The 71,325-nt window shown below is 44.5% G+C and overlaps 1 protein-coding gene and 1 long non-coding RNA gene across 5 annotated transcripts; both read left to right on the top strand.

Annotated features, from left to right (window-relative positions):
* Positions 1-26,940: 26,940 nt before the first annotated feature.
* LYZL4 (lysozyme like 4) lies at positions 26,941-41,948 on the top strand. 4 transcript variants are annotated; one of them, XM_058729547.1, is made up of 5 exons: positions 26,941-27,017; positions 31,357-31,548; positions 31,669-31,818; positions 35,366-35,444; positions 41,697-41,948. In XM_058729547.1, exons 2-5 carry the CDS (start codon positions 31,410-31,412, stop codon positions 41,764-41,766), a joined length of 438 nt encoding a protein of 145 aa, XP_058585530.1. In that variant the 5' UTR covers positions 26,941-27,017; positions 31,357-31,409; the 3' UTR covers positions 41,767-41,948. The 4 variants fall into 4 exon arrangements, with proteins under 4 accessions (XP_058585530.1, XP_058585529.1, XP_058585528.1 ...); XM_058729546.1 differs by having other exon boundaries at positions 26,974-27,071; XM_058729545.1 differs by having other exon boundaries at positions 26,974-27,171.
* Positions 41,949-54,464: 12,516 nt separating this feature from the next.
* On the top strand, positions 54,465-69,450 carry LOC131511659 (uncharacterized). The gene is made up of 3 exons (XR_009261645.1): positions 54,465-54,517; positions 64,015-64,136; positions 68,360-69,450. It is a non-coding gene; the product is annotated as an uncharacterized LOC131511659 (long non-coding RNA).
* Positions 69,451-71,325: the final 1,875 nt, after the last annotated feature.

Raw genomic sequence — 71,325 nt, 5'->3', positions numbered from 1 at the left:
TCTTTTGCTCAACACAATGCTTGTGAGGTTCAATTACCTTGTTGCATCCTTTCTTTTTTATTGCTGAGTAGTATTCCATTATATGAGCATACCACAGTCTGCTTATCCATTCTTTTGCTGAAGAACATTTGGGTTGTTTCCAGTTTTGGGCTGTTGTGAATAAATATGCTATGAGCATTTCTGTACATGTTTTCTGCAGGTGCGCGCATTCCTTTTTGGTGTGTGCCTAACTTTGGAGTAGCAGTCTGAAGTCGTTATACCAGTTTGCATTTCCACCAGCATTGTATGAGAGTGAATTATATATTTTTTTTTTAATTTTTTTTTCAACGTTTTTTATTTATTTTTGGGACAGAGAGAGACAGAGCATGAACGGGGAAGGGGCAGAGAGAGAGGGAGACACAGAATCGGAAACAGGCTCCAGGCTCTGAGCCATCAGCCCAGAGCCTGACGCGGGGCTCGAACTCACGGACCGCGAGATCATGACCTGGCCGAAGTCGGACACTTAACCGACTGCGCCACCCAGGCGCCCCTTTAAGATAAATAATTCAGAGGTACCTAGGTGGCTCAGTCGGTTGAGTGTCTGGCTTCAGCTCAGGTCACGATCTCACAGTTTGTAGGTTTGAGCCCTGCATGGAGCTCTGTGCTGACAGCTCTGGGCCTGGAGCCTGAATCAGATTCTTCAGATTCCTTCTCTCTCTGGCCCTCCCCCGCTTGTGTGTGAGCACTCTCTCTCTCTCATAAATAAATAAATAGACATTTAAAAAAGATGAGTGATTCAACTTCAAATAAACATGGATGGACATTTATATTTTGGAAGACTTGCCAAATGACCACAGGGCTGAAGTCAGAGTCCCGGGGTCAGTTCTCACCCTGCCACACAGCCCTGTGTATTATGCTGATCACCTATTTTCCTGTGTCTTTGTTTTTCTTTGAACAGAAGTGGTTGAGACCTTGATCTCCAAAGTCACTAGAATTCTGTGGGTGGAAGTATAATATTTAAATGTTTTCTCATGTTTCTCTCTGTATTTCCTCCCACAATCTCCCGCCACCATGTCACTTTGGCAGCAAGGTCCTTCATCACTCCTTGCCTTCGGGGAAGGGAAGGCACGGCAGAAAGTAGACAGGAAAGTCTGGCTTTTGAGTTCTAAAAGCCAAACCTTTGGCAGGGAGGGGGACATGCTCAGGCCTGAGTAATCTGAAAGACTGCACGACGTGTAGAAGTAGAGATTCTAGTTCCCAGCTCTGCATGGTTTCGCCTCTCAACCAGTGCAGATTCACTAACGGGGGTATGAATAGAGATGGAGGAGAATGAAGAAGTCCGTGGTATTGCTGAGACAGGGTAGCAGTAGCTCGACACCACAATTATTTTATTATTATCTCAGTTTCGTGGGCTAGGAATTCAGGCAGGGCTCAGCTGGGCGATTCTTGTGTTCCATGTGATGTTAACTGGGGTCACTCAGTACTATTCAGCTGGTGGCTGACTGGTCCTGAGGGTCCCAGATGGCTTCACTCACATAGTGGTGCAGCTGGCAAGCTGGGCTCAGCAGGACTGATGACTGGTGTACCTCCATATAGCCTCTCCAGTATAGGGGTCTCAGGGTGGTCGTGCTTCTCACATGGTGGCCCAGGGCTTCCAGAAAGAGTGCTTCAAGAGGTAGGAAACTGCTAGATTCTTTTTTTTTTTCTTTTTTTTTAATTTTTTTTTCAACGTTTTTTATTTATTTTTGGGACAGAGAGAGACAGAGCATGAACGGGGGAGGGGCAGAGAGAGAGGGAGACACAGAATCGGAAACAGGCTCCAGGCTCCGAGCCGTCAGCCCAGAGCCTGACGCGGGGCTCGAACTCACGGACCGCGAGATCGTGACCTGGCTGAAGTCGGACGCTTAACCGACTGCGCCACCCAGGCGCCCCGGAAACTGCTAGATTCTTAATGTCTGGGCCCAGCTATGGGTAAAGTCACAGTGTCTGGGCCCAGCTATGGGTAAAGTCACAGTGTTACTTTTGCTGTGATATATTGTTGGAGGCGGTCACAAAGCACACCCACATTTGAGAGTAGGGGACATATATCTTATTTTTTAAGGGGAGAATGTCAAAGAATTGGTAGCCATCTGAAATCTACCATAGAGGGGCTCTGTGTCCTGCTCCCTCTCCCAGGCCAAGCCCAGGGAGGAGGAATGACACAGAAATTTCTAAATAGGTTTGTAGCTCTGAGAACAGATTGGTATCACTTCTGGGGGTGAGCCTTGGGGAATAGCAAGACCTCAAAAAGAGATGGCTGTGTGATGTGCACATAAAGATGGGGCTTTAGAGAGAGTCCCCTGGGTCCCAGCGTGATGTGGGAGCACAGGAGTGGATTCCTTCATGTCCTGGAGCATGGAGGGACACCCATAAAAAGAGTTGGCCCCAAAAGGCTGGTAGAGACCACTGGAGGTTGACTTGGCAGGGAGTAGTGTGAAAAGACATCTGAGGACCAGATGGGATGTTGGGCATCTCAGTGACGCGGTGTAGGCAGATGATAATGAAAGACTGTATCATCATTTCCCCTACCCTCACCTGATGCCTTGAGTTTATGATGACCCCTGGAAATCAGGAATAGCCTGAAGATGGACAAACAGGGCCCTCCACAGGTTGGGTTCCCCGGGCAGAAGATCCTGGGATGGAGACTAGCCTGCAGGATGTTTACTAGGGTGTGCTCTCAGGATCACCTCCTGTGGAGGGAGGGGCTGGAAGCAGGGCTGGGCAAAGAAAGGGAGGAGCTGGGTTGCAATACAATCCCATTGGAGAGCTCAGCCAACTGCATGGGCAGCTCTGGAGCTGGGATGGGCCTTTAGAGTTATCCTGAGTTGGGGCAAGGGGGCTGGACCAGTACGCCCCTGCGCTGATCAGGCATTGGATGCAGCCACCGGGAAAAGGAGAGTAATCTTGGGGGAGACGGCTCCCTTCAGCCAGGCCAGTCCCCAAAGGGGCTGACGGTGGAGGCCGTCTGCCAGCAGCACGGCCAACAGCTGGAAAAAAATGCTTTCTTCATTCCTGAAGGGAGATCTGGAAGGCACATCCCAGCTTCCATCATGGGATTTATCATAGAAATGATCATGATTTATAAAGTGATAAAGAAAATTACACTGCTTACCACCTGAATTTGTGTTATTCCATGATTTTAAGAACAAGGGCATATGTACAATGTGGTACTCTGATATAAGACAGATGGTCTTTTTTTTTTTTTTTTTAGCTTTTTTTTGTTTATTTATTTTGAGAGAGAGAAAGAGAAAGAGAGAGAGAGAGCATGAACAGGAGTGGGGCAGAGAGAGAGAATCCCAAGCAGGCTCCACACTGTCAGCACAGAGGCCGACACGGGGCTCAAATCCACGAACCTCGAGATCATGACCTGAGCTGGAACCAAGAGTCAGACGCTTAACTGACCGAGCCACCTGGGCGCCCCAAGACAGATGGTCTTCTATGTGCCTTTTAGAAAGAGTGAAGGCCCCTCATCTTCTTTCCCTACAGACAAGAACATAAAACCAGGACCCACGGAGCTGTTTGCCTGAACACTGCCAATGTCACGTGCAAACCAGGGGCTGTTCTTATTTTGTGTTGCTCACTGGAAGGCTCTAGAGGCCCTTAAAACAAGAACTCCTTATTTCTTGGTTTTCTAAGAGCCACAAATCAGAGCAGGGCTGGAGTCTTTGACAAGAAGTGAGCCCTCTGCCACCTTTTTCTGAGACATGAGATGTTTATCTGATGCTAGTGGCTGTTTAGAACGAAATGATATGCTGTGTCTTGGGCCGTTTTACATCTTCAAAATGGGGGAGACTGGCTGTGGGCAGCCAAGATGGAAAATAAGCTGGGTGTGAGGGTCAGATCAGTTGAATCCAGCCCGTAACATATGGTTGGAATGAAAATTCCTGGATCCCACGGGCAGAGACACTGGAGATCTGTGTGCAGCAAGGAAGAAAAGGAATTTCTTCCTGAGGAGGTCACTGATCTCTCAGTGCTTCTCCACAGAGCTTTCTGTGGTGGTGACAATGTTTTGTTCTGCTCTGTGCAATATGGTGGATATTGAAATGTGGCTGGTGTGACTGAGAAAGTGAATTTTGAATTATATTTGATTTGGCTGGTGGCTACTGTGTTGCACAGTGAGGTGCAAAGTCTTGCTCTGGAAGTGTGGTCTGGTGAGCAGCAACCCCGGCATCCCCTCGGAGTTTGAGACAAGGTGCAGATTTTCAGGTCCAACTCCAGACATGTGACCCAGAATCTGCATTTTGGCAAGATTGCCCTGGGGGGTTTTGTGTCCACTAAAGATTCTCTTTAAAGGACATTCCCCACCCCTGGCCTCCCATTCGATCATCCTGTGATTCAATATTGAGGAGAGTGAATAGAGCATTGGAAAATACAGCAAGATCCCAGGCTTCATTCAGAGTGAACAACTGGCCGAGTTTCCCCGAAGGGTGGTTGTGAGGTTTACCACAGGGTGAACGGGAGCGTTCTGTGAAGGGGCCAGCATGAGACTAGGCCCTGTGGGGATTTTGCTGACAAGCCTCTGGGAGGGCTGCCTGAATGTAGCAGCAGACACACTGGACGTGCTCGGCAGGACCGCGGGCTGTGATCAGAATCCTCGGGGATGATCTCCCTCCATTCCTGGGCGTTCTAGATGCCCAAAAGACTTATCTTTTGGGTCTCAGATAATTTCTTTTCTGTTTCCCACCCCATCCCCACTTTCTACTTTAGCTCTAGCTGTCAAGACGGTTGTTTCAACTCATTCCTACTTGTTTCAATTGCTGCATCACATTTTTCTTGAGAAAATTAGAACTTACCGTGCTTTGTCATTACCTCTCTGACTTCCCACTACATCTGATGCCTTTGGTACATTTGATACATTTGTTGTTTTCAACAAGCTTTTCTAGATTTTGTTCTTTCTCTTGGGGCTTTGTGGTTGTCTCCCTCTCCATTTTTGTTTTCCTCACGTTCCCGTCATTTATCTGTAAGAGCTATTGAATCTGAGGTACTAACACTTCCCATGATGCTCAGCAGTATTGCTCTCCTGTGTTGCCCTTGAGGCTGCCATATATCTTTGAAGAGTGGCCCATGACCAGGTCTCATTTCTCTAGGATCCCTCCATTAGCAAAATGGCAAGGCTTTTTGCTACCCAAGCAGGGAGCTGGGAACAGGGAAAATTGCTGATGGTGCCAGCTGAGCACCCTGAAGTGTGCAATGCAGAGCCACTCGGTATGGGCTTTGGGTAAGACATTAAGTACCATCCCGCCTGCTTAGGCAGTGTCCATTGATTTATTCGACATGCAATCTTGACCTCCCTCTTGGGCTGCAAAGAGAGTTGAACCACAGTCTGGATCCCAGAAGCTCACAAATGATTACAGTATCCCCTGGGTGGGGATGGGGTGGTTGTCAACCAGTCTGTAGGGGCCCGGTGAGGGCAGTCGATTACTACTGTTCTCACAGCAAGCGAGGAACAGTGCAGTGAACCCTGCCCTTGTCCCCAGTCTGCAGATTTAAGAGAAGCCATTGGCCAGAGCGCTCTCCATTCTGGGCTTGCTGTTTGTGGTTTCAAGCTCAGGGCTGGAGGATGGGGTCTGGGAACCAAATATTCCTCTAAGGAAGAATGGCAGAAGGGAAAGGGGGAGGGGAGGCATTGGGGAAGGGAATAAAGGATTGAGCTGATGAGAACAGGAAAATTAGTCAACAGGGGAGGTCCACATAGGACCCCAAGGCCTTGGGAGTATCTCGATGAGACACTTTAGGAGGCCAAACCCTTGTGCAGTATGAGTGACCAATGTCTGGGGGGTAAAGTGCCCGTTTGGCTATGGAATAAACACACAAGCCGCTTTAATGGAGAACTGTTTAAATCTTTATTAAGGACCAGCGGGAGTTCATTTCAGGGAAAAATAGGTGAGGGGGGATTGAAAACAAAGTCCCTGAAAATTGGTGTATGGCATGACCAGTCTCTGAAAGCTAATTGTTCAGAATATTAATAATAGCAAATCTTTACTGAATGCTTCTCTGGTGCCCGGCACTTTTCTAAGCATCCTGGTAAGTCATTTTATCCTCCCAGCCATCCAAGTTGGTAAGCATTCAAAGCCTCAGCAATGACAATTTCTACCATGTATTAAGCACTGTACCATAAGACAGTGAGCAGCACAGAGAAACATCACTGCCTTCTGGAGACTATATTCTGGTGGGGGCTCTGAGGGAGATCATAGGCAAGCATAAGAAAAATACATAATAGGTAGTGGTAAGTGCTATGGAGGGAGGTAAAGGGGGGGGGCGGGAGATAAAGATAGGGATTGAGGAACAAGGAGTGAGGGAGGCCTAAGAAGTAGGTGCTATTATTTTGACCATTTTACAAGTGAGGAAAAAGCTGAGCATCAACACAGTCTCTAAATACTGTTCACCAAATGCTTTAAATTAAGAATAGGGAAATTCTGGGGCAGTATCTTACCTCAGAGTCTAACATAGAGTCTGTTTTGTATTTTTAATGGTTTAAAAATGTCTTGGAAGAGAAACATTCCCTGTTATTTATGCTGATCATTAACAATACAATGCATGTAATGTCCTGCCCTCTCGTTCTCGAGAGCAGTGGGTATCACCACTTGGCACTCTGGGGTCCAGCCATTGGTGTGGGTGCTTGTGTCCCAGATGGAGGAAGAGGGGAGGGGAGGAGAGAGAGAGAGAGAGAGAGGGACAGACAGACAGACAGTATGTGCCGTGGGGCTTTATTTTTAAACACTTCCAGACGATTGAGGAGCTGCAGGACTAGACCCTAGGAAAAATAGCCACCATTTGCTGTGGACCAGCGCTTTAATATGGTGGCAGGGTGAACGGAGGCCCCCAGAGCAGGTGGGAGAAATACTGGTGGTCGCTGCTGGGCTGCGTGAAAGGCTCTGGCTTTGCTGAGTGGGGTGGAGAAGCCATGAGGAAGAGTGAGGTACCCTGCAGCACAGAGGGAGGTGAGGAGGTGGGTTTGGGGAGGCAGTAAAGGGAGGACAGGTGTGGCCAAAGCAATGTGGAGGAGATGTGAGTGAGGCTAGGTGTCTAGTGGGAACATCTGAGTAAGTTTTGCTATCGCAACCCAACTCTCCATTCTGTTTCTAAATCTTAAATAAAATCTGTATTACTCACCCATGCTTGGGAGATTTTTCAACTTTTAATTATAGGATGTTTCAAATATGTACAGAATCGGAAGAGTACATATTATGAACCCACAAGTACCACATGTTGACTATGTTCAACAATGGTCAATATCAATACTCCCCACCCCCATCCCAGATATTTTTGGGGAGTAAATCCCACAGATTTAAAGTTCTTACCCATAACATTTCACAGTTCATCTAAAAGTGGTAAAGATTTTTTTTATTAAAAAAAATTTTTTTTAATGTTTATTTATTTTTGAGAGAGAGAGAAACAGAGCATGAACAGGGGAGGGGCAGAGAGAGAGGGAGACACAGAATCTGAAGCAAGCATGCTTCCGGCTCTGTGCTGACAGCTCAGAGCCTGATGCAGGGCTTGAACCAAGAACCGTGAGATCATGACCTGAGCCAAAGTCAGACGCTCAACCAACTGAGCCCCTAGGCACCCCTTAAAACATTTTTTTAATGTTTATTTAAAGATTTCTTTTTAAAAACGTAATGTCAGGGCACCTGGGTGATTCAGTCGGTTGAGTGTTCAACTTCGGCTCAGGTCGTGATCTCACGGTTTGTGGGTTCAAGCCCCGCATTGGGCTCCGTGCTAACAGTTTACTCAGAGCCTGGAGCCTGCTTCAGATTCTGTGTCTCCTTCTCTCTGTGCCCCTCCCCTGCTTGTGCTCTGACTCTCAAAAATAAAATAAATGTTAACAAAATTAAAAAAATAAAAAATAAATAAAAACGTAACCCCAGTATGTTAACAATTCCTTGTTACCTACAATTAGCATTCAGATTTTTCGATTGCCTGTAATTGATTTTAGAGTTGGTTCATTTCAGTCAAGATCCAAATGAGGTCCATGTGTTCCAATTAGTTGATATATGTCTTTTAATTGTAGGTTCCTCTTCAATTTCTCTATTCTTTTTTGCAGCTCATTTATTGAAGAGACTAGGTTGTTCACCTATAGACCTTCTCATGGTCCAGATTTTGTTGTTTGCTTCTCCATGGTGAAATATAACAGGTTCCTCTGTCCCCTGTTTTTCTTTTTTCTTTTTTTTTAATGTTTATGTATTTATCTTGGAGAGAAAGAGAGAATATAAGCCAGGGAGGGACAGAGATAGAGGGAGACACAGAATCTGAAGCAGGCTCTAAGGTCTGAGCTGTCAGTGCAGAGCCCAACACGGGGCTTGACCATATGAACCATGAGCTCATGACCTGAGCCTAAGTTGGACGCTTAAACAACTGAGCCACCCAGGCACCCCTATCGCCTGTATTTCTTAAAATTTGGTAGTTTGATAGAGGCTTGACTGGCTTTGGGTGCTATGTTTTTGGTGAGACCACTTCACAGGTGGTGATTTTTCTTTCAGGAAGCCTACAGTATATGGTGCCCTCTGTTTTCGAGGCATGAGCAGTCATTGATGCCCAAATCCACATCCATTAGGTCATTGAGGGTTGTAAACTGTTGATGTTCTAATTCCATCATTCCTTCTTCATTTATTAGCTAAAACTCTTCTATAAAGGAAAATTCCTGCTAAACTGTTTGGTTTCTCTGAGTTATAGTGTGTGCAGAAGAAGCCTGACACATGCTTGACTCTTCCTCTTTATTAATTCTAGTCTGAAAAATGACATGTGTATCCTTGAGACCTAAGCATAATCTTCCTTAAAGTTGTATTTACTCATAGTTACAACATTGAATTGTTTGATTTCAGAATACTTGCATTGTTAAGTAGTTTCCCAAAAGTTGGATCCCAGGCTAGGCTGCTTTCATCACATTTATATATTGGGGTGCCTGGGTGGCTCTCACTTGAGCATCAGCCACTCGTGGTTCATGAGTTCAAGCCCTGCACTAGGCCCTGTGCTGACAGCTCAGAGCCTGGAGCCTGCTTCAGATTCTGTCTCCTTCTCTCTGCCCCTCCTCTGCTTGTGCGCTCTCTCTCTCTCTCTCAAAAATAAATTAAAAAAAATTAAAATGTTTTTAAAAATCAGATTTATATATTTATGTGATATCATGATTTGCAATTCTGTGGTACATGATAACATCATTGGTGCATGAAAGTGAAGAAACCTTGTATTAGAAGGTTTATTAGGTGTATTAGGGTTTATTTATAAAAGAGTCTGGGAAAAGCTGAGGATTAACTGTAGGAATAAAGAGATTTACTGAAACTGAAGGGCAACATTAGGTCATAAAAAGCATTTGTATCGTGACATTATTTAACGTTTAATTGGTAGCTATGTGAAGAATCATCAAAATAACCAACGAATTAGTGAAGATTATCCATCAGAGGACTTTCAGTTGCATGGGGTGTAAAGTGGGTTAAGCATGAGCTTACAGTATTTGCTGAACCATCCAGGGATAGATCTGACAGGACTTCAGGGCTCAGATGCCAGGACCAGGTTTTTCTTCATTTCTGGGTTCTGCTTCCTTTGTGCTGAGGCCATTCTCACAGAGACTCTCCCCTGTGGTCCCAAGATGGCACCTGTCAGTTTCTTGCTCTTGTGGTACAGCCTTCTTTGTTGCACATCAGTAGGAAAGAGGAGAGGGCCTTCCTTTAATTTTCACTGAGTCTTTTTTTTTTAACTCTCCCATTTATCATTTCCATAGAATTGAAAAACTGAATTTATCTAAGACATTAAAATGAATGTATAATCATAGGATACTTCCTGTTACAAATAACAGAAATACCTTGCTCAAATTGACTTAAGAAAGGGAAAATATTGGCTTGGAATACAGCACAGTGAGGGGAATCCGGGCTTCATCTAGGGGCAGGGTCTAATCCAGAATATAATTTTCATTGAGTCTCACTGGTCCTAGACGGGTCTGTGTGTCAATCACTGTAGTCAGGAAAATGGGGTAGGTTGTAGGTAAAGTTGTGGGTAAAGTTCATGTTTATGCCCATTTTTCAGGGAGATGGTCCACAGCTTTGATTAGGTTATCAAAGGCCAACCCAAAGAGTTGGCTCTTCTGAGATAACGTTAGATATTGAACCAGACTGAACTGCTTTTGTTTGTTTTACAACTGAGACTTCATATCTGTACTGTCTTTTTGAATGTTTTCAATATAAGGTGTAGACTCTACTTTTTAGCTGCCCTTTATCAAGTGATGGTGAGCCTGTTAGGATTACCAGAGAGAGTAAATACTGATCAGAATTTAGTCTCTATCATTTCTTTAGGTTCTAGATGTTATGACCCCTTTTCCCTCCCAAGAAAACCCTATGTCTGGACCCACAGCAGCGTGGCCCCAAGCTCTGTCACAGAGGGTAAGCCCCAGCCACCACCTGCCCTCCTCAGGCTGGTCCGCCCAGGGATGGAGGCCTGTTCATTCTGGGTGAGGAAAAGCTCTTTGGGAATTATTTCCCGGTAATGATTCCAAGGCCTCATGCAGGATGATATTTTTCTGCTAATCCCAGACCAGCGCCCAGCACGTGCATTGTTGACACCAGATAATGTTAGTTCTCTGACTGATACCAGAGGCGGATGAGCAAACATCGGGCGGCTGGCAGAATCCCCGACTTCCTGAGCGTCCACAATCGCGAATTCATTGACGTTTAAACACACAGAGACCTATCACCCTTGCCCTTTGCGTTTGCCAGGAGATGAGGTTATCCGTGGGTGATTGTTGTAAATAGCCACCCCTCATTTCCCCCTCCAACTTGCACTTTGGATTTTAATCAGATTCAAAAACCTGCCTTGCACTTGGCTTATTTTCCTCATCCGTACGACTTCCAGGCTAGTCCCGGGATGCTTAGACTTTAATGTGCACATGAATCACCAGGGATCTTGTTCAAAGGCAGAGTCCCATTAGCAGATCTGGGGTGGGGGCCTGAGAGTCTGCATTCCTAACAGGCGTCCAGTGATGCCCATGCCCCTTCAAGGTCCACACATCTAAGAGCAAAGGGCTAGGCCAATGGCTTTCAACCCTGACCGCACATTGGAGTCACCGGGGCAGCTGTTGAAATTCTCATGCTTGGTCCTCCTCTCAGATGTTCGGATTTACCTGGCTTGCGTGTGACTCTCCAGGTGATTCTGATGTGCAGCCGGGGTTGGTTGACCACCGCTGGCTGAGCCCTCAGCCTTCAGCCTCTGTCTGTTAGCTCCTCCTCACCACCAGTCTGGCCTCTCACACCACCTCTCACTGTGCTCCTGGGCACTTCCCTCCCTTGTCCTTGGCATTCACAAAAAGCTTATTGTGGACTAGAACTTTCCACACAAACTGATGAGGTCAACACTGCTTCTATCCCCATTTTGCAGGCAGAGAAACTGAGGTGTGGAGAGTGAGGTGTCTTGTCCCAGGTGACACAGCAATTCAGCAGTGGCAGGACCCACTCAGGTCTTCTGTCTCTGGGGCACAAAAGTAGCAGAGTGTGGGTTAGGGGGATGGTCTCTGGAGCCAGAAAGACATAGGACCCACCACTTAATATCAGTGTGACCTTAGGCAGGTTGCCTACATCCTGCCAGTGGCAGGTCCCCACTCCGAAATGGGGGTGATAAGAACACCCACTTCTCAGGACTGTGAGCAACAGAAATGGAGATGACTCTTTTTTTTTTTTAAACTTTATTTATTTATTTTGAGGGAGGGAGGGACAGAGAGAGGAGGAAAGAGAGAATCCCAAGCAGGCTCTGCACTGTCAATGCAGAGCCCGATGCAGGGCTTGAACTCACAAAACCATGAGATCGTGAGATTTGAGCCAAAACCGAGAATCGGATGCTTAACACACTGAGCCACCCAGGTGCCTTGGAGGTGTCTCTTATAAGTTATGCCCCTAAAGCCTGGGCCACAGGAAATGCCACATGCCATCTCCACAGCACTTGCTGTGAGCCCCTCTTCTTTGGCACTGGGCACAGGCTCCTGGACTATAACTCTTCTGTTCTCACACCGACTCTTTGAATAGAAAGTAAGTTCCTTCGAGACAGAAAAAGTACAAGCGTAAAATGTGTGAATGTGGTCTTTTTGATTCATGACCTCAAATGGGTGTCCTTTGCCCCATGGGGCCTAATGGTGGGAGGCAACAGATTTACCAGTGTTTGTCACTTGGTGGGATTTATATGTTGGTCAACGGAAGATAATCATATTGAAACAGAAACTGTCAGATAACTATAAATAAGCATACCCTGATGGGGTCATTCATTCATTCATTCATTCAGCCAGCCAGCCATTCATTCATTGCCTTCTGTTCACTCAGACCCTATGGAGTGACTGAACACATCTCATCCTGAATCACCCAAACCGGGCTGGCTCTGCTGCTCTGTCCCCCGTGGTGCAGGAGGGGTGGTCGAGGAGGGGGGGGCTCAATCTCATGTGTATGTCCTGCATTCAAGAAACTGCTTTTAACAGGCTCCATACCAAGGAGTTTTTTTTTTAAGTTTATTTATATTTATTTTGAGAGAGAGAGAGAGAGAGAGGCAGAGAGAAGGAGAGACAGAATCCCTCTGCTGTCAGCGCAGAGCCAGAGGCGGGACTCAAACTCACAAACCAAGAGATCATGACCTGAGCTGAAACCGAGAGTCGAAAGCTTAACCAGCTGAGCCACCCAAGTGCCCCAAGACTTTCCCAGTTTTAACACTGAAAGTCCCACTTTCCTGGAAACCCTTCAGCCCCGGGCAAACGGGGATGACAGTTCACCCCACCACAACCATACGGGTCTGGGGCCATGTCCTTGCCTTTCCCACACCTGACAGCGCGTGCCCTTCAGCCTTTTCTTCAGAGAGGGCTCTTTGGTGTGAGGTGCTTCCTGCTGGCTTCTCTAATCCCTTTTGTGATGTGGGCCCACAAGCCCTGGAGTCTGGACCAGTGTTGCTGACTCCCAACATGCCTGGACTTGTAGTCGTGATAGGTTCCCTGCCTGCTCCCTGCTTAGCATTTCTCCCTGCACAGCCTGGCGTCTTTCTCCTTCCATCTCAGGGCATTGTGGGTAGCCAGGGAGTCTTTGTCTTGACACGGTCACGAGCGGAGTGTTTATAAAAGCAAAAACCTCCACCTCCCTCCTTTCTCAGGGCCGTGAGCACTCTTTGCTCAGGCAAGAGCTCAATGAGTACACGGAATTGGGGCTGTTTTCTTTCTAATGCCATTTCAGATGAAGCTGAATATTTTTAAACTAAAGCAAGCAACACCACGGCTAAAAATGCTTGGATTTGAAAATAAACGTGTGGCAGATTTACACCAATCCCTTGAATCCGAGAGGGTTTCAGCAGCAAGTCCACTACGTGATTAAAGGGGGCTCACGCAGCAGAGCTTGATTTTCCCGTGTGAGAAGAAGTCTGGAGGTGGGCAGTTGCTGATATTGATTTAGGGGTCAGTGATGTCAGGTTCCGATTTGGTACCAATGCCGTTGTCTTGGTCCCCTCATGTCAAAAAGTGGCAGCAGCAACTCCAAACATCATGCCGTGGCAGCTGAGCTCAAAGAGGAAGTGGAGTGGAGGCATCTGGGTGGCTCAGTCGGTTAAGCCTCAGCTTGATTTCAGCTCAGGTCACGATCTCACCGTCGTGAGACTGAGCCCTGCATCAGGCTCCGAGCTGGCTGTGGAGCCTGCTGGGTTTCCGTCTCTCCCTCTCCCTCGGCCCCTCCACCGTTCGCACGGATGCATGTGCAGACATGCTCTCTGTCTCTCTCTCAAAAAATTAAATTAAGAAAAAGAGGAAGTAGGTTGGCCACGAACAGGGACTCTCTCCTTTCCTGCCTCTCTCTCCTTGGGGGAAGTAATTCCCAGAAGCTCCTCTCCCCAGGCCCCCTCTCCCTGGCACACTTCCCCTCACATCCTACTGGCCAGCCTGGGTCATACATCCACCCATTGGCCAGGAGCAGGTTCTATCTTCTTTGCGGTTCAGGGGGCTCTGCCCAATGCATGAAACACTATTGGGGTTCTTTTAGGGATGGGTGGCTTTGGCTAGATGACCAAAAATGTATCCTCAGCCTTCTCTCTTGGGTCTCTGAAGCCCTGGGCTCTGGCCACCATTCTGTTTCCATCTTGCTTGGATGTGAATAATATGGTGAACCGGATGCACCTTCCTCAAGCCCTGATAGAGCCCCTATGTGCCGCTTGCAAAGAAGGCAGGGAAGGCAAGCTAAGACTTTACCAGTGGCTCCATGGCAAGAAACAATCTTGAAAACAGATAAACTAGATCATTTCAAAAGGAACTTCTTCCTCGATGTTTCTGAGTGTCTGCAGGACTGGCTGGCCAGCATCTTGTCTACAGGCATTTTTTTTTTTTTTTTTTTTTGTGGACGCTACAGATATAGATGCAGATATTGACAGATACAAATATAATTATAGATTGTGTTATCTGCTGGTGTCTGCAGAGCAGATGGAGACCCATCTGTTGGGGAAGGCTCTGAAGTCCAGCCAGGGCAAATGGAGGGGCCTCAGCCCCAAGAGAGTAAGCGAGACTCAGGGATCCGGGGCTGGCCCCCCATCTCTGAGTGAGAAGTGGCTGAGCCAGGCCCCAATTCAGGGCTCCCTATAAGGGATGTGGGGCTTGAAGCAGACAAATTGATCTCGTTATTGGATTATAGTTGACAAACCATCCTTTGAAAAACCAAAGCCATAGCAGAACACCTGGCAGGGTCCCCCTGATGCTCACACATCTCTGCATTTTGGAGCTAAAGGCAGGGTGCATGTATGTTCAGGTGTTCTCCACTTGTGGAAGGAGAGATCCCAGCAGCTTTGCTGGAAGACTTGAGACCAAGGAGGTTAATGACTGGTGTCTTTCCCTGGGGCACCAGGCCTGGGGGATGGAAGATGAGTAGCCAGTGGCTCTACAGCTGACACTAGTCTGTCTCTGATATTTAAAAAAAAATTTTTTTAACGTTTATTCATTTTTGAGAGATGGAGAGAGACAGAGCATGAGTGGGGGAGGGGTAGAGAGAGAGGGAGACACAGAATCCGAAGCAGGCTCCAGGCTCCCAGCTGTCAGCACAGAGCCCAATGCGGGGCTCGAACTCACGGACCACGAGATCATGACCTGAGCTGAAGTTGGACGCCCAACCAACTGAGCCACCCAGGCACCCCTCTCTCTGATATTTTTAAAGAAAAGCTTGGAGTTGGGCAGTCATTGTGGTGGTAATTAAGCGGCATTCATTATTTATGGCTTTGTTTATAACATAGGATATCAGTCAACTTATTCTGAGAGCCATAGGCAAAACCTTTCCCCAAATCTAGATTGTCCTGCCTAGGGGAAACTCTGCCCCCCTCTCTGGGTGGTGAGCATGCTCCTCTCCTTTTGTTCCTTCCTGGTCAAATTATGTCCCATGGATTTGCTGTGTTGGAACACCAATGATCGGTGAAGGACAAGGAAAGCAATCTGTTCCCTTCCCCTTTTCCTCCTTCTCCTTCCCTCCCTTCATTTCCTCCTGTCCTTCCTCCTCCTCCTCTTTCTCCTTGTTTTCTTCCTCCTCTACTCTTCCCCTTCTCCTGCTTCTTCTCATGTTAATGTTAAAGAGACTACTTGTTGGTCACTACTATGTACCAGGTACTGTGTTAAGCATTTTACATATATTTATTTCATTAATCCCCCAACAAGGCTATGAGCTGGATTTTATATTACCTTTGTTTTACAGGCAAAGAACTGAAGCAAAAGAAAATAAATTACGTGTTCAAGGTCACAAAGAGTAGGAGGTGGCATGGCCAGGACTATCTGACTTTAGAATCCCAGTTCTTTTTTTTTTTTTTTTTTTAGCCTCTTAATAAACTAGCCTTATTTTTCTATTTATAAGTATGATGAGCACCAGTATGCCCCTTGCCGGGCTTTCTGGCTATGAACATCCTGCCACTCCTAGTCACGTGTCTCTCAGACTATACACACTCTTTTGTGTGTGTGTGTGTGTGTGCCAAAGCATCTGGAAGTTGACTGCAGACATAATGGCATTTTACCCCCAAAGTATTTCAGCTTGAGTCTCCCAAGAATGAGGGCAGCTGCTTCCTGCCCTCAAAAGCATTACCACCTCTAAGGAAATCAACCTTATTTCGATGACACCATCCAGTGCTGACTCCATGCTTGAATGGCCTCCGAGGTCCCACAGATGACCTCTATACCTATTTTTTCCCCCTCAATCCAGAATGCAGTCAAGGTTTATAGCCTGCCTTCAGTGATAATGAAACTTTAGTCTCCCCCAGTGAAGTGCAATAGCCTGATTCCTTCATTAGTCTTCAGAACATCCATGTTCAGGGATTTGTCTGTTTCTTCATGATCTTTTATGTCAAATTGTTTCTGGTAAGACTGGCCCCGCACCCCCCCCCCCCCCCCCCGCCCCCAAGGTAATCTTGTGTGGCTTCCCTTGCGTGACAACAGGAGCACATAATGTCAGGCCATCCCACTACTGTCAGCACCAAGCCTGACACTTTGGTTAGAATGGTGTCCTCCAGATTTCTCTCCATTAAGCACATTTCCTCCTCTATAGCTAACGAAGGCCAGGGAGGGAAGGAAAATGTCAGTCTGGAGTTTTTGGTTGTAAGTGACAGAAAAGCAGTTCACATTGGCTTAAACGTGTCACAGGAGTTTATTGTCTCCAATGAGTAGTAAGTCCAGAGTTTTCTTGCTTCAGGTTTGCTGGGGTCATGTCATCAGCGGTCAGTCTCCTTCTTCCATCTCTTGCTCTGTTTTCCTTGTTTGGCTTTTCCCAGGATGGCAAAAGTGGTTGCAGCTGCAGGCTCACAAACCTTTGTAGTTAGCCATGCCAGGGAGAGAGATCCCCCTTCACAAATGGTTCCAGCCAGAGGCCCTGAGCTGAGCCTCACTGGCTTGGCTGGAGCCTTCTCCCACTTCAGTCACTGACTGGCTAGGCCTGCATCACCTCCCACCCTTGGATCCAGAGTTAGCATCGGTAGCCCATTTTTCTGTCTTCTTTGTGCCTCATCTTAGAGAAGGTAGGAGTATCAATAAAGACAGTTGCCTATGTGGCTTGACATCTTGACATGAAGAGCCCCAGGGAGACCCCTGCCCCTGAGACATCCTTGCCATGAGCAGTGCTGGCACAGACACCCGCTGACCTGGAGCTTAGGGCACCAGGCCCGGTGGGGTGTATGTGTGTGAGGTGGAAGCAAGGGGAGTGCAAAGGTGGTGGGCTCCATGACAGAGGAGATGGACCCCATAACTGTGGAAGGCAGGGCTGGGGCTGGGAGTTTCTAGGCCTGACTCTCCAGGTACATGGCCCTGTGGCCTCTGTATGTGCCATGTTTCCTCATCTATAAAAGGAGAAGAGGCATATGTTGGGCTTTTATTCAGGTCCTCTGTTGTAAGCACCCAAAGATATCATGGACACTCTGTAAACATAAAAAATGTAAAGGTGTTTCAGGCCCGTGAGACACTCATTCCATACAGACAGCCAGGGCACAATCTTGTCATCAGTGTGTTCCCAGAACTCCCTCACTCCAATTATTTCAAATATTTCCAATGGTCTAAGAGAGACAACTTTTCTGCAAAGCATTATATGCAAAGCATTAATCAAGCAAGGCAGCAGAGTGGTTGGATATACAACCTCTGGTTTCTTGGAGCTCTGTGACCTCAGGCAAGCCATGGCATCTCCCTGGGTCCCAGTTTCCTTACCTGAAGACTGGGCACCTAATAACCTGTGAGTCTCAGCTCTCTCCTGAGAAGGTTGCTGTGAATATTAAATAAGATAAAGTATATAAAAGGCTCATCCTAAAGTCTAGCATACAGTAAGTGTTCAATAGATGCTGGTTATCATTTTTTGTCTGCTGTTTATTTTGTACAGGATAGTAAGATGCTACCTCTTGGGGAGTATGGTGAGCTGGGTAAGCAGATTGAAACTTCTGCTAAACAAAACTAAAAATACTGAATAAAAAATTAATTAAATACATCCATGAGAAGCCAAACCAAAACAGCATACACACAAAAATACTCCTGTTTAAAATTCAGTGGGGGTGAGATCCAGATAGGTAAGTGGAATACTGTAGCCAGCTTTTGCCTTGAGGGCACAGCCTTGGGGGGCTTTGGTGGGGAGGAGAGGTGGGGTCTCAGAGAAGAGCCCCTACAAGGCTGGGGCTCCAAAGAGCTCCACACCCAATGCAGTGAACTAGTCATTCTGACCTGGAGACTGCAAGGAAAATTGCTTGTCTTAAAGCTGGGCATGGAGTGAAGTGGGTAGAAAGAGCTTCTACTTTCTCTGAGAAATCTCTACCACTAGTCAGCTGGAAAGTAAAGATAATAGGATCATACCTTCCCAGATCTCTTTGGAATAATAAGTCCCAGGGTTTTACAGGATGTAAAATAAGTGTGCTTAATATGGTTTCAAGAAAACAAAGGTGAGGTTAAAAACATGACTAAAGAAAAAAAACACACAGATTTGAAAACAAAATCAAATAGAACTTCTACACATGGAATGTTGAATTAGTGAAATGAAAAACTCAATTCTTGGATTTAGCAGCATATTCAACATACCTGAAGGGAGAATTAGTGAGCTAGAAAATAGGCCTGAAGAAGTTACCCAAAATGCAGCCCCAGAGGTACAGACATGGAAGAAGGAGAGATGAAGAAACATTAAAGGTGGGACCAAGTGATAATGCCTGAAAACTTTTTGGGAATAATGAAAGTTATTCATTATCAACAGGTTCAGGGGGCTCAACAGATTTTAAGTGGGATAAACAAATTAGAATAAATCTACATTTGGACACAATGGAGTGGACCCAAAAGACAGAGAGAGAGAAGCAGAATGTGCAGAGTACTTCCCTGGGTGGCAGGACAGCAGCGTGCTGAGGGCATGGCTCTGGAATGGAGCCCTTACCCACCCACTTACCTGCTGGTGGCCTTGGACAGGTCATCCCTAAGCAGCGGCTTTTTCCTCATAAAATGGGCATAATAACCACAATAATATTAACTGTTGGGAAGGTTGCAATGATTAAATGATCTAAATGCTCGAATTAATATTATCCTCAGCCAAGTGCCTAACATATGAGCAGGACTCAAGAAAGGCCAGTTGCTCTTTTCGAGGAGGGGGGTGGTTTCTATCTTTCCGAAGGCACTTGAGCAAGATGGTGCCGGTGGGTAGGGGTTGGAGAAAATGAAAGAGGATCAGAAGCATAGCCCAAGCACACTCCACTTTCATCTTGCTGGTGACCTTCTGGCACATCATCTGAGACTCAGTTTCCACATCTCTTCCTCAGTGCAGCCTTCCTTGTCCCCATCCTACCCTACCCCTGGCAGGTCAGGGCTCTCACACAGAAGCGTGAATGGACTTCTATTATGGCATTTATTAAAATGCTGCTCTAATTTTTTTAACCTGCTTAAGGTACCCCACCATGCTGTGAGCTCTTCTTGGCATCTGCAGCACTTGGCACAGTTTCTATCACATATTGGGATCTCATAAATATTTTAGGTGAATAAACATTGCTCAGAGCCATAAGCTGTTGGTCTAAGAAAGAGAAGATCCACCCCCCCCCGCCCCAGTTTACCCAGTGTATTAAATCCCATTGGCAACATAAAACCCATTTCATCCAGTTGCACTCATGATTCACGAAGGGCAAATGGTGGGGCAGCAAACTCTGGTGTCTGTGCCAGAAGTAGCCTTTTGTCAGGGCAGGTTCTTGGTCAATTTTTCTGTCAAGGGTAAACGTGGTCAGATAAAGAAGAAAAGGAAATCCTCTTCCCTGTGGAAATTATGCCTCTGTTGGAGGTTGTGTGATTGCAGTATCAGCCTGACCCACTGATCCTGTACAATCAGTATGGTGACTTGTTGATAGGGAGCCAGAGCAGGTGGCCAATATGTTAAAGGGCCAGATAGATGGTTGCCTAGAGCCTTGAGCCAGGGCAAGAGCACAGAGTTGGGATGTGTCAGTTCTCTACTGCTGTGTAACAATCTCTCCCCTCCCCAAACACAAACTTAGTGGCTTAGAACTAGAGTCATTCATCTATGGGTCAACAGGACAGTTCTGCCTATCTTGACAGGACTTGGTTGGTTTGGGCCATCATCGTCCAAGCATCTTTGGGCTGCTAGAGGCTGGCTAGTCTAGGTGATCTTATTCACATTCTTAGCTAACTAATTGGCTGTCTACTGGGACAACAGGGGTGACGGGTGCCATTCATCTCTCAAAAGATGAGGCCAGGCTTATTTACATGGTGGTGGTAGGATTCAGAGTGAGCAGAAGCTGCAAAGCTTCTTCAGGCCTGGGATCAATGCTGGCACGGCATCACGTCCACTGCATTCTGTTGGTCAAAGCAAGACACAGGCCAACTGACATAACAAAGAGGCATGGATACAGAGAAGAGTGGAATTGTGGCCTTTCTCTTTTGGCAAACATTCTACTACAGTGGATGAGGGGGACGTTTCTTTTCTGATAATATGCATTTTCAGAGGTAGTTGTTTTTGCAGATGGGATATTTATTGATTAACCTATATTTGTGAAATGCACTTTGGTCCTTGGTCAACCAGTCTCCAGGCCCTGGAGCAATCTTTGAGTGGCCCCCCCTCTTGTATTTCACCTATATCTGAGTTCTCTGAAAGGTCTCCAAGGCAAAAGGTGCTGGATCTTGTCAGAAATGAGTCCCAGCCCAGGCTCTCACAGACTCCTGAAAAAGGAAAGGAAAGGACTCTTTCACAATAAGCCAAGGAGATGCCCCTCATCATGTCAGCTATTGACTGATGGCTGCATAGGTGCGAGAGGCAGGCTGGAGCCACAGTAGCACCTTTTCTGGCTGCCCAGAAAGCTGAAAAGACAAAAAGTGGTGTTTAGTGCTCTCTCTCAAGGACCAGCTTAAGGGAGAGGAGCCTGGCAGGCTGGAGAGCCTAAAAACGGGACATGATTCTAGGACTGCAGGAGAGAATATCTCTCGGCAGTGCACATTCTTCAGAACAAGCACATTCCCTTCTTCTTTTTTAAATATAATTTATTGTCAAATTGGCAAACATACAGTGTATACAGTGTTCTCTTGGCTTTTGGGGTAGGTTCCCATGATTCATCACTTACATACAACACCCAGTGCTCATCCCAACAAGTGCACTTTTCCCCTCTCTCTCCCTCTCATCACCCATTTTCCCCTCTCTCCCGCCCCTCTCCATCAACCCTTAGTTTATTCTCTGTATTTAAGAGTCTCTTATGGTTTGCCTCCCTCCCTCTCTGTTTGTAACTATTTTTACCCCTTCCCTTCCCCCTCGGGAAACTAAGTTTCCCGAGTTCCACACATGAGAGAAAACATTTGATATCGGTCTTTCTCTGACTTATTTCACTTAGCATAATACCCTCACTTACCCATTATACCCAGTTCCATCCATGTTGCTGCAAATAGCAGAATTTCATTCTTTCTCATTGCCAAGTAGTATTCCATTGTGTATATAAACCACATCTTCTTTATCCATTCATCAGTGGATGGACATTTAGGCTCTTTCCATAATTTGGGTATTGTTGATAGCACTGCTATAAACATTGGGGGTACATGTGCCCCTATGAATCAGCACTCCTGTATCCTTTGGATAGATTCCTAGTAGAAGCACATTCCCTTCTGATCCCAGAACCATATAATGTCTATTCCCAAGGCCACAACTTTCTCTCCTCATGCAAATTCGGGTTACATCATGGCCATTGAGGAATGCATGCCTCCCATTCCTGGGAGAGGACAGATGACATCAGAGCTTCTGGGGATCACAGGAACGTACCAAGGCCACTCCCCTGGAAAACCAGAGAACACCAGGAATGTGGGTGTTCCATAATAAAAATGAACTGGTGCACTGACAGAGGCTTGTTTGGATAATTCCGAAGGACGTAAATGTCAGTCGGGCCTTGAGATGAATTCTGCGTGTGAGGAGCATCAGGTAAATCAATAGTGATCCAATTACTTTCTATTTTTAGAATAAGGTAAGAAGCCAAACAAGGTGAAAAAGGCCAAAAACAAAGGGTAAATATTGTATGCTTCCACTTATATGAAATACCTACAGTAAGCAAATTCACAGAGACAGAGAGATGAAAGGGGCAGGAGGGAGGCAGCAATGGAGAGTTATTGCTTAATGGGTGCAGAGTTTCTGATTGGGTGATGAAGAATTTTTGGAAATGGCAGTGATGGTTGCATAACATTGTGCGTGTAATTAATGCTACTGAATTTACACTAGTAAATGGTTAATATAACAAAATTTATGTTGCATATATTTTACCACAACTTAAAAAAATAGCATAATATTCTTAAACCATCCAAATATATATTCTGAATAGGTTAGTTGTATGGATTAAATTATATTTCAGTAAAGTTATTTTTTATTTTATTTTTTTAAGTTTATTTATTTTGAGAGAGAGAGAGAGCATGCACACAAGTTGGGGAGGGGCAGAGAGAAAGAAAGACAGAATCCCAAGCAGGCTTTGCACCATCAGCACAGAGCCCCATGTGGGGCTAAAACTCACCAACTGGGATATCATGACCTGAGCCGAGACCAAGGGTGGGAGGCCCAAGTGATTACACCATCCAGGTGCCCCAATAAAGTTGTTTTTTTTTTTAAATCTTTATTTTTGAGAGAGAGAGACAGAGTGTGAGCAGGGGAGGAGCAGAGAGAGAGAGAAACACAGAATCTGAAGCAGGCTCCAGGCCCTGAGCTGTCAGCACAGAGCCCGATGTGGGGCTCAAACCCACAAACTGTGAGATCATGACCTGAGCCAAAGTCGGACGGTCAACCAACTGAGCCACCCAGGCGCCCCTAAAGTTGTTTTTTAAAAAGGCAACCAAGGGTATTGTGAATTCCCTAAATGTCAGCTGAAAGAGGAATGAAATCCAATTACTGACACACAGAACAATGAATTTTTACATAAAGATAAACACAGAGAAAGTCCTTGTCTCTCATGAGAGAATTCAGGAAGGAAGGGATAGTTCTGATGGGCTCTGCAACCTGCCAAGCTGGAGAGCCCTGAGCTTTTCTCAAAGAATGAGTGGGTCAGGGCTACTCAACACACAACTCAAATTGGATGAAACCAAGAGGAATGGAAAAGTCCTGAGGTAGACTGGCTTCAGGTACAGCCTGATCCAGAATTCAAACAACGTCACCAGGACTTAGTTTATCTTTGTCTCTTGGCTCTGCTGGCTGTGGAGTTGGCTTCATTCTCTGGCTCCTTATGGTGGCCAGATCAACCCTTATGGTGATGCAATCATTTCAGAAGTTCCCCTCTTCCCCTGGAAGATTCACAGACACTGGGGTACACCTCTTTTCTAGAGGTTTTAAATCAAAATCTTAATCTTCTCTATGATTGGTGCAGCTTAGGTCACTTAATCATTCCTGAACCAATCGCTATGCCCAAAAGAATGTGATATGCTGAATGGCTTAGGCCTGGTCATGTGCTCCACTCTGGAGCCATGGATGCAGCCATCTGCAGACGATGGGTGAGTGAGGGATGGGTGTGTCCAGGTAGAAAATTGAGTGTGTTCACACTTTGGAGGCAAAGTATGAATCCACCTTACAGAAGTTGGGAGCACTCTTGGGAATAACAGAGGCAGACTTGTTGCCAAGAGATGTAAGTTTATCCCAAAACAAGTGGCAGAATCTCATCCCTTAATATTACAGTTTGGGCTGCCTTGAAGCTGGTTCAGTCCATCTTCTGTGTGCACTAAGCTCTCACTTCTCAGCTCACTACATTTTAATTTTCATGTATGTCCTCCCACTATCCTGGCAGTTCCTTCAAGTTTTTTTTTTTTTTTTTTTTTTTTATTTATTTTTGGGACAGAGAGAGACAAAGCATGAACGGGGGAGGGGCAGAGAGAGAGGGAGACACAGAATCGGAAACAGGCTCCAGGCTCCGAGCTGTCAGCACAGAGCCCGACACGGGGCTCGAACTCACGGACCGCGAGATCGTGACCTGGCTGAAGTCGGCCGCTTAACCGACTGCGCCACCCAGGCGCCCCAATTCCTTCAAGTTTAAGAGCAGAGAATGTGTCTGGTTCCTCACTGAGCCTACCCTAGAGCCAGTACATAGTCTGTGCTTAATAACTGTTCTTCTAATGATTGAATGAATAAGGAAAGACTGGGGAGTAGGATGCTTTGGTCTGATAGGGTAGGGGAACAGTGTCTGGCTATAGTCGTTGTCTAACTTGGCAGGTCAATTTGTTAGTTGAACAGGTGTAAGCCCTTTTCCCTCATTTTTAAAACAAATCAGTTCTAGAAAGTTCTAATTCCATTCATGTGACCAAGTTGCTCAAAACGTGTTTGGTAGGGCATGTTTGTGTGTGTGTATGAGTGTGTGAAGCTCCCTGCATGAGAGCAATTATTCAGTCTACTTTCTTCTCTGCCTTTAAAACCTTTTAAATATTTTGTTTATTTTTAATAGGTAATTTATTGACTTGTTTGGAAATAATGGTCAAATAGGGCACCTGGGTGGCTCAGTCGGTTAAGCGTCCGACTTCGGCTCAGGTCAGTTCGAGCCCCGCGTCGGGCTCTGTGCTGACAGCTCAGAGCCTGGAGCCTGCTTCAGATTCTGTGTCTCCCTCTCTCTCTGACCCTCCCCCATTCATGCTCTGTCTCTCTCTGTCTCAAAAATAAATAAACATTAAAAAAAATTTAAAAGAAATAGTGGTCAAATGTAATAAATTTCTTGCACATCTTTCCATATATAGAACAAGCAAATATACATTAATATTACTTCGTTTTGCACTCTGAGATACTGATTTGAGACTCCTTCTCATTTAACATTATTTCATAAGTATCTTCCCATATTAGTATGTGGAGAGTTGCCTGCTTGATTCCAAGGCTGCAAAGAATTCCACTGAATGAAATCACTTCGTAACTTGTGTAATCCACCTCTATTGATGAAAATATAAGTTGTTTCCAATAGTTCCTCATTTTAACCAAATACATGAATGATTGGGGGTGGCTGTTTTCCAACAAAACTATTTATGAGAATAGTCTGCTGGCCAGGTTTGGTCTGTGAGTTGTAGTTTGCCAGGCCCTGCCCTAAACTGTTCCATGAAATCTTTGCACTAACCCCAATAATAATAATGGAAGATGCTTTATGTCTTCCAAGGCACTCTAGTAAATGCACTAAAGTCTTGCACAGGAATGGAGCTCTGGTCAAACAGCAGTGAAAGCGTGGAGGAGGGAGAGGAGGGCTATTACTAGTCTCGCTCTAAAAGACCTCTGCTCCCCTCTCCCAACTCTGGGAGAAGAGACATAATCTCTCTTGACTACAGATTTTCTGGAAAGCATAAGAATTCAAGATTACGTTTGAAAAACTGCTGAAAAGTACATAAAGTTGCAAAATACTCTACTGATGAGTAGTAGTGGTGGCTTTTGCAAATTAAGTTGAAGAGTTAAAAGGAAATAGAGATATGCCATTAGTACTGATCTGTCAATTATGTGAGTATAAGGCTGTGTCCAACCAATCCAGGACAAATTGGTCATTCCAGCTTAAGTTAATTATCTAAACTTCAAGATTAGTGCTTTGAAAGACTTGAGAAAGGCAAATCATTCTACTAAAAGGATAATTTTGGGTAATATAACTAAGAAAGTTTAGGAAAAATCTTGAAAATCTAGAAGGGAAATCCAGGTGACATTGCTTTGCTTTATGTCTTTAAATTCTTTCTTTGCTTTTATGTTTTCAAGCTTTTGATTTACTTTAAAGTTATAGAAGTTAGAAATGGAATATGGTACAGTATGATTTACACAAAAATCTTAAGCAGTGTTCCAGTCCATAACTCATATCTAAGAAATGGCCATCACTAAAGATTATTGAGCCAATGTGGATTTATGAGTTTAAGTCTTGGTGTTTATGGCCTATTTCTTTTATGATTCTCTATTTTATCACTTTTAATTAATCAACTAATTACCAGTCATAACTGAGTCAGCCATAAGAACTTCAGTGTTTTCAAAAGGCTAGCATTATCCTCAATCATTTCAGCATGTTTTGACTCTTTGGAGCTAGAAGGGATTTTTAAGATAACCCAATCTGGTGCCCTTATCTCACAAATGAGGTTGCCCAGCTTCCAGAGAGGATGTCCTTGACCATGACCCCATAGTGAGTAGATGAGCAAAATAATGGCTTCTCCCACTGCTCCCTACTAGAAGGCAGTTTTGTGGAGGCCTGGAAGAATACTATGATAGGCAGAATAATGGTCCTCTACAGATATCCACTCCCTTACACCTGAAACCTCTGAACATGTTAATTACATGGCAAGGACTTTACAGATGTGATTAAGGTAAAGAACCCTGAGATGTGTAGGTTATCTTGGATGTCTGGGTGAGCCAGTCTAATCACATGAGTCTTTATAAGTAAGAGAAGAGGCAGAAAGGTGAGTCCGAGGGACAGCTGGGTGGTTCAGTTGGTTAAGCATCAGACTTTGGCTCAGGTCATGATCTTGTGGTTCACGGGTTTGAGCCCTGCATCGGGCTCTATGCTGACAGCTCAGAGCCTGGAACCTGCTTCAGATTCTCTGTCCCTGCCCCGCCCCTTCCCTGCTTGCCCTCTTGTTCTCTCTCTCTTTCAAAAATAAATAAACATTAAAAAAAATTAAAAGAAATGTGAGTCAGAGATACAACAACATAAGAAGAGGAAGGAAGGAGTCAAAGCATGAGAGGGTTTTGATCCATCATTGCTGGTTTTGAAGATAGGGGAAGGGAGGTAGAGTCAAGTCATGCAGATGGCCCCTAGAAGCTGGGAATGGCCCTCAGCTGACAGCCAGCAAGGAAACGGGGTCTTGGTCCTACAGCTACAAGGATCTTTATTCTGCCGACAACCTGAATGAGCAATGGAATGGGTTCTCCTCTATAGAACTTTAAGATAATAAATTTGTATAGCTTAAGCTGCTAAGTTTGACGTAGCTTGGTACAGCAACAATAGAAAACTAATACACCGTGTTGGTGACAGACCCCTCCCTGCTTCAGAATATTCTGGTGCATAGCTACTGATGTCATAGAAAAGATTCTAGAAGAGCACACTATGGAGAAGCACTTGGGTTTAGAAGCTCTTGGGTGGAGGTAAGCGGGTTATCAAGGAAGTGGAATCTGAAAAGCCCAGGGAACCGAGTGCAGGTAGAGCAACTTTTCTGCAGTAAAGGTCAAAGCTGCCACAGTGGCTGCTTCTCCCCTCCCGTGAGGAGGCACCAAGGCCTGCAGAAGGACTGGTGAACTGGTAAGCTGGTATAGGATGGGCAGGAACCAGGACAGTTATGATGATACCCAGGTGCAAGAGACACTCAGAAAATCCACTTATTGCTTATATGACGACAATTCTGTTGGGAAGGGTTGGCATTCATTCATTCATTCATTCAACAGAGATTCAGAGCACCTACTATATACTAGGCTCTGTTCTAAGTTCTTTTTTTTAATATGTGAAATTTATTGTCAAATTGGCTTCCATACAACACCTAGTGCTCATCCCAACAGGTGCCCTCCTCAATGCCCATCACCTACTTTCCCCTCCCTCCCACCCCCCATCAACTGTCAGTGTACTCTCAGTTTTTGGTTTTGTTTTGTTTTTTAATTTTTTAATGTTTTTATTTATTTTTGAGACAGAGAGAGACAGTGCATGAATGGGGGAGGGTCAGAGAGAGGGAGACACAGACTCGAAGCAGGCTCCAGGCTCCGAGCTGTCAGCACAGAGCCCGACATGGGGCTCGAACTCACGGACCGTGAGATCATGACCTGAGCCGAAGTTGGACGCTCAACCAACTGAGCCTCCCAGGTGCCCCTACTCTCAGTTTTTAAGAGTCTTTTATGGTTTGGTTCCCTCCCTCTCTAACTTCCCCCCACCCCCACCCCCCGCCCCTCTGGGGACAAAGCAGAGAACAAAACAGACCAGGTTTCTGCATTCCTGGTGCTTACTCTCTTGTGTGAGAGATAGAGGAAAAAATAAATGAACAAGGTAATTTCTGAAATTGACTTATATTATGAAGAAAATAGAAATGATTTTCTGTGATGGAGCAGTGATCAGAGGAGATATTGAGATCATTTTTGAGCTGAGACCATGACCACAAAGAGCAGGCTCTGTGGTGGTTGGGGGAGTCCTGTTCCAGCCAGAAGAAACAGCAGACGAAGGGGTGACTGGGTGGCTCAGTTGGTTAAGCGTCTGACTCTTGATTTTGGCTCCGGCCATGATCTCGTGGTTTGTGGGATTGGGACCTGCTGTGGGCTCTGTGCTTGTCTGCTTGGAATTCTCTCTCTCTCCCTCTCTCTCTCTCTCTGCCCTTCTCCTGCTCTCTTAAAATAAATAAACTTAAAAAAAAAAAAACAGCAGATGCAAAGAACCCGTGGTGGGAATAAGATTGGCATGTTTAAGGAAAAGAGATATGCAAGGTGAGTGTGGTGGGGGGAGAGGTGTGAAATCAGACTAGAGAGGTACTCAGGGGCTAGAGCAGGAAGGGTCTTGTTGGCTGGGTTGAGGAGTTGGGATTTCATTTAAAGTGCCAGGGGAACCCACAGGAGGTGAGTGATGTGACTGGATATATGTTTAAAAAATTTTTTTTTAAATGTTTATTCAGTTTTGAGAGAGAGAGAGTATGAATGGGGGAAGGGCAGAGGAGAGGGAGACACAGAATTCATAGCAGAATTCAGGCTCTGGGCTGTCAGCACAGAGCCCGATGTGGGGCTTGAACTCATGAACCGTGAGATCATAACCTGAGCTGAAGCCAGACCCTTAACCAACTGAGCCACCCAGGTGCCCCTGGATATATGTTTTTAGAGAGGACTTTCTAGCTGTTGTGTGGATAATAGGGATAGGGGAACAGGAGAGGATTGTAGGGTTTCAGAGTATATCTTGGAACCTCTATAGAAGTCAGAGTTGATGGTGATTTCTGAACTGCCATGAGGCAGAGGAGATGGTGAGAGGTGGATAGGCTTTGGTAGAACAGGAGACGGGACTCCCAGTGAATTCACTGCAAGGGAAGAAGGAAGGAGGGAGGACTAAGTATGCCTTTTATGTCTGTCTGTGAGACGGATGTCCTTCGCTGAAAATATCCTTTGCTCTGCTGGAAAATGTAAACATGGACTTCTCTTCCAATATGCATTGGAATTTGGTTATTAAGCTAAGGGCAAGGAGTATGACCACAGTTCAGAAAGACAGGTGTCTTCTGGGGATTGAATACTTTGCATATTTAACTCTTTCACCTTTTAAATCAACACAATTAGGTAAGCATTATTTTTTTATCATTATTTAGATGAGGTACAGAGAGGCTGAGTAACTGTCTTCCATTATTCCTGGGATTCCTAAAATCCCAGCTATTACAGGGTAAAGTCAGAATATGAACCCAGGCAATCTGATTCCCAAGTCCGAGCACTTTAAATGCCAGGCCCTCCTCAATAGGGTATGCTGTATAATAGTGATGTCTGTAACTAATCATATGAGTTGAGAGTTTAAACAAATGTTTAAAAGTGAAATTCTTCTAATTCAGGACTATACTCGTTTATTTCTAACTTTTTCCCAAGTTAGACATTTGCATCATTAGTTCTCGACAGAGGACAGTTTTGTCCACCAGGAGACGTTTGGCAGTGTGTGCAGACATTTTTTGTTTGTCACAACCGAAGGGGAGGAGCTTCTGACACCTGGAGACAGGTGTGCTCCCAAATAAACTCCAATGCATAGACCAGCCCCCAGGAAAAAGGATTTTCCAGCCCAAGTGCCAAGGTCAAGAACCCCTTGTACAAGTAAATGTAGGCTGGAGAACAGGCACACACCTGTGAATGATAACAGACAGGTGGATGCAATTAGTTGCCTAATTAACATATATTTACGCAGTGTTGGGGCTGTAGGGCATGCCAGGTAGAAGTTATGTTGTAATTTCCAATTGCACATTCTAGTCTGAGGGATAGGACGTAGCACAGAACAGGACAATCACCTGCTAGGTTCTGGAGGTGATTCTGAAGGCAGTAGGGGCTTAGAGGGGGAACGTTTATGCAGGATTGCATCAGGCTTCAAGGAGGTGGCACCTGTAGTGGACACCTGAAGATGGAGAAATGTTTGGGTGGGGAAGGGCATGGTAGGGCCCTGTGGATTGGGAAGAGCCATGCATGGAGACGCTAAGGAAAGGGGCATGGGTAGTGGGGAGTGGGGTAGGGACGTGCAGAGAACAGAGAAGGAGCAACATGGGAATTCAGAGTTGACTGAGTGATTCCTCCTGATGGAGGCAGGGCAGGGTAAGGCCAGATTATGGAGGACTTAGAAAGCCAAGGGTGGGTTTGCTCTGATAAGGACTAGGGAAATAGATAGAAGCATTCGAAGAGTAACATTTTGTATATGCTTTGGGGACATTCGTCACTCATGTTAGAAACCACCACCTTGGGGTGCTTGGGTGACTGCCAGCTAAGCGGCCTCCGACTCTTGAGTTTGGCTCAGATCATGATCTCTCAGTTTGTGGGTTCGAGCCCCTAGTTGGGCTTCCTGATGACAATGCGGAGCCTGCTTGAGATTTAATCTCTCTGCTTTTCTCTCTCTCTCTCTCTCAAAATAAATAAATAAATTTAGGGAAAGAACACCATCTAGAAGAGTTGGGAGGAGTGGAGACCAAGAGGCTGGGTTACCATTCAGCTTGCAGTGATGAGGGGGGTTTAGGTGAAGGTACAGAAGGAGGTTCAGGGAATGGTGATCGGTTGGGGGGGTGGTGGTTAAGGTTCGGTGATGAGGGTGGTTGAGGGGATGGTGATGAGGGGGTTTAGGTGGTGACAACAGAAATGGAGAAGGAGAAACTCAGGAGTCAATTCTCTGAGCACCCCACACATGACCCCCGTTCTCACAGATGAGAAAGCACAGGCATTGTGAGGCTCAGGGACTTGCCTGCTTTTGTCAGTGATGACACCCCTGCTATGTGGCAGGTCTGGGCTGGACCGGGGTTTGTCTCCTTGTGTGGACAGCTGGAGAAAAGCTCAGCAGAGTTTGATTTGTAGACAGTCTGGGGACAAACTGTGGAAAGGGTGAGACCACAACTCTGAATATATTCTAGGATAAAATGCAGTGGTGGAAATAATTCAACGTAATAATAATGCTTGAGTAGTGGGACCACATTGAAGTTTTTCCTTCTCTTCCTGTTTTCCAACTTGTACCTAATGAACAAGTTCTACCTGCATAATAAAGGGGAAGAGAGGATTTGATGCCTTTGGGTTTTGCTGGAGGGAAAGAATGTGAGGGTGTGACCTTCACAAGACCAATTTCCTTAGGAAATAGGGCGTCAAGCAGAGGAGGAGAGGCAGGGTTTCGGGCGTCCCAGATTTGCAGTGACACAAAGCAGAGGATTAGGGTGGGAAGAAGTATCATGGTTAAGCCAGGGGAGACTCCCCTTTATCTGAACACACTGAATCGCAGACCCCCACCCTTCTTTTCCTTTAGAGAAACCAGGCTCACCTGGCCACTATTGCCCTGAACTGCCAGGAACCTGAGAAATGAAGGCATCCTCGGTCCTTTCCCTCCTTGGCTACCTAGTGGTTCCAAGTGGCGCTGCTATCATGGGGCGCTGCGTGGTGGCTAAGAAGCTCAAAGATGGAGGCCTGGATCATTTCGAGGGCTACAGCCTTGCAAACTGTGAGTAGGTCCCTCTAAGCCCCTTCTCTCCTCACCTCCTTTTCCTCTGGCCTCTGCCTAGGCATCTAGGCATCCCCAATTCGCCTTCCCCCTAGCCACCCAACTCCTGTTCCATCTTAGGGGTGTGCCTGGCTTATTTTGAGAGCAAGTTCAACCCCACGGCGGTCTACGAGAACCTCCAACGTGACTACACTGGCTACGGCCTCTTTCAGATCCCCAACCGTGACTGGTGCGACACGGGCAAGAACCGCTGCCACATATCCTGCTCTGGTAGGTCACCTCCCTCCATTCCACACCGGGGCACCGGGGGCTGCCGCACAGAGCTCCTGAGGCCTGCCTTCAGGGTGGCCAGAGTTTGCAGGCTTGGAGCAGGGAGGAGGCGGGGCTGGTAGGGGCGGGGCCTGGGAGGCTGAGTGCGGTGAAAGGGCTGCGGAGAGGGGAGGCTGGGCTGTCCAAAGAGGAATGCAGATGCCCATTCGGATTAGCAGAGAAGGTGTCAGAATGTTGAGAGGAGGGGGGGGAGAGGCTGCGAGCATCAGAGCCTCTGGGCCTGAAGGGTTGGAGCAGAGGGCTCTGTGGGGGCTTCATTTTGCCCACACCTGGGCACAACACTCTACTTCAAGGGGAATGGTCGCTGCCGCTTGGACAGGCAGAAGTGGTCGCTGGGAGGATACAGGAGTAGGCTCTTACAAAGGGAGCTTTGCTGCCGCTCTCAGGGGTTCCAAGTACCTGTAGTCAAGAGGTTGCACTTGCCCAGGGTTCCATCATCCTAGCACTTACTGAGGACCCACTAAGTGCCAGGTCTCCTGGAGTTGCCATTCTAATGCTGGCAAACCGCCAGGTACTCCAGTAAGCTCTTCATGGATATGAATTCGTCTAATATTCTCAAAGGCACCCATGACATGGGCATCATTATTATCCCCGTTCTATAAATGGGGGAACTGAGGTCCAGAGAGGGTTAGTGGCCCAAAGCCACACAGCTGGTAGGTGGTATCGTTGAGAGGCAAACCCAAGCAGTGTGACTCCTGAGTCAGGACTAAACCAATAGGGTGCAGCACCAGGCCAGAGCTCTCTCTGAAACTTGAGGCTGTTATTCTGCCTTAGGAGGTTCTAAGAGCCCAGCATTCTTAGGGTCTCCCTAATGAGCAAACCTCCTTCCCCCATGATGAATGAGAAACGTTCTAGAACCTATAGCTGCTGAGCTGGGTCTTTAGGAGACAGAGTGGGGAGGTCATGGTAAAGCTTCTTATATGGGCCAGGAGAAACCTGCTTGGTGTTGGGCCCCATGCTTGGCCTTGGGACTCCAAAGAGAAGTAAGACAGTTCCCAGATTCAAGACGACACAGAATTGCAAAGTAGGAGGGAAAGGTGCAGGAAACACACAGGAACCCAGCGGGATTCCCAGCCACTCCCATTACAAAGTGACTTACATGAGCTTGTGCAATTCACTTCCTGGAGCTTCCTCATCTGTGAAGTGGGGATAACATTAACTACTTCTTAAGGTTGCTGTGAACATTCAGTGGGATAATGTATGGAAAACACTGTGCAAGGCCCAAAATCACAGTGATCAAAGTCTAGGGGAAATCTACACATTAAGAACATAATTACTGTGATAGGTCATTCAGTGTCATCCTAAGCTTCCTGGTAGCCAAGACAAGAAGAGAAACCCAATAGGCCCATGATTTATATCTCATAAGAAGATTGATTGATTGATTGCCAGAATCTGACCAGAGAAACAACTAATTATCTATAATAGACGTGGTACTGAGTGCTGTGATGAAAATACGGTGGAGTCGATATCTTTGAAAAACCCTCCCACTAGATAAAATGTAAAAAATTAAATCTGGAATGCCTGGCTGGCTCAGTTGATAGAGCATGTGACTCTTGATCTCAGGGTCGTGAGTTCAAGCTCCTTATTGGGCATGGAACCTACTTAAAAAAGAAATATCTTCTATAGTACCTGGCTGGCCTGGCAAGAAAGGAAAATCCTTAAAGGCTAAAATGAGGAGCAAGAATCCAGACAGATAAATGAAGATTGAAGCTGATGGTGACCCAGGGGACATCAGCTGATTCCCTGTGGCCTAAGGCAAAGGTTTGAGGTCATCGTGTAGATGGGGCCTGAGCAAAGCAAGGAGGTACACTGGAGACATACTGAGAGCAGCACTGTCAGCTGGAAGAGATGAGCTAGAATATCCTGAAAGCAACGACATTCTAAAAAGAGGGGGAAACAGTCTCCTTGGGAATTTGTAACCACAAGCCAGCAGGTTTTCCTTGAGCCACAAGGAAGCAAGGCACCATCAAGAGCTACTAGGCCCTGTGCTAAGTCCTGGGAGCAGTTCAGGGAATTGTATCCCATCCTTGTCCAGCAGGGTGAGGAGCAGAGATAATCTTGGCTCCACCTCTTACTACTTATGTGAGCTGAGCCTTAGTTATCTTATCTGTAAAGTAGTAATAAGAGGACCTACCTCACAAGGCTTTTGTTGAGTTTTTAATGTGCTATAGTGTACATTAAGAGCTAAGCACGGCGTCTGGTAAACTGCCTGGTGTGTGTGATGAACACAACTTCATTCAAAGAATTTACAAAGCAGCTGGGGTTTAGGACGCGCGCACGCACACACACGTGTGTGTGTGTAAGCATGCATGCACATGTGTACCTATGTATGCACGTAGGTATGTATACACACGTGTATGGATTTAACAGGTAAGTGCTGCATCAAAGTGGCATTTTATTCAGAAGAGGGAAGAGGGCGCAGTGAGCTTGGTTGGTGGTCAGTGGCAGACTTTTAAGGACCGTCCTGTTTAGTTGAGCTGATCCAGATTGGGAGATGAGCATGAATAAAGTCCAGGAAGAGAAACTGTGTATGATTACCTAGCTGTGGGTATCAGGGGTAGAGCACCCACTTTCAGGGTGGGCACTAGCTTTGTCTCCTGCTACCCCTTGGTAGGTCTCTAATGGTGGGGCCATGGAGGAAGGCAATGGAAGGGTAAGGTGGTGGCAGTGGAAAGGTACGTTGGGGCAAAGTTGGACTCTGCCAAGGACGTGGAGTTTTGTTTTACAGGCAACCAGGGGGCACCGAAGTACTGTTTTAAGGAAAAGCCATCAGACTGGATTAGGGAAAGGAGGAGGCAAAGTGTAGTCAAGAAGGAAGGTATTGCAGTAACCCAGGTGGGAGGTCTTGGCTTCCACATTCAAAGGAGAGAATGGGGTGATGAATGCCTAGTCATGTTGGTTCCCCAGAGGCACCTCTAGGCCATCTCACATGCTGTTTCTTCTGCCTGGAACAGTTTTCCTTCTGTGATCCTTCCACCCCTTTACCTTACCTACTCTTTTAGATGTCACTTGGCCCAATAACCCCTCCCTGACCCTGAAAGTCTGAATGGGGTGCCCCCACTCATCAGCTCCCACGTCAAGCTGCATTCCCCCATCATGCCAGGTATCTTTGGTATTATACTTATCTCTGATCTTTATCTCTCTCTATCAGACTGCAGGCTCTAGGAGGACAGGGACAGATTTATTGTGTTCGCCATTTTGTGTCCGCTGCTTCTTAGATTGCTTAGCACAGTATATTCACTATACATAAATATTTTTAGTGAAAATATTATGATAAGAATTACAAGAAAAAAACAATAGATTTAGTAAAAGAGGACCACATGCTACTACCTCCTAGGGTTGTCTTGAGGAAAATCTAGGGATAGATTTATCCTTGGAATCATATGGAAGCCTCTCTAAACATGAGTACCCTGTAGCTTCCCTGACATCACTCTGACTTAGCTGCCAAGTTGTGGAGTCGTATTTTTCCACTGTGTTTTTTCCACAGCTTTACTGAATCCAGATTTGAAGAAGACAATTGAATGTGTTAAGAAAATCGTAAAAGATAAGGAAGGGTTGGGAGCATGGTAAGTGGTACATTTTCTAATAGTCTGTATTAATGACCATCACCCATTATATTTTTTATTAAAAAATTTTTGTTAAGTTTATTTATTTATTTGAGAGGAGCAGAGAGAGAGAAGAGGCAGAGAATCCCAAGCAGGCTCCATTCTGACAGCATGGAGCCCAACGCGAGGCTTGAATCCATGAAACCATGAGACCATGACCTAAGTCGAAACCAAGAGTTGGATGCTCAAGCCACTGAGCCACCCAGGCGCTCCCACCAATTATCTTTAATCCTAATCTTGGCCTAATCTTGGTCTCTGCATATCTGTAGTCTCAAACTAGTGGGATCCTACTCCCCAAGATAAGCGGTAGAACACCACTGAGTTCTGCAACCCCAAGCTCTCAGGAGGAAGGACATAATTATCAGACAAATTGCCTTAAGTTGAATGTATTTTTTCTTTCTCAAATCTTGTTTAGAGTTATACAGGAGGCTAGGGTGAGCATCCTTGAAATAAATCTCTGTTTATATCTCTGATTATTTCTTTCATCTAAATTCTTGTAAGGTTCTTAATGTTGTAAAATGACTCTCCAGCAAGTTTGTACCAATATCAGTATTAAGAGCTTAGTAAGATGCCTATTTAGTGAACTCTGATCAAGTATAAAATCTTTGCCATTTGAAAGGTATATAATAATTTTATCTTCTTTTGCATTTTATGATATCCCATTAGGGGTGTTTTCCCATTATGTTTGTTACATATTTATATTCTTTTGTGATTTTTCCCCTGCCCCTCTCCTTTGCTTATTTTTAAAATTCAGATCATATTTGTTTGAAATAACTCTTTATATATTAGGCATTGTATTAGATGTATTAACGGATAGTTATATATTTGTTACCAAAAATCACTGCAACTCTGATTTCTTCTATAACCATGTATTTGCTTAGTAAAGACTTCCAAAATTTACAAGTGGTTGGGCCTGTATTCGACTTCTTTCACTCAATATTTGTTCATATTGTTGTGTATAGTTCTAATTTGTTTGTTTTCGTTGCTATATAGTATTCTATTATATGGATGGATGTATCGGTTTATATATCCATTATTCCATTGGTGGGCATTTGAATAGTTTTCATTTTTTTAGTGCTGCCATGAACAGTCTATACTTTTCTTTTGGTGAATGTATAAATGGATTTCCATTGATTATACCAAGGAATAAAATTGTTAGTCATAGATATGCATATTTTCAGATTTGGTATATTCTGCCAAACAGTTTTCTAGAGGGATTCAATTTACGCTGTCACCAGCTGTTGTAGGTTTTGGTGGCTCCAAGTTATTATCAGTGCTTGATATTTTTTAGGTTTTTCTTGTGACTGTGTAGTAGGTATTGCATTGGGTTTTACCTTGTGTTTCCTTGTCAACTAATGAGATTGAGCACTTTTTCAAATTTTATTGGCCATTTAGATATCCATTTATGTGAAGTGCCTGTTCAATAGTTTTGTCAGTTTTCCTATTACATTTGTCTTTTTTCTTATTAATTCATTGGGAATTATTTGTATGCCCTGGGTAAAATTTTCTGTTGGATACAAGTATTGCAAACATCTTTCATTTTGTCAGTTACCTTTTCACTTTCTTAAAAAAGTCTTGATAAAATGAAATTCTTAGTCTTAATGCAGTCTGATTTATTATTAATTTTCTTTTATGGTTATTTTTGTGTTTTTTTAGAGGAATATTTGCCTATTCCTAGGTCATGAGGATGGTCTTCTTAATTTTTTTTCTAAAAAACTTTATTTAATCTCTCACATTTGACTCTCAATACATTTTGCTTTCTTTTTCTTGCTTTATTGCATTGGCTAGAAACTCCAGTAAATGTTGAGTAGAAGTGATGATAGTGGCATCCTTGTCTCATTCCCAATCTCACAGGTAAGACATTGGATATTTTATCATTAACTGTTTTATTTTCTTTAAAATTTCTGAGATAGTCTTAATCAGATTGAGTGTTCTTTTCCATCTTTTCCATTTCTAGTTTGTTAAAGGTTTTTAAAATCATGAATGGGTGTTGAATTTTGTTTATTACACTTCTAGTATCTTTGAAGTTCTGTGTTAGCCTATCCATCTTTTTTTTTTTTTTTTTTTTTTAAGCTCTTGCCTTTTTAATCTCTCTTCTTTCTCTTCCATGGCTTTCTCCAGAGCTTGTGCCTGGTGACATCTTATTGAAGACATCAGTTATATAAAATTTACTTCTGGATTCTGTAGTATATTATTCTCAGAGGAATGTTCCTCTGAATTTCATGATGAGCTCCCTTTTCTTCTACTACTATTTTCCCATAAGTACCATGTTAGTTTCTTTTTTTTTTTCTTTGAATAAGGATAGATTTTCCCTCTTATTCAGTATTTGCCACATAGACAGGTCATGTGGCTTTTTCTTGTTTCTGCTCACTGTTACTTGGCTAATGGTTATAGAACAGTGTGTAAGTCTCCTGGCCCAATTTCCAACCTGGATATTTTCCTGATATGTGTGTCTAATTCTCTCTCCTAGTCTGAGTCATTGGAGTATGTAAAAACCCTCCATTCCCAGCATGCACCTCCACCACCTCCACCGATACCATTTATCATGGAGGGCCTATGCTATCCACTAGACACTGTCTCACCACCAATTTCCACCTTCTTTTGCCTTTTCCACCTTCTCTCTGTCCCATATTTCATAATTGATGTCCTGATTGATTTGGGGCATTATAGTCACCCATTAGATCTAGAAACAATGTAAATATTTTTTCAGTGTCAGATTGTGCATCTTAATATTTTTTGCTATTAGGGTTTATCTTGTAATTGATGTGTCCTCCCAAATTTTAACAAAAGTTGTTAATAAATCATTAACATATTTTACAATAGAGGAAATCCTTTAATGATAGCTACAATTTCTTTCCTTTGCCGGTATGTAGGCTTTGCATGTCTATATGAACATCACAATCCTTGTGCAGTGAGTATTCTTATTCCTTGTGAAATGAGGAAACGGGGGCACCGAGAGGTACAAGTTACCCATGGCCACAGTGGTGGAACTAATTCTAGATCTGTGCAATTCCAAGCTTCAGCTTTTACCAGTTTGCTCAAAGAGTAGATGGTTGGCCCAGGAAATCTGTGCTCTGGTCATGTGGAAGGCAATCAAAGGACTCTCTCTGCACGGTTCTTCTGTGGGGGCAAGGTTTTGAACAGTCAGTGAGTGAGGAGGGGCAGAACTGCAGGCGGACCCATCTTACCAGCGGAAGTCTTGAGTAGTGTTTCTTATAGTGACCTCAGGGCCCTATAGGCAGTGAGACCTTGTTCAGAATCTGGCAACAGAACGTGTGTCAGTCTCAGAGGTCAGCTTTTCATTGTTGCTTTTTTGTCATTTTCTGTGCCTTTTGGTGCTAACTTCAGTCAGAGATTTTTGTCTGTTTTACTTGCCTCCAGCATCTGGCTCTGTGCCTGGCGTATTATAAGTCTTCCCTAAATGTTTGTTGGAAGATCAAGTCCACATTTGGGCTGTTACCTAGAAGCCATTAAAATTTTTAGAAATTTATTATTTATCATTTCTCAAAATAAAAATAAGACATATGTGTTTAAAAATGAAAATCAAAAAATAAACATCTTGCTCTTATCAGCAGCCTCCTGAGGGTCACCGCTGTTAATATGTCTTGTAAATCAGAGAAAAATGTGTAAATATTGAGAATAAGAAAAATATCTTAAAACACACATGAAATCCCAACATGCACACTGACCTGCACCTAACTTTTTTTTCACTTATTAAAGAGCTTGCAAATCTCAGCATAGTGCTACCTAGAGGTATCTGCCCTCTGGATGCTGCAGGTAATTATCTGCCAGTCCCTTACTGATGAACAGGTAGATTGTTTCCATTTGCTAGGACCACTAAGTGCATTTAAATGTTGGTAGAGAGGGGAGCCTGGGTGGCTCAGTCAGTTAAGCGTCTGACTTTTCATTTTGGCTCAGAGGGTCATGATCTTGTGGTTCATGAGTTTGAGCCCCACATTGGGCTCTATGCTGACAGTGCATGGAGCCTGCGTGGGATTCTCTCCCTCTCCTTCTCTCTTTGCCCCTTCAGCTCTCTCTCTCTATCTCTTTCTGTCTCTCTCTCTCTCAAAATAAATAAATAAATAAACTTCAAAAGAAATAAACATTGGTAGAGAGATTGCTAAATTGGCATTCAGAGAGGGAGCACCCCCAGATACACTGCGTGAGAAGGCCTGTTCCCTCAGCTCATTGACCTAGAGCAATAAGATTTGTGTAGTTTTTGGAAATTGACACTTATAAAATGAAGCCATTCTATTTTGCCTGGCATTTTCAAACAAAGAAGCTGAGTACCTTTTCATGCATTTGTTGGCCATTTTTCTCTGAACTGATTACTCATATTCTTAGCCTGTTTTTCTTTTGAGATGATAATGTTTTCTTTCGTTTTTATTGATTTCATACATGTCTTTTATAAATTAGGGTTATTAGAACTTCGTTCATGATATCTATGTGAACTATTTGTTTCAGGTTTGCGATTTGTATTTTGATTTCATTTATGGTGTATTCATCATATAGGAGTTTTACATTTTCACAGGACCAAATCCCTCAATATTTTGTTTTGTGGTACTCCAGGTTTGTAAAGAAATCAAGCCATGTTTTCTTCTATATTAGAACAGTGCTGGGCACCTGGGTGGCTCAGTCCGTTAAGCGTCTGACTTCGGCTCAGGTCATGATCTCATGGTTCGTTGGTTTGAGCCCCTCATTGGGCTCTCTGTTTTCAACACAGAGCCTGGAGCCTGCTTCGTATCTCTGTCCCTGACTCTCTCTGCCTCTCCCCCGCTTTCTCTCTCTCTCAAAAATAAATAATTTTTTAAAAAACGTTAAAAATAAAATGATATATAGAACAGTGCCTGGTACAAATAAGCCCTATATTTTTATTAATATTAGAAAATAAAATTTTCATGGTTTTATGTTTTTATACTTAATTTTTGGTCTTCTTGGAATTTATTTTAGTGAGGTAGGGATCCAGCTTTATATTTTTCAAATGGTTAGTCAGTGTTCTCAATACTACTTATTCATTAATCCCTTTTCCTCACTAATTTAATAGACTGTATTTTCAAGTGGGAGTCCCCTTAATGTGTCTTCCAAGTGTTTAAAGCATCTTTCATACCGTCTTTATTCTCCCAGTTAATTAGAAGCATGGCTGGCCCTCTAGGGCAAGCACTAATGAGCTAAAGTCATCATTATTGTATAGCACTTAGTAGAGATATGCTGGGCCAGGCTGAGTAAGGCCTTCCCACTTGCTCAGGACTCCAGCAAAGTGAGCTCTTATTAAAGTAATAAGCAGCCATGTCTTTTCAAAGCTCAGATCAAGCAGCTTTGCAGGGTTGAGGCAGACAGGAAGGGAGAAGACCGAGGGCCTGCATGCCCATGGGATTCCCTTCTGCAGTGCCTGCCCTGGGCTATGTAGAGCCTTGCAATTTCTGAAAATACGTATGTGTGTGTTCCCCCCGAAGCTTTATAGTTGTGGGGGGCAGGGGCTCACAGCCCTTTCTTTAACTGTGGAACCCCTACCCTGGAAAATTCATGGGGGCCTGCCTGGCTGAGGGATGGCCTAACAAAACAGGGTTTCTAATGGTCTGCATCTGGTCTGGAGATCCCCACAACTTCCAGGTTGGGAGCAGAGGACCTGGGGTCTGGGTACTGGCATGGGGGCTGGGAATAGAGGGATCACTTTTCAGGAGAAAAGTTTTGAAAAACTCAGTCTAGCTGGCCTAGGACCAGCTAGAAGGGAGTTTGAGGAGCTGGGTTGAGGGTTGAGGAGCTGAAAGGGAGTTTGAAAGGTGAGGGGGGAAACACCTGCACGGAAAGGTGAAAGAGGCCCTGGCTCAAGGTCAAGGGTTCCCATTTCAGATCAAGGACTCGCCCTCTGACCCTGGGCAAGTCACAGAACTCCTCTGATGCTCACTTCAGAGAAGTCAAGGATACTTCTCTTGTAGGCTGGGGGAGGGGCTTCCCGTTCATGGTGTGGGACTTACGGAAGAAGTGGAGGGCAGCGTGAGTATGCTGTGGGCGCAGGCAGCACGAGCGTTTGTGCCAGGATGCACTGGAGTTAGCAAGAGGGTCATACTCGAGAGGCACAACGGCCTAGGAAATGTGCCTGCAGAGGCCAGGCTGGGCTGTAAGTGGGCCAGCAGGGGGTTGTTGGACCGGCAGATCCTGAGCTGGGACACTGGGGAGCCCCCGCCTGTACACTCCACGCTTTCCTTTCTGCAGGCCCTCCTGGTCCCTGAACTGCCAGTACTCAGACACTCTGGAACGGTGGTTGGATGGATGCAGGCTGTAGCCGCAGGGGCGGCCCTGACGCCATTCTCTGGTGGTACCTTCCAAATGAAGACGCTTTTCTGTTTGCTGCCTTCACGCAATCCTGTTGATTATCTCAGCTTGACAGCTCCATCAGATGGAAAAGGACGAAAGTTTGCTTCCTCCAGGGATGCGGGATGTAGAATAAACCGGCTGCTTACTCAACCTGGACCAAAGGTCTCCACTTGTATTATCATCCTGTGATTGCTACTCGGATAACCATTATTTACCGTCATCATGGTTTATTATTATTTAATCTTAGATGGAGGACTTAGAGGAAGGAAACTATCTGGAAAACAAGGTGTGTCCATGAATGTCAATATTAAATAGGGAAGGGAAGAAAAGATACAGGAGAAGAAAAGAGGGGTCAAGGGCGAGCAGGGCCACCAATCCCAACCCGTGTCCACATTGGGACCCCAGGTGGAAGTGACACTACAAAATCCTCCTTGTACTTCTATGGAGAGAATCAAGTGACAGGTGTTCTTTCTCATAAAAAGTTCAAGTGTTTTTTTAAATTTTAATTTTTTTTAATGCTTATTTATTTTTGAGACAGAGAGAGACAGAGGGTGAGTGGGGGAGGGGCAGAGAGAGGGAGACACAGAATCAGAAGCAGGCTCCAGGCTGTCACCACAGAGCCTGACGCAGGGCTGGAACCCACAAACTCTGAGATCATGACCTGAGCTGAAGTCGGACGCTTAACCAACTGGGCCACCCAGGCGCCCCTAAAAAGTTAAGTTTTAGAAAAAATTATCAGAAACTCATACTCTCATTAGAGAAACTGGAAAAAAATACAGAAATATATATATATATATATACATATATACATATATATGTATATATATGTATATATATACATATATACGTATATATGTATATATATGTATATATATACATATGTATGTTCTCCTGTGATCTTAGCTCCCAAAGGCAATTGCTGTCATGCTTTGGTTGCAACTTTTTTTTTTTTTTCCGTTTAGGGATTTTTCTTCTTTATCAACAATGCTGTGGGGCACCTGGACGGTTCAGTCACTTAATTGTCCAACTCTTGATTTCGGCTCAGGTCGTGAATTCACAATTTGTGGGATTTAGCCTCATGTCCCTAGAGAATCTGCTTGGGATTCTCTCTCTCTCTCTCTCTCTCTCTCTCTCTCTCTCTCTCTCTCTCTGCCTTGTTTGCTCTCTCTCCCAAAATAAATCAATAAAAACTTAAAAAAAAAAAACCAATGCTTTTGGTTTTTTAAAAAATAACCAAAAATAATGTTATAGAGTTTTGTACCTCATGTTCTAGAAAGAAAGAACATGGCAGCAAACCTTTCTCCCTATGTGCATTGCAATTTTATTTTATTTTATTTTTTATTTTTTTTTTTTCTCAACGTTTTTTTATTTATTTTTGGGACAGAGAGAGACAGAGCATGAACGGGGGAGGGGCAGAGAGAGAGGGAGACACAGAATCGGAAACAGGCTCCAGGCTCCGAGCCATCAGCCCAGAGCCTGACGTGGGGCTCGAACTCACGGACCGCGAGATCGTGACCTGGCTGAAGTCGGACGCTTAACCCACTGCGCCACCCAGGCGCCCCGCATTGCAATTTTAAACAGAAAGGGATTTATTTCTGAAACTTCAAGCTTTACAGAATCCTTGCCCAGGATGGATCAGCAGGTGACTGCTGGGGCTTCCCGGCTGTCCCTGCCCCAGCCATGCGAGCAGAAGTATGTGTTCATCGGAAGCCAGGTCACTTGCTGGAGCCCAGACTTGGAGAGCATGGTCCCTAAACTTGCAGCCCTCACATAGGAGGGAAAAGACTAGGGGAGGCCACTGGCATCACCAGCTTCCCCACGTGTGTCAGAGATTCTCCAAAATGAGATCTTAGTGCTGGTTAATATTCCACTGTATGAATGCGCCGTATTTGATTTAACTTTCCCCCAGCTGTTAGATTTTTAGATCTCGTCATTTTTTTTAACCATTACAAAGAATTCTGTAGTGCCTGTTTGTGGTTGCCCCTCTCTTCATTACTTACCCTTTTTAAAAATTACACAAGCCACATGTACTTAATGAAGACCATGTGGAGAGGACAGATAGTCATAACGAAGGACATTCAAAATACCTATCATTGGGGCGCCTGGGTGGCTCAGTCGGTTAAGCGTCCGACTTCAGCTCAGGTCCTGATCTCACAGTCCGTGAGTTCAAGCCCCGCGTCGGGCTCTGTGCTGACAGCTCAGAGCCTGGAGCCTGTTTCAGATTCTGTGTCTCCCTCTCTCTCTGATCCTCCCCTGTTCATGCTCTGTCTCTCTCTGTCTCAAAAATAAATAAATGTTAAAAAAAAAAATTAAAAAAAAATACCCATCATTCCCCACTGGAAACAGAAATTTGCCTCATTGCTACACAGTCACAATTGAGAGTCCCAACATAGGGATGGTATCAGTCTTTTTTTTGTGTGTGTGCACCCTTCACTATTTCAGTGTGAGCACGTGCACATATTTGTTTCCTTACAAACATGGGCTACCACTGTCTATACAGTTTGTAATGTTTTGTGGCCTGAGATTTCCAGGTTTATGATAGGAAGCCTCGCACTGTTTTTAACAATCTCACAGCATTCCTGTATGTGGACAGACTGTAACATACATAACCTTCTATTGTTACTCTGTTCCATCCAGACACAAAGTAAATGACCTAAGGGAATCAAGGTCACCATGAGGCAGGCAGGACTGAAAGCAAATCAACCCTTCTTTTTTGTTTGCATCTTGTTTGCTTTCCGAGGGGAAGGAGAAATACCTGTAAGTTTGAATTCCAGGGGCAGAACTTTGACTCAAGTTCAGTAATGATTGGACAGCTTGATCAGTTGGCTTTGCGTGGTTTATCCCGGTCTAGAGAGAAGGATATTCCATAGTTCCCAACCACAGAGTAAAATTCCTGCTGGTGGCCACACTTGGGGTTGAGGCACTGAGAAGCTAATGAGACCCTGAGAGCCGCTTCCTTATTGAGCTGGGAGGCCCATGCTGTTTGTGAGGGGGGGCGCAAGCATGATAATGCATCTGACCTCAACCCAGCCTTCACCCAGACATTCACGACAACCTGCAATTGATTAAAACACTATCTCCTCAAGTGCCAAATCCAGCGTGCTGCCGCCTCCTTCCAGCCCATTACCCTGCCACGGCTCATCATCGGCCTCTAATGGACACTGTGTCAACATGGGCGTGAGACTTGAGGACAAAGCAAATGTTACTGTATCGATTGGAACAGTCTCTCGGGGGTTTCCCAAAGTCAGCTCCTGGCTTGGCGCTCTCAAAGCCACTGAGAGTGGGCATTACAAAGAGCACTTGTTCTGGGGCCAGATCTCCCTTGTCTGGTTTAGGGAATGATGAAAGCTTCATTTAAAAATCTCGGGGCGCCTGGGTGGCGCAGTCGGTTAAGCGTCCGACTTCATCCAGGTCACGATCTCGCGGTCCGTGAGTTCGAGCCCCGCGTCAGGCTCTGGGCTGATGGCTCGGAGCCTGGAGCCTGTTTCCGATTCTGTGTCTCCCTCTCTCTCTGCCCCTCCCCCGTTCATGCTCTGTCTCTCTCTGTCCCAAAAATAAATAAAAAATGTTGAAAAAAAAAATTTAAAAAAATAAAATAAAAATCTCAATGACATGGGTATTGAAGAGGGCATCTTTTGTGATGACCACTGGGTGTTGTATGGAAACCAATTTGACAATAAATTTCATATATTAAAAAAATAAATAAAACAAACGTTAAAAAATTAAAAAATAAAATAAAATAAAAATCTCAATGACGACCCCCATTACTATCACCTCTAGCACCAGCAGCTACCATATGGACCCAACTTTACAAATATTATACGTAGGCATTTACATACGATTTTCCAAAACTTGCAAAACCTTACAAGGTAGGGATGAATTATAATCTTGTCCCAGGGGGAAAAACTGAGGCTTGGAGGGGCTAAACCACTTTACTCCAGCCTTGTAAGTGATGGAGATGGAATGAGTATCTCCCCAAAAGCCATAGCTCCCCCACACAGCCCACTCAACACCCTAGTTCTGTATTGGTGTTAGTTTTTCTCTCCATCCATTAGCTAGAAAATTGGTCTCCAGATATTTTTTTTAAGGTTAATAGTGGCTTTTAAAAAATTTATTTTTGTTTTTTTATAATTTACATCCAAGTTACTTAGCACATGGTGCGACAATGATTTCAGGAGTAGATTCCTTAATGCCCCTTACCCATTTAGCCCATCCCCCCCCACAACCCCTCCAGCAACACTGTCTGTTCTTTATATTTAACAGTCTCTTCTGTTTTGTCCCCCTCCCTGTTCTCATATTATTTTTGCTTCCCTTCCCTTGTGTTCATCTGTTCTGTGTCTTAAAGTCCTCATATGAATGAATTCATATGATATTTGTCTTTCTATGATTGACAAATTTTGCTTAGCATAATTCCATCTAGTTCCATCCGTGTAGTTGCAAATGGCAAGATTTCATTCTTTTTGATTGCTGAGTAATACTCCATTGTGTGTGTGTGTGTGTGTGTGTGTGTGTGTGTACCACATCTTCTTTACCCATTCATCCATCGATGGACATTTGGGCTCTTTCCATACCTTGGCTACTGTTGATAGTGCTGCTATAAACATTGGGCCGCATGCGCCATTTCAAAACAACATACCTGTATTCCTTGGATAAATACCTAGTAGTGCAATTGCTCGTTCATAGGGTAGTTATATTTTTAATTTTTTGAGGAACTTCCATACATTTTCCAGACTGGCCGCACCAGCTTGCATTCCCACCAGCAGTGCAAAAGGGTGCCCCTTTCTCCACATCCTCGCCAACATCTGTTGTTGCCTGAGTTGTTAATGTTAGCCATTCTGACAGGTGTGAGGTGGTATCTCATTGTGGTTTTGATTTGTATTTCCCTGATGATGAGTGATGTTGAGCATTTTTTCATGTGTCGGTTGGCCATCTGGATGTCTTCTTTGAAGAAGTGTCTATTCATGTCTTTTGCCCATTTCTTCACTGGATTATTTGTTTTTTTGGGTGTTGAGTCTGATAAGTTCTTTATAAATTTTGGATACTAACCCTTTATCTGATATTTTGCAAATATCTTCTCCCATTTTGTCGGTTACCGTTTAGTTTTGCTGATTGTTTCCTTCACTTTGCAGAAGCTTTTTATTTTGATGAGGTCCCAGTAGTTCATTTTTGCTTTTGTTTCCCTTGCCTCCAGAGACGTGTTTGAGTAGGAACTTGCTGCGGCCAAGATCAAAGAGGTTTTTGCCGGCTTTCTCCTCGACGATTTTGTTGGCTTCCTGTCTTACATTCAGGTCTTTCATCCATTTTTAATTTATTTTTGTGTATGGTGTAAGAAAGTGGTCCAGGTTCATTCTTCTGCATGTCGCTGTCCAGTTTTCCCAGCACCACTTGCTGAAGAGACTGTCTTTATTCTACTGGGTATTCTTTCCTGCTTTGTCAAAGATTAGTTGGCCATACATTTGTGGGTCCATTTCTGGGTTCTCTATTCTGTTCCATTGATCTGAGTGTCTGTTTTTGTGCCAGTGCCATACTGCCTTGATGATTGCAGCTTTGTAATACAGCTTGGAGTTCGAGATTGTGATGCCTCCAACTTTGGTTTTCATTTCCAAGATTGCTTTGGCTATTCGGGGTCGTTTCTGGTTCTATACAAATTTTAGGATTGTTTGTTCTAGCTCTGTAAACAATGCTGGTGTTATTTTGATAGGGATTGCATTGAATATGTAGGTTGTTTTGGGTAGTATTGACATTTTAACAATATTTGTTCTTCCTATCCAGGAGCATGGAATCTTTTTCCATTTTTTGGTGTCTTTTTCAATTTCTTTTGTAAACTTTCTATAGTTGTCAGTGTATAGATTTTTCACCTCTTTGGTTAGATTTATTTCTAGGTATTTTATAGGTTTTGGTGCAATTGTAAATGGGATTGATTCCTTGACTTCTCTTTCTATTGCTTCATGGTGTATAGGAATGCAACTGATTTCTGTGCATTGATTTTATATCCTGCGACTTTGCTGAATTCATGAAGCAGTTTTAGCAGTTTTTTTCGTGGAATCTTTGGGTTTTCCATATAGAGTATCATGTCATCTGCGAAGAGTGAAAGTTTGACCTCCTCCTGGCCGATTTGGATGCCTTTTATTTCTTTGTGCTGATTGCTGAGGCTAAGACTTCCAATACTATGTTGAATAACAGTGGCGAGAGTGGACATCCCTGTCTTGTTCCTGATCTTAGGGGGAAGGCTATCAGTTTTTCTCCATTGAGGATGATATTAGCATTGGGTCGTTCATATATGGCTTTCATGATCTCGAGGTATGATCCTTCTATCCCTACTTTCTTGAGGGTTTTTAATCGCTGTATTTTGTCAAATGCTTTCTCTGCATCTATTGAGAGGATCATGTGGTTCTTGTCCTTTCTTTTATTGATGTGATGAATCACATTAATTGTTTTCAGATATTGAACCAGCCCTGCATCCCAGGTATAAATCCCACTTAGTCGTGGTAAATAATTTTTTTAATGTATTGTTGGATCCGGTTGGCTAATATCTTGTTGAGGATTTTTGCATCCATGTTCATCAGGGAAATTGGTCTATAGTTCTCCTTTTTAGTGGGGTCTCTGTCTGGTTTTGGAATCAAGGTAGTGTTGGCTTCATAGAAAGAGTTTGGAAGTTTTCCTTCCATTTCTATTTTTTGGAACAGTTTCAAGAGAATAGGTGTCAATGCTTCCTTAAATGTTTGGTAGAATTCCCCAGGAAAGCCATCTGGCCCTGGACTCTTGTTTTTTGGCAGATTTTTTATTACTAATTAGATTTCCTTATGGTTATGGATCTGTTCAAATTTTCTATTTCTTCCTGTTTCAATTTTGGTAGTATATATGTTTGTAGGAATTTGTCCATTTCTTTCAGATTGCCCATTTTATTGGTGTATAATTGCTCATAATATTGTCTTATTATTGTTTTTATTTCTGTTGTGTTGGTTGTGATCTCTCCTCTTTCATTCTTGATTTTGTTTATTTGGGTCCTTTCCTTTTTCTTTTTGATCATACTGTCTAGGGGTTTATCAATTTTGTTAATTCTTTCAAAGAACCAGCTTCTGGTTTCATTGTTCTGTTTTTTGGTCTTGATAGCATTAATATCTGCTCTAATCTTTATTATTTCTTGTCTTCTGCTGGTTTTGGGTTTTATTTGCTGTTCTTTTTCCAGTTCTTCAAGATGTAAGGTTAGGTTGTGTATCTGAGACCTTTCTTCCTTCTTTGGGAAGGCCTGGATTGCTATATACTTCCCTCTTATGACTGCCTTTGCTGCATCCCAGAGGTTTGGGCTGTGGTGGTATCATTTTCATTGGCTTCCATATACTTTTTAATTTCCTCTTTAACTTCTTGGTTAGCCCATTCATTCTTTAGTAGGATGTTCTTTAGTCTCCAAGTATTTGTTACCTTTCCAAATTTTTTCTTGTGGTTGATTTCGAGTTTCATAGTGTTATGGTCTGAAAATATGCACAGTATGATCTCGATCTTTTTGTACTTAGGGCTGATGTATGTCCCAGTATGTGGTCTATTCTGGAGAATGTTCCATGTGCACTGGAGAAGAATGTGTATTCCACTGCTTTAGGATGAAATGTTCTGAATATATCTGTTAAGTCCATCTGATCCAGTGTGTCATTCAAAGCCAATGTTTCCTTATTGATTTTCTGTTTAGATGATCTCTCCATTGTTGTAAGTGGGGTGTTGAAGCCCCCTACTATTATGGTATTATTACCAATTATTACCAGTTCTTTATGTTTGTGATTAATTGATTTATATATTTGGGTGCTTTCACATTTGGAGTGTAAATGTTTACAATTGTTAGGTCTTCTTGGTGGATAGACCCCTTAATTATGATATGATGCCCTTCTTCATCTCTTGTTACAGTCTTTATTTTAAAGTCTAGATTGCCTGATAAAAGTATGGCTACTCCAGCTTTCTTTTGTCGACCATTAGCATGACAGATGGATTTCCATCCCCTTACTTTCAATTTGAAGGTGTCTTTAGATCTAAAGTAGGTCTCTTGTAAACAGCATATAGATGGGTCTTGTTCTCTTATCCATTCTGTTACCCCATGTCTTTTGATTGGAGCATTTAGTTCACTGATGTTTAGAGTGAGTAACTGAAAGATAGATATTGCCATTATGTTGCTTGTAGAGTTGGAGTTTTTGGTGGTGTTGTCTGGTCCTTTCTAGTCTTCGTTGTTTTTGGTCTTTATTTATTTGTTTATTTTTTTTCATCTTTTCTCCCCTCAGAGAGTCCCCCTTAAAATTACTTGCAGGGCTGCTTTAGTGGTCATGAACTCCTTTATTTTTTGTTTGTCTGGGAAACTTAATCTCTCCTATTTTGAATGACAGCCTTGCTGGATCAAGAATTCTTGGCTGCATATTTTTGTGATTCAGCACATTGAATATATCCTGCCATTCATATATCCTGAATATATCCAGGCCTTTCTGGCCTGTGGATAGATCTCCTGCAAACCTGATCTGTCTTCCCTTGTAGGTTAAGGACTTTTTTCCCCTTGCTGTTTCTTGATTCTTTTGTTGCCTGAGTATTTTGTGAATTTGACTATGATATGCCTTGTTGATGATCAGTTTTTGTTGAATCTAATGGAGTCGTCTGTGCTTCCTGGATTTTGATGTCTGTGTCTCTTCCCAGGTTAAGAAAGTTTCCTGCTATGATTTGCTCACATAACCTTTCTACCCCTTTTTCTCTCTCTTTATCTCCTGGGACCCCTATGATTCTGATGTTCTTTTTTTAATGAGTCACTGATTTCTCTAGTTCTTAAATCATGCTCTTTTGCCTCAGTCTCCCTCTTTTTTTTCTGCTTCATTAATCTCCATAAGTCTGTCCTCTATATCGCTGATTCTCTGCTCTGCCTCATACATCCTTGCTGCCATGGCATCCAATAGAAATTGCAACCCAGTTATAGCATTTTTTAAAAATTTCATTCTGACTAGCTTTTACTTCTTTTGAAAATCTCCGCAGAGGGGCACCTGGGTGGCTCAGTCGGTCAAGCGTCTGACTTCAGCTCGGGTCATGATCTCACGGTCCGTGAGTTCGAGCCCCGCGTCGGGCTCTGTGCTGACGGCTCAGAGCCTGGAGCCTGCTTCGGATTCTGTGTCTCCCTCTCTCTGACCCTCCCCGTTCATGCTCTGTCTGTCTGTCTCAAAAATAAATAAACATTTAAAAAAATGTTAAAAAAAAAAAAAAAGAAAGAAAATCTCCGCAGAAAGGGATTCTAATCTATTTTTGGCTCCAGCTAGTATTCTTATTATCATGATTCTAAATTCTGGTTCAGACATCTTCCTTGTATCTGTGTTGGTTAAGTCTGTGGCTGTCATTTCTTCCTGCTCCTTCTTTTGGGGTGAATTCTTTCGCTTCATCATTTTTAAGGGAGAAAACGAAGTATGAGGAAAAAAACTAAAATTAAAAAAATTAAAATTAAAAAAAATTAAAATTAACAAATTAAAAACAACACACACACACCCACACACACACACAAATCAAATTAATGATGCTAGGACCTAGGTGTGTTTTGGTCTGGGTTTTGAAAGGGGCTTGATAGATTAGAGAAAAAAAGGAGAAAGAAAAAAAAGAAAAAAAAGGAAATTATTTGAAAATTTGAAAAAAATGAATACATTGAAATAGAACAAAATGAAATGATTGAAGTAAAATAGAATGTGAAAAAATTTACACAAAAGTATAGTAGAAAAAAATTAAAAAAATATTTTCTTAAAATATTGTTCTTAAAGAACAATTGAAAATTAAAAAACCTTTTCTTTCTGTATTCAAGAAAAGAAATGAAAAAAAATTGAATAGATGGACCAGTGAACAGACTGAAATATGATTGCAATTACTTTGTTTTGCCCTAGAGGTCAAACTATGAAGCACTTTATAGTCCATAAACTAAGCAGGCGGTGAGACTTGTGTTCTTGAAGAACAAGGTTGACCCAGTTGGGCGGGGCTTAGTGTAACGGCTCCGCTCTCCACTAGATGGCGCTGCTAGTCTACCGGGGCAGAGTGTTGCAGCGCTCGTAGGTGCCTATGCACATGCGCGGGCGCGGTTAAAATGGCGCCACCCAGCCAGCCATTCTGTTCTCCCGGATCAGCAATGGCGCACCCGTCCTCTGTTCAGCTTTCGTCCACTCCCCGCTTTTACGCTGTCCGTGACCAAGCCCCAGGCAGCACCTCCCTCCTGAATTTTATCTCAGATGCGGCTGTTTTTCCCAACCCCTTACTTCTGAGGGACCGCGGCTTTGACCCATTCTGCCCTCTGCAGGGGGCTCTCACTGAGCAATGGCCGGGTGCCGGTGACACCCAGGAACGTTCACGGACCTTGCTGCTGCCGATGTCCAGAGACTGCGGCTGGGTGCCAGCCCGCTCCAGAAAAAGTTCACGCGGTGGTGCAGCAGCACCGTTTTGGGGGATTATGGAAAATGACGGCACACATTTGGCACCAGGCTTCACCCCCAACGATCTTGTTCCAGCACTAGTGAATGTGGTGGTTCTCTTGGGTCCACTGTGGCCTTTGCCTGTGGGGAATTCTGCCAGCAAGGGAACCGCCACTCCCCATGTGGCCCGAAGACCCCTGGACTCGACTCTGTTCCCGGGGATTTGCCCTTCCCACCAGAGCACCGCCAGGTATCAAGCTGCGGAGTTTCATCTGCGCTCCCCCAGTTTATAGAGTCTTAGTGGAATTTAAACCCTCTCCTTTCTCCCTTTTTAGTTCTGTCCCTACGGCTGTTTCCACTTTTCCACTTTCTCTGCAACTGCTTTTGGCAGGGTGGTTTTCTCGTACCCCCCACCCCACCCCTGTCTTGGTCCTCTCTGCATAAGCAAAAACAGCTCCCTGCCCTCCGTGGCTTCTTTCTTCCCCAGTTCACTTCTCCACGCCACATACCTGCTGGGTTCTGTGGTTCAGGTTGTGCAGATTGTTGTGTTAATCCCTAAATCAATTTTCTAGGTGTGCAGGATGGTTTAGTATTGATCTGGCTGTATTTCAGGGATGAAAGACACCAAAAAGCTTCCATGCTGTTCCGCCATCTTTTTTCTTTTCTTTTTTTTTTTTTAATGTTTATTTATTTTTGAGAGAGAGCATGAGCAGGGGATGGGAAGAGAGGAGTGGACAGAGGATCCAAAGTGAGCTCTGCACTGACAGCAGCAAGCCCAATGTGGGGCTGGAACTCACTAACCATGGGATCCAGACTTGAGATGAAACCAAGAGTTGGATGCTTAACTGACCAAGCCCCAGTCTCCAGCTTTCCAATTAAGACTTTGTACTGAAGAGGTTTCAGGCAACTAGCACAGAACAGTGAATCATGTTGCGGTGCACAGTTCAAAGCCTGGGCAATTGAAGTTCTGAGAAATGAAGTAACAGTCTCAGCTACACAAGATAAATCAATAGGGAAGGCAGTGTGGGGGCCTGCTGTGTTTCCAAACTTCTGTCATGATAAAAATGACCTACGGTGGCTGTTAAAATGCTCATTCCTGGTCCAAGCCCCATATCCACTGAGCCCTATCTCCAGGTATGGGGCCCATGAATGTGTATTTTTTTTTAAGTCTCTAGGTATATCTGATCTTTGGGAAATGGGAGAGACTGGTTAGTGGCAAGAGCAGCGGTTGGGAAGATTCAGAAGATATAGGGTCATTCCTGGCTCTGCCCTGACTTTTGAGTCACTTCACTCTCTGAGCCTCATTTTTCCAACCTGTAGACTGGAGTGAACAAGGCTGGGCTAGCCCCACAGTGGTGACCTTGAGGGACAGCTGTGAAGTGATGGGTCTTCTGATTCCTGGGCCCTTTTCCCACTTCCCAGTGCCATGTTGGGATGTAGGCTCCTTAATATTAAGGAGCAATGATGCTGCTGAAGATCTGCCATCAGGAGGGTCTGGGATGGTGTGTGTGTATGTGTGTGTATGTATGTGTGTGTGTCCCCTCATTGTCTGGTGCCATATTTGTCCCGCAGCATAGCTTGGCCACGTCAGTTACTGGAGTTGAGAAGATTGTATCTTGCTCACCCTCAGGACACTGCTTTCCAGAATTCCCCTTAAGTGGTGGTTGGTTTTCTTTTTGAATCTGAAGCCTACCTACGTCTGGGGTTAGCAGTGAGCCAGGCAGCCCCTGTTCCTCATTGCTGCTTCCTCCTTCCTAGGGAAGAAGACTTCTTTAGCTCTTTTGAAGCAAGTCTGCTGCTCCATTTTCTTGTCCCTGTCCATCATTCACTGAAGGTTTTGGCTCCTGCCTCACTGTTTCCCACCACAGCTAAGACCGTCATTCTCAGTGGCCTTAGTGTTTTTGTAGATAAGCCACCAGCACCCCAACATGTCAGCTCCTCAAGGGCATTGCTTGCAAAGATCTTGTTCTTGACCTCACTTCATGACCCCCGTGGCCATGCCTCGGCCTTGTAATGACTAGTAGCTTTGCCATCTCCAGAGCCTTCATCTTAACACCATACTCGTGGAACACTACCTCATATCTTTCCATGGCATTCCCTCCAACAGGTCTCTAACTCTGACAATTTTTTGACTCTACTGGGATATCGAAGGATTGACCCTCTCAGCCTTGCTCTGCCCCTTACCTTCCCCTGTCCTCACTTGTCTCTTGCTCTTGCTTAGATTCCAGGGCCGCCATTGTGATGTCAGCATGAATCCTCATCTCCCTTGCTCATCTTTCCTCTCCCTGATATACTCACCTGGCTACTCAACCTCAGGTAAATTAGAGTCTTCACCTGCTCTATATTTGTGCCCAAGTAGTTCTACATATTTAGGGAAGAGGGGTAAAAACCCCCACAACACCATGTTGACTGGTGTCATTTTAAACTCTTGCCAACCGTTATCAAGTGGGCCTTTGCATTTCCAATCTATTTCACACTTTCTCCTCTCTCGTTAAACCTCCAACATCTCCTCCCTAATCCACCCTCTTAACGGATGATGTTGCTTCCTATTTCACGGAGGAAATAGAAGCCTTCAGATAAGACCATCTGCAGGCTCCCATCACACTTGCCCCCACACGCTCCTCCCTCCCTTCTGTGCTCATGGATGAACTGCTGATGCTCCCCGCTAAGGCCAACCTCTCCATTTGGGTCCTGGATACCACCCCCTCTCACTTACTCTCAGACTGTACAAGAGACAAGTAATACTGCGCTATCACATTTTGTCTTCCCTACTTGATTGCTTTCATCCTCATAAAAACATATTGTAATCTCTCCCATTAAAAAAAGATCCCTCTTGTGACCTCTCATTTCCTGCCATTTCTTCTAACGGTCCTCAAAAGAATTGTGTAAGTTTCCTATCTTCTCTGCCTTAATGTCTATTCTTTCCTTAATCCAACTCCTTGGAAACACATCTGTTGTGGTTATAGAGGATCTCCATATTGCCAGATCCTATGATCGATTCTCAAACCACATCTTGCTCTCAGCAGTGTGTGACACTGTTGATCACTCTTTCCTTCTTAAAACACTAAATTCACTGTCATTGGGCCACCATAAATTGTTGGTGCTTCTCCCATCTCATAGGTGACTCCTTCTTTTCGTCCTTTATTGGTATCTCTCCTCTGGTCAGTGTTGGTGGGACCCAGGCTCAATCTTCAGGCCTCTTCTCTGTTTTTATCTACTCCCATGTTAAATAACATCAATATTCATCAGTATGCTTATGGCTTCCAAATATGCATATTCCTTCCCAATATTTCACCTCAAGACTTCAAATTCCCTATTCTACATCTCCATTTGACTCTATAATAGACATCTGTACATACATCACAGCAGCAGTAGAAAATAAATATGAATACAAAGGAACCCAGAGGTCTCAGGCACAGACTTTTTTGTCCTCACATTTCTGGGCCGCATAGGATGCACAAGTCTCCAGGAGTATGAAGCACCTCAAATACCAGGAAGCCTGCTTCTGGTAGGGTATCTTCTAGTAAGCTGGTCATATAAGCAGGCTTTAGCTATGTGATCAAACCTGCCCTGCTATCAGAAGTAGGTACAAACCACCAATCTAATTATTTTACTAACTAATGCTGACAGGTTGATTCATCCTGTTCCAAAGTGAATCATTTGTCTTCAGTTAGTACATTCTATACCACTGGGCAAGGGTCATTTGTCTGGAGATAGGCATGCGATCTAGATCATTTAGTATTAACCTGTGTGTGCAAATACCATGACAATGAATAAGGCTTTTTTAAGCCTACGGATGGTGGAGCTGACAGAAACATTGCAGGTAGGACAGGAAAATATTCCAGCTGCTCCTGCCATGCTGGCATGGATTACCCATACCAGGGTAATCCACCTTCCCCCAATGGCCCAGCTGGTTCTTCTGGGCAGTGGTGTTATATCAGGGGCATCAGTAGTGGTCTCTGCTGTTGGTAGGTTGTGAAGGTCAATTTTGGGAAAGAGAAACAAACCCATGTTGTTGAGGACCTGCATGAACTCCATCCCTGATACCGTAGCCACTGTGCTTGCCCATCAGGTGTGGCTGGTAAAGAGGCTGCTGACATCCACATCTCTTTTCGTTAACCAGATTATTGAAAGTCTCCTCTCCTGCGGGTGCAGTGTGATGAGCCTTCACCCAGGACAGAGGTATCCTTGCACTCTGTACCCATTCCAAGAGGTCTGTCTGCACATCTCTTTCTTGGGTCTCTTTGTTACCAGTCTTCCATTTTTGTTCTCCTGAATCTCTGATCATCCAGCCAAACCCTTAGTACTTCCTGAATCACCATGGAGTTCTACCTCTGACCATCCATCTTTCTTTCCAGGGACCAACTCACCGTATTGCTTAAAATTCTGCCCTCAGGGAGATTTCCCTCTGTACGATGCTATAGTAGTCTACATCTAGTAGGTGCAGCACCCTGTGTAGACCCATCCATAACTCCCAGTCTAGCTCCCGGGTTTTTCTTCCTCAATCACTTGGTCATCAAGGACTCCCCACAAAGCCGTAGGTGAGGCTGGAGGGAGTGGAGGGACCATAGGAATCTGAGACTGAGCACCTGCTGAAGCAGCTTTCTTATGCTTTCAGGACCTGAGCGAGCCCAATATCAGGTCTGTCGCTTTTACTCGGTGACGATACGCTGCTGAACACACAAAGCCACCTTTGCGGCTTGGACAACCAGACAGCATCTGGTTCACAATGAGCAGTTCAGATTACATGGTCACTTGGTCTCTTATAGTCAGCCCTAGTAGCAATGGACAAGCTGCTTCTCAAAAGGAAAGCCGTTACTTCTGGAATAGAACACAGCTTTGCTTCGAAGCCCTAGGGCACTAAGCTGTGACTCTATCAAGGCTCTCCCGAGGTCTCATGGAATTAGTTGCTGGAAGAGCTAATGGACCCAAGTCAGCCACCTCCTGGTCCGCCACTGCAGTTGGGGTTCCAGGAGGCAGAAATTTGCTGCTTTCCACTAACACGTCTGCAACTTGCAGCCAACTTCCCAGTAGCAGTGCAGCCTTGAGTGAGGCTACTGGAAGGGGACGATGTAGGCTGCGGCAGCAACTCTGGCCTGATGAGTCCCCACATGCGCCATTCCAGATGAAGGAGAGTCTGTTACCTCCTTTCTGCCTTTGAAATCTCCGTGAATGTAGCTCAGTGGCGAAGCCCACGTTGCACCTGCATCCCACCTCTCAGCCCCCTCGCTCCTGCAACCCAGGGGAGAACGCAGAAGTGGGTGTACTGCTTGTTAAACTATCTCTTCTTGCGTGAGACATTCATTTACTCGGAGAGAGACGAAAAGGGCTGTACAAATCCTGAGAGATCTGACTTAATTAGGCTAATTTGTTAAGTACTCGTTGCAGTGAAAAACATTTAAGTGAATGAAGTTTAATTGTTTTTTTTAATTATTCATTTTTACATCGTGTTATATAAGTTCCTGATTTAAAGAGCAAAATAGGTCTGGCTGTGAAAATCAGCCCTCGTGTTTCTCACCTTCCTCAGGAAAAACAACAACAACAACAGCAGCAACAGGTTTAATTCTTTAAGCTGATGGTTTTGTATCTACGGCCCATTCTCTGAAGAATATGCTATTATCTTGCTTCTTGGTTTGTGTGAAATTGGGGGTTTCCTTGCACTAGGGAGATTGAGGTTTGATTCTCTTTTGCTCCTTTATCCCCACCACACACACAGAGTCCCCATGACCCCCATCCTACCAATATGATCCAATTATAATTTGGGTTCTTTCAACATTTGGTCTCCATCATGGCTATGAAAATGCTTTTCATAGCTGAGCCATGGAATATACTATGATTACTTCTCTTTCCTGAACAAAGTGCTCTCCTCTTTAGTGAATTGTTGTCTGTGTTTGCTTCTTTGTTTGCTTAGTTTCCTGTGTACTTCACTCATTCAGCCCCTATCATTCCCCCAGTTGTCCAATTCTCCTCTCAGAATGGGCAGATCCACTAGATTTTCTTTCAGTTTCTCTTAAGGAAATCTCTCCCCTGGTGCCTTCTGACTGCTCTAGTCAATATGGTATTTTGTCTCCTGCACACTTACTGTTCTGAAATTTCCCTTTACCACCATCACTTTTGCCTCGCTCCTGGGTTAGATCCTTTGTTTCCTAAAGCCCATGCCTTCCTCTTTCTTGGTTTATTCGCTTGTTTTATTGGAGCACATCCTCCATAAGCTTTCTTAGAAAGAGTGCATGGAACTTTTTTTGAAATTTTTTGAGACTTTGTGTGTCTGAAAATGTTTTTGTTCCACCCTGACACTTGTTGATATTATGGTTGGGTGTAGAGTTCTAGATCAAAAACAATTTTCCTTTATAATATTGATTACATTGCTTTTGGTTACTCTGAAGCCCTTCTGATTCTGGTTCTTTGTATGTAACCTGTATTTTCTTTCTGGAAGGTTGTAGGATAGTCTCAGTATTCTGAAGTTTCATGATGACATGCCTCAAATACCTAAAGATCCAATATAACAGAACCTTTCAATCTGGAAATCTATGTTCTTCGGTTCTGGGCAATTGTCTTAGATTATTTTGTAGAGCATCTCTTGTTTTCTGATTTCCTTGCTTTCTCTTCCTGGCCTTCCTGTTATATGGATGCTGTGCATCTTGTATTTGTCATTCATTCATTTAATATTTTTTCCCATTTTTTTCTCTTTGATTTTTTCCTCTACTTTCTAGAATATTTCTCACCTTCTTTCTTCCAGAACTTCTGTTGATTTTTTCATTTATATTGTCATGCTTTTTAACTTTCAAGGACTTTATTTGTTCTCTAAATGTTCCTTTTCTCTCTCTCTCTTCCTTCCTTCCGCTCTCCCTCTCTTTTCCTCCTTTCCTTTCACTTTTTCTTTCCTTCCTTCCTTCCTTCCTTCCTTCCTTCCTTCCTTTTCTTCTAATACCCTGTTCTTGTTTTGAATATGCATTATGTATTTTTCTATGGTGGATTTTGTTGTTAGTTTCTTTGGTAGTAGAGTATCTCCTCCATAAAAATTTATTTATTTATTTATTTATTTATTTATTTACTTACTTATTCCATTTAAAGTCTTTTCTCAAATGTCTATTGATCCCTGCTCACTGGTTCCTGTTAAGAGTGGGACAGCAAGGAGCTGATTGGAAGCTTGAAGGCCATGGGTGGACTGTTCTTGGAGATGATGGGCTTCACCACAGGGTGGTCTGCCTGGGCTGTTTCCTTGCGGGCATCACTGAAGTCAGGTCTTCAAATCTGCCTTAGGCTGGTCGTCATCCCCAGAGAAGGCTGTGGAGCCTCCTACCTAGAGTGGATGGGCCTGGCTGCCCATTGTTAGAGCTAGTTTGGGAGGAAAGTTGAGGACTGGGCTGGGGTTCAGTTGTCCAGTATATAATTGTTTATTGAAAAGCCCTGTTTGTGGTAGGGTACTCCCACTCTGAACTGTGTCTGATGTGCTCAATCCAAAAACCCTGCCTTGCCCTCCCCAGATAACAGAATGACAGTTTTCTGGGAGGTGGGAGGGGCAAGCACCGGCTGCATGGAGTGGGAAAGGAAAGGTGGACTTTAACTGATTCTTAAGCAGCCTGTGGGCCATGTAGCCCTCTCTTTCCCCAGACCCCCAGAGTAACCAGTGGCGGTCATTCTTGGCCTCCCTCTGAGGGGCAAGCCAGGCTGCATTTGCTCTGCTGCTGGTGGAAGTTTCGCTTTCTGGGAGCACTCTCAGTCAGTTGCCATAGACCCATCTGCTGTCTCACTTTTTTTTTTTTTTTTTTTAATTTTTTTTTTCAACGTTTTTAATTTATTTTTGGGACAGAGAGAGACAGAGCATGAACGGGGGAGGGGCAGAGACAGAGGGAGACACAGAATCGGAAACAGGCTCCAGGCTCCGAGCCATCAGCCCAGAGCCCGACGCGGGGCTCGAACTCACGGACGGCGAGATCGTGACCTGGCTGAAGTCGGACGCTCAACCGACTGCGCCACCCAGGCGCCCCTGCTGTCTCACTTTTAACATGCTGTCAAGTTATCTCTTCTGCTTGGAAAGTTTGTATATTTAAAAAATTCCTTTAAGCTAAAATTGGGGCAGTTTAGGGAGGTGGTTTAGAGCAGGGACCTTGGGTTCAGTAGATTTGGGCTCTAGTTCCAGCCCCACGACTTACTAGTCATGGAAACTCCTGAAAGGTGGTCACTTTTCTGAGGCTCAGTTTCCCGATCTAAAAAAAATACTGGAACAATTTTAGGGAAATTGGAAAACTAATGTAATAATTGGGGTTATATGAAGATTATATGAGATGTACACAGGACACAGTACACATTAGACAGTCAAGAAGTTCTAGCTAGTATTATCTCAATTATAGCAATAATAATTTTCTTGATAATGAAATATCTGCATGACATATAATTGTGAGTAGAGTAAAAGCCTGGTAAATGATGATTTGTCCAAAGCTATCTCTTCCCTGGCACTAAAACTGTCTACAAAGATTACACACACACACACACACACACACACACACACACACACACACAATTTGTATGCTGTCTGCTGTGGGCAAATTTAGTACATTCAGTGATGAAGGAATACCTTTCTAAAACTTGTTGAGCAAGGAAATAAGAACATGGATCAGCCATTGGGATGTTGCACAGTCAAAAAGTATTGGTTATTGCTATTAGCAAAAGGCTTTGTAAGTGCAACATTGAGCACCATTCCTGGCACAGAGTAGGTGACCGAGATGTATTCTCTGAGTTTGATCTGTTTTCCTATTCCTTCTGCTTGTTAGAATGTAATTGGCTAGCCCTGTTTGCAACAATTGACATTTTTAAAACTTTTAAAGTGCTTGTTAGAATACACTGTGATCTGGAGGATGTTTCTTTTCCCTGGAAGAAAGCCCCAAATGTTAGCTTTATGTGCCTTAGAATAAGAAGCACAAATCGGAGTGTAATCCATTTGGATTCTAATGAAAGCCTGTGACCAGAACTCAGCCTTCAGGAGGTATTTTGAAGGGCAAATGTAAATAACAGTTCATATAACTATTTCTTTTGGCAAAGGCAGGTTTATTTCTGTAGAATTTTATCTACTACAGTGATCTCTGCCCAATGAAATGGGAACTGGCAAAAAAGTCAGTAAATCGCTTAAGCTTTCCTGTGAGCTCTGGAATTTAAAATACTTGTGATTTGGGGTCACTTTTTGTCATTTCAGATAGATTTTCCTTCCAGAAATTTCAAATTTATTATCCCAGCAATAAATTCTGGCTTCTTCCAGATGCATTCTTTCTTCAATGTTGGCTTTCATTTTTTCCAGCTTCTTTTAAAGTTCAGAATCATACACCAATTTTAAGCCAGTTGGCTTTGATTGTTCTATACAGCCAGCAAAGAAAATGGCCCACCTCATCCCTTTCTCATTATTATGAAATTCTTAAATAGTCTCTTGGTTTAGTTAACTCATTAAAAAAAAACTTTCTTTAAATGAATTCATGTGGATTGAAGTACTGAAATCTGAGAAAGACAAATTCAAGATTTTGTCTAGGTCTTGAAGTAGGCATTTATAAAGATGGTCAAGGGATAGTTTAAAGAGCTGGAAAGATCCAACATTGGTCGTAATCTCTTGCCACCATAATGCCATATAACAAACTATCCAGATGTCAGTGGACTCTAACAGTAGGTATTTATTTTTCTCTCTTATGTCTGCAAGTCATAGGGCCCACCCAATTTAAGCTTAGCAGGGCTCAGTGGGACTTCGGTACAACTCACAGGTAAATGACTTACACTCACAGTTTACCCACCTGTAAAACAGGGCATTAAACATTTCCCTCCTTTGGAAAAGTATGTCTGAAGTGCAGGCTTAGGCCTTTGGCCACAAGTGACGAATCCAGGGTTGGCACCTGACCCCAGTGTGATACTCTGATTACTTTTTGAAGAGTTTGGGATTTTGCAGTGAGAAGCACAGAAGCTAGAGGACAGGTAGACTGAGTCACTTTGATGACACAGTTCTGGAAACATCTAAGGAAATTGCTCTTAGTGCTGACGCATCTGGGTTTTTTGTTGGTTCCTGCCCTTCTTCTGGAATCCGTGAGATACCATGACTACTTCCAATAAACTTCACCCTCTGCTTAAGCAAATACAGTAGATTTAAAATATGGCCCCCAAATTCTTTGACCTTCTTCTTAAGAGGTGGGGAGTGGGTGTCTGCTAATTAGTTATCGCATGACTATTAACATAACTGGAAGTTACATTATGCCATTTTCCATCCTCAGACCTTAAGAGACTGGCAGCTTACACTCTTTCTCAAGAGGTGCTTGCTTTTGTAACCAAGCCCCCATGTTGAGGGGAAGCCCAAGCTGCCCATAGAAAGGCCCATGTGGAGAGAAACCACCAACGAGAGCCATCCTACTTGCAATATGACTGAACCACATGGGAAGTAGAGCTTCCTGCCTCAGCCCAGCTGTCCCAGTTGATTCCATGAACAGCAGAGACAAGCCATCCCTGCTGAACCCGAATTGCAGATCTGTGAGAAAAAGAAATGACTGCCATTAGTGTAAGCCATTCCGTTTGGAATGGCTACCTAAGCAGCAATAGATGAATGGAATAACCAGCTACAGTTCTACTTGGTTTGTTTTTTTTTTTCTACTTTCTTTTCTGTACCTTACAACCAGAAGCAGGAGCACAGAGATGAAGCACTTAGATCTGGACTCCAGTTGTCTGGATCCAAGTCCTGCCTTTGCCATTTGCTAGGTGTGACTTTTGGGCTGGTTGTGACATCTCTCTGCACTTAAATTTTCTCACTTGTCAAATGAGGAGAGGAATAGAAAATAGTCCCCTCTCACCAGGTTGTTCTGAGAATTAAGTGAGATTACGTATCCAAAGTATTTAGTGTATTTCTGAATCTGGCTTCTCTCATTCTGATTCATACAGAAGTGGGGTTTGGGAATGGGCTGCAACATACCAGAGCTTCCCATGTGGAAGCAGCTGAATTGAGGTGGCGTGGGAAGAAGTGAGGACCCCCTGATCCCAGCCGGGGATACTGGCAGGGCTTTTACACTCGGGGGCAAATATAGTCCATTAAAATACCTCTCCCTGTCGACTTGGGGCCAGATCATGTGGCCGGTGATGAAGCACTTAGGGGCAGACCAGCAAAATATCAGAGTATTTCAGAAGTTGGAGATCCTCTACAGACTTTAGTAAATGACCCCAGGAAGAGATAAGCTCCAGACAAGCCGGACTGACCACCTGAAAGCAGAGTGACAACAGAACAGAGACACTTGTTGCTGATGCCCTGAGGCCACTGGGGATCAAATAGTCATGCCCTTCTAAATCTCAGAGGCTACGTTCTCTGCTGCCCCCAAATGAGTGCCCTGATGAATATGCAGGCTCCTGGATGAGAGATGCCTGGGAGAAGCCTAGGAAGGCAGGGATGCTGATTTTGCTCATACCTTAGCACCTTCTGCTGGGACATTGGGCATTTTGCCAACACTGCACCTCTAGGAACATGGATGAGTCCTCGTTGGTTTTGTCTCTACTGCGTGTCCCTGACCCCTTGGCTAGCTCTGACAGGTCCAGGGGAGAACCCAGTCTTGCTCCATCCAGCACATTCTCTGTCCTTGAACTGAAGGGCCTAGACCTTAGGTTGCTGAGTCATGGTAATGCAGAGGGACGGTCAGCAAACCTGCTGCCGAGTCCACAGACCGGCTGTCGGCTTCTGCCTTTCCTCCAGCCTTGGGTTAGCTTTTCCTTTTTTTTTTTTTTGTTCTGTGGGATCCAGCAGTATTTACCTAGTAGCGACTGCTTTTTAATTAAGCTTCTCTCTCGTTTGCCACCCTAAGACACTCATCAGAATGGAGATTTAAAAAACAGAAAAACAGCAAATGCTCTGCTCTGTGGGCACGCGGCGATGGTTCAAACAGATGATACATGGTGAAGGTTACCAGCCCTGTGCCTGCACAAAGTAGGTCATCAGTACCCTCTCCCTTCACCTCTTTCCTTCTCTTGAACGTACTTTGGACACACACTCATTACCACAAAAGGCCAGCCTGCTCTGGAGTACTGTTCTCTTGCTTCAGGAGCCTGCAGCCCTCTGCCCATCTCATCTGCAATTTCCAAGGATGATCTATCCTAAGCGTGGCTAAAATTCCCGGGAGATTTATTATGTTCCCTAGTTCTATAGATCAGGGACAATTTTTTATAAATTCTTGCTTTTGCTGAACGATTTAATATGCCATTGTCTAGGCAACGGAATTCTCCTCAATTAGATTTTCAGGCTAATGTGGGGAGGAACTTTCCCCCTTCCTCTCCAGCAATATTAGGAAAGGCCATAAGTCTTGCTCAAGAACAAAATTTGCTGCCGCCTCATGAGGACATTCAAACCTGACTCTCTTCCGCAGCAGTCCGCATCCTCCCTTCTGCTCCAGGCTGCTGTCTTGGTGAGGTGGTTGAGGCTGCCCGTGAGAAGAGCCCACAGCTACCGTGGGGTCTGGGCACTGGCCTCGCAGAAAGGCCCCCCACCAGGGGACATTGATCTTGGAGAATGAATCACTGCCTCAGTCGTGTAAGCTCAGAAATTCAATCTTTGAAGTCCAGAAGTTATTAGACGCCTGAATAAACATTGCCAACGAGGAACCAGAGATGAGAACAAACCAGAAAGAGAATTTGCTACTTTCAAGCAGACTGAAGGTTCGCACCAGCAGGACGAGCACATTCTGTCCCTAGGGGCGTCACTCCTCAGGAAGCCAAGTTACCTGATGGTGGCCGGGTGAACAGGAGACCAGAATGTGACCTTCTTTTTTTTAAGTTTATTCATTTAATTTTGAGAGAGAGAGCGAGAGCACACAGGGGGAGCAGAGAGAGAGAGAGAAACAGAGGGAGAGAGAGAAACAGTGGGGGGGAGAGAGAGAGAGAGAATCCCAAACAGGCCCTGCACTGTCAGTGTGGAGCCCAACGTGGGGCTTGAACCCACAAACTGTAAGATCATGACCTGAGCTGAAACCAAGAGTCGGATGCTTCACCGACTGAGCCACCCATGCGCCCCCCCAGAACGTGACCTTCTACTGGCTTCAGCCTTTCCTGGGCAGAGGGTGGGCGGACCCTGCCAGTATACAACCTCTACGCCTCCTTGTTCGGGCTTCCCTGGTTCATCAACCTCCATCGAGGGACCCTTTCTCCCTCGAGGGGTTGATCCCTTTTTGGGCCTGGAGCTTGTTCTCGGGCCTCTACACTCCTGTTCACTCCATCACGAACCAGTTCCTGGTTTAACTCTCAAGACATCCTTAATTCCTTCCCTTCCACACCCGGGGCTCGGTTAGTCACCATGCAAGATGGAATCTGGGTTTTGACTGGATTTGAAGGTGGGCAGGAGGGGAAGTTAAAGTTGACTCAGGTGGTACATCTGGGTGACAGGCTGAGTGGTGGCACCATCTGGATCAGCATGATGATAGCTGCTGTTTGTGGAGTGCTGTGCTACAGGCAACAGCATCATTAGCTCATTTAATCTTCCCAAGTACCTACAAGAAAAGTACTAGTCTATTTCCCAATTGGCTGAATGGCAGCTTTGATAGATTTACTTGTTTTTGTTGAATTACTTAGTTTTAATTGACCAGTTTTCATTTTGTCCTTGTAACAGCATTTACATAGAACATTCGATGTGTCCTTGCTTCCATTTCCTCTGCTGCTGCTGGAGCTTAAGGGTGGAGAGAGGGGAAGTGGAGGGAGAGGAAAGTGTAATATATTGTTTAATAAGGAGAATTTTTATGAGCATATTCTTCATTTATGTTTTCTTATTCATAAAGAGAATGTATTTATGAGTCTTTATAGTAAAGAACACAGTCTCATGAATGTATTCTCCTTATGCCCCCACCCCCTCCAGCCTGACTTTCTTTTGTGGCCTCTCTCCCTGTCAACCTCCCCCTCCCTACTCCATCTTGGAACCTCAGTCTCCAGCTGCAGCAGCAGAGAGCTGGGGGAGACAATATTTAAATATTCCATAAAATCCTGTTATGGAGACAAGATGAACTGGCCAATGAAAACAGACTACAAAGGATCAAATGATGTAGTGAATTACTCATTTGGTGGGCTGGCTCCCAGGGTTTTGGGTGGACTAGCCATTTGGCTTGGCTTTTGGTTGACTATCCAGATGAAGTGACCTGGAGTCATTTTCCAGACAAGGAAGGAGAGGCTGGAGAAGCAATACCAAATGTTAGAGCCATAATTTAAAAAGGCTTGTTTCGGGGCGCCTGGGTGGAGCAGTCGGTTGAGCGTCCGACTTCAGCTCAGGTCACGATCTCGCGTTCTGTGAGTTCGAGCCCCGCGTCGGGCTCTGTGCTGATGGCTCGGAGCCTGGAGCCTGCTTCCGATTCTGTGTCTCCCTCTCTCTCTGCCCCTCCCCCGTTCATGCTCTGTCTCTCTCTGTCTCAAAAATAAATAAACGTTAAAAAAAAAAAAAAAAAAAAGGCTTCTTTCAAGGTGAGTTGGTGTCTTTGTGCCATTCAGCCGGATAGGAGCACAGAAGAGAAGACGGGATAAAACCCAGGACGGATTTCCCAGGGTCTCCAAAGAACTGTATTCGGGGAAGTTGGTTTTCAAGTGTCAAAAATGCAAGTGCCTTTAGAGTCCAGGAAAGTGAGAAAACAATCGGCAGGGTAAAGGAATTAGAAAAATCTAATTTTCTCTAAATAAGCCCACAAAACAGCGCTAAGCGTGGTGCAGTGTGGCCCTATCACTTGACACCCGAGACAGGGAGGCAGTAGGGACAGATGGGGATGGTAATGAACTGAAGGGGGAGCTGCCATCACTCTTATCGATATTTTGATTTTCCCAAAAGAGCTGGAAGTCCTGATTTTGATATCAAACCTCCCAAGTTGTAAGCGTGACTTCAGATTCCTTTGCAACACCGTGTAGGCCAGTCTAAACAAATCTGGATGCTGGATCTGGTCTGTAAACTTGCAGCCTTGACAGCTGGCATGGAGACATCACCAAACCTGGAAGCTGAGTCAAAATCAAGGAGGCCATGCGGCTGTGGGGAGGTCTGCAACTTCAGATTATGACGAAGAATAGGTGAAGACGTCAAGAAATGATCTCAGTGCTTACGCAAGAATAACATTTTAGCACCAGAAGGAAATCAGTTTCCAAATACTTCACCTCATACACGGAGTGAAGACTTGAAAGAGGAGGCTTTGAAACCGGAGAAATCTGGTGCTGAATCCCAGCCCTACCACTTACCTGCTGTGCAACCTTGAGCAGATCCATCAACCTTCTGGTGCCTCTGTTTCCTTCTATCTGAATTCTTGTGAGGCTTCAATGCAATAAGATATGAAAATCTAGATAGACGGCAGATAGAAGGCTCTCGCTAAAACGGCAGTGGTGATCAGTACCATCGATAATCATGACAATTGTTATCGGCACATACATTTATAAACTCCAGAGAAAGCTACAATGGAAATTGGCTGCTGAAAGTTTTGTTCATGGGCGATTTTTCCACAACGTTGGCAAGGCGCTTTGATGCTTCCTTCTCAATTCAACATAGTTACACTGGAAATCACAAACCCTAGTGCCTTTTTGTAATTCTATCAGAAAAGCATTCAGGGAACTCAAATAATCCATTCAAACCCAAACCTGGTGGGAATTTCTGGCACTTGACTAACAGCATAAGGCATCTCCAGATACTTCTATCCAGTGGCTTTTAAAGCAGGCTGTGCCTTGGGAGGATTCACACGGAATTCAGCCCGTTTCTCATGCACAGGGCTCCTTCATTCTGTTTTCCACCCCTTCCATGCTGCCTATCTCTTATTGTGCTATTCAGCTCAGCCCAGGTTGAAGCCACTGCATTTGATGAGCCAAGTGGCCATCTTCTAGATAGCCCTTTCAGGACTTGCACTCACGCACACACACACACACACACCCTTACCCAGCACTCAGTACGAAGTCTTAAGCTTCAGTCCTACTGTGGGAGTGGAGGAGGGTAAATGTGGGAAACAGGGGCCCTTATGTTTTGAAAAGAGTGAGAAAGTCTCTCAGTGTAGTCCCTAGTTGCCCATGCTGACAGAGAGAAATCTGACCTACCTCACAGTCTCACAGTGTAACCAGCACCCAGGAATGCAGGGTTTGGGCCTCCAGAACAGTTGATGGCAAAAGTCTAGAACTCCTAACGTCATTTCTGATTCACTCCCCACCCCCCAGGGCTACCTGCACCAGCTCCTGACTTTAGGTTTGCCACCCTCGTTCTAGCCCAAGCTCAGACCTGATGTGACTGATGTGGCTTCTCCTGATGAGCTTTGGGCCCTTGTCGCAGATGCTGTGGAGGCCTCACCTTGACCATTCCCTTGCTCGTGGACCCCATGATGTCCAGTTTCCCGTAGCTGCAACTTGCTGCCTGAAGAAGGCTTTCTCTAGCTACTTAAGCCCACTGAGCTGGTTCCCGGAGCAAGCTATGCCAGGGGGTTATAAGCCTCAGCCTCCAGCAGCCCTCCACTAATGATGGATGGGAATTGGGGTGAATAAAACTCCAACTTCCTCTTTCTCTGAGGGAGAGACAACTCTGAAGCGTGTTCCACCCCATGTCCCAGAGGTCCCTGGTGGGGCTGAACCCCAATTGCTCACAGGGGTCAGGGACACATCAAAGGACCCACTATCACTACCATCCCTTTTCTGACACATTCCTGCTCTCATACTGACGTTTTCCAGGATAACCTCCCAAATAAACTTGACTCAGGATCTGCTTTGGGGCAGTCTAGCCTAAGACAGCCTTCTTTTTTATCCTGCAGAGTAAAATACTACTCACTAACCACATTATTATGTCAGACACAATATTTATTTCACATTAGATCCCTGAGATGGGTGCTGTTTTAACCCCCACTTTACGAATGAGAAAATGGAGGCCACAGAGCCAGCCAGTGGCAGAGCCAGGATTTGAACTCAGATCTTTCTGGCTCCAAAAGTTCTGCCTGCCCTATCATATGACACTCACCTGCCTCCTTCCATCCTGGATCTCTTTCCTGCAGTCAAGCCTTGGCCACAAAGACAGAAGGAGGAATGGCTGACCACTTACTGTGACACCAATTATCGCCACATGTAAAGAACAGGAAATTGTAATTCAGGAACTGAGTGTACCAAGACAGCTGGCTTCAGCCCACAGAGGCAGGCAGCACTATTATTTTAAGAATCCTTCCGGGCACAGAAGAGCAGCCTTTGTGTCTGTGGAGGTTGGTACAGTGATGGTGATGCCCTCCCCATCAACAGACTGTGTAGGAAGACCTATGGAAAATGGAAAAACCCAGCTTGGACCCTCTCTGGTCTACTACTCCTAGTACAAAGTAGAGGACTAACAACCTGGGGATCTGGCTTCCAATTCGCAAGCTTCCCTTTATAGTCTGTGTAAAGTTTGGTTTCTTACTTCCTTGCACTGGACCTCAGTTTCATGGGTTACATGTACTAAACCTATGATGGTCCCACCAACTGTAGCAGGCTGAGTGAATTTTAAGTGTTGGGTGCTCCATTTGGATGTTTTCCCATAATGTTTGGCCTGTGGCTCACTCCAGATACAACTTCATCTCCAGATAAGGTAAATAAGATGATAGGTCCCATCGTGGGATCAAAGGAAACACATCATTGGCCAAAAATATATTGCTATTTTGTGCTTACTCTGGTGTGAGAGTCTAGAAAAGATGAGCATTGGTTCATATCTGCATTCAAACAATCAACAGTACTTTCAAGCATACCTTTGTCCTAGGCCCTGAGCTTGGCGTCATGGGTACAAAAATAGATAATACAAGACCATAACCCCAAGTGTCAGGAAATACCATGGAAAGCGACTAGCAGGAATGAGTGTGAAGGAAAAGAACCTGGACTCTCTCTGCTTATCCTGAGAGATGGCCTCAGTGAGTCCGCCTCTGGTGGGGAATAAAGCATAGCAGCTCTGTCAAAGAAGTAAGCTCCATCTGAGGAGAGGTCATTGCTTGCAGTATTGCAGAGGGGAGAGGCTCTCCCAGGAGAACCAGGGAAAGCTTCATAGAGGAGATGATATTTGAGTGGAGCCTTGAAAGGAGCACAGGACTTCAGTGGCTGGAGATGGGAAGAGAATATTCTAGGCAAGGCAAATGTATGCAAAGTCCCCCAGACATTGCCCAGGGCACAAGTTGTTTCAGTTGGATGCAGCAGAGGTTATCTGAAAAGAAAAGGATATAGGAAGAAAGACTGGAATAGACTGTTCAGATCATATGAGAAAGCTTCTGAATTCAGACCAAGGAGCATGCAATTCAGCAGGGAATCGGTAGATGAGCCCTAGCAGTCAGGGTTCTGAATTCCAAGCCACAGAAATCAATTCCAACTAACGTTAGCAAAGAGAAGACTTTATTAGAAGGATACGCTAAAGCTCATAGAATTGAAGGGAAAGCTGACCAACCAGACCTCAGAAAATACAGGAACCAGGAAATCGAGAAGGAAATAGTGATAGGGAATAATAAACAACATAATAGTCAGGTTTTGCTGCAGTAAAGCTGCTTAACAAATAGTCCTCAAAGCTCAGTGACTGACAACCGCAAACCTTTTATTTTTCTTGTTCATGGGTCTGAGGATCGGCTGGGTTGGCTCCCTTTCAGGCTATAGGTAAATTCGGGTGTGCGACACATGTCTCCTCATTCTCCTTGGGCCAGTGGCTACCTGAGGCTTGTCCTTCTGCAGCAGAGGGTGGAAGAGCAAGCCAAACCACAGAAGAACATTCAAGGTCTCTGCTCCTTTTCAGTAATGCTGAATAATATTCCCTTGGCCAGAGCAAGTCCTATGGGGAAAGAGAAGGGAAAATAAGAAGGAATGGGAATCTTGGAAATCTGCGATGGGTGTGTAAGTGAGTGTGAGTGTGTGTGTGTGTGTGTGTGTGTGTGTGTGTGTGTGTGTGTGTTTGGGAATGGATTGTTTCAAGCTACTAGTAAATAGGGGCAGTTTGCCAGTAGGATTACAACACTGGAGGCCAGAAGTTTCTGCTTCCTTCAGAAACTGAGTGAGTCCGCTTTTCCCTACTTCTGGCCACACCTCTCCTTCTGAGGACCGAAGTAGAACACCCTGGAGGTATTAATATAACCCTTAACCTCACAGCATGGGAGGCCCCTTGAGGATTTTTATACATTCTTACTCAGACCCAAGTGATAAAG

The sequence above is a fragment of the Neofelis nebulosa genome, chromosome 5, assembly GCF_028018385.1.
Source record: "Neofelis nebulosa isolate mNeoNeb1 chromosome 5, mNeoNeb1.pri, whole genome shotgun sequence".
Classification (NCBI taxonomy): Eukaryota; Metazoa; Chordata; class Mammalia; order Carnivora; family Felidae; genus Neofelis; species Neofelis nebulosa.
This window is presented reverse-complemented; position numbering and strand designations above follow the sequence as displayed.

Bases quoted from the DNA above. Each gene is read 5' to 3' on its own strand.
- LYZL4 (XM_058729547.1), top strand. From the start codon at position 31,410: ATGAAGGCATCCTCGGTCCTTTCCCTCCTTGGCTACCTAGTGGTTCCA. The intron at 31,819-35,365 runs GTAGGTCACCTC...TTTTTTCCACAG, and splicing joins CTGCCACATATCCTGCTCTG to CTTTACTGAATCCAGATTTG. The intron at 35,445-41,696 runs GTAAGTGGTACA...TCCTTTCTGCAG, and splicing joins AAGGAAGGGTTGGGAGCATG to GCCCTCCTGGTCCCTGAACT.